The following is a 60,948-nucleotide window of genomic DNA, read 5'->3' on the forward strand; positions in this document are numbered from 1 at the left end:
TTTTGCTGTGGTCCTCCATCAAGTCAAAGGTTTTCATGTCCCCGAACTAAAAAAATAAAATTCTGTATTTTCTTGCCAAACCACCACCAAGACTTTGCAGAGTCTAAGAAAGAAAACATTATATACTCACAAAGAGGTGAAGCTGTGTTTTGTTTCACTGCAGGACTATCGCTCTGTGCAAGAATATCAGTAAGCTTGTCCCATGCTTCCACGGGCGGCTTATTTTCTTACAACACAATTTAGATGGCTTGAAATATGGTTTGCCTGACAGACAGCTCCCTATTTTTCCTTCCACCACATCCCCGGGGGGAAGGATGTCTGTTTTACACATAATAATTCTTTAAGGATTATTGAGACCCAAACAGCTTGGTTCCTTTTTGTTGTTTTCCGGAGAAGGGGGTTGGAGGGGCTGATTTTAATGTCCCACAGTCAAACTGCTCACACTGAGCAAACTGGCCACAAGACAAAGGTCACATGAGGTCACCTGGTTAAATAAAACTGTGGTTCATCTACCACTGAAATACACTGTCCTTGTTAAAATGACTGGGGTGGCTTCTAGGCACTGATATAGAATTATCACACAAATGTATTCAACAGGGAAGGAAAAAAAAGGCCAAGGATATCCCATTGTGTATAATGTACAGCCACTATGGAAAGGGAAGCTGGGGAATAGGAAGGGACCAACACTGTGCTTGCAGTGGAATTAGGTTAACTTTGGAAAGATAAATTTCTTTACAATGCTGTTTTTGAACTCACAGCCACCAGGGAATATACATGCAGTGCTTATTACTACATGTCAAGCTCTTTTCTAATGGTTAATCCTCATTACAGCCTTGTGAGGTTGGGACCTCACCTTCCAGTCACACAGCCAGCAGAGGCAGAGCTGGGACGGAAATCCAGGCAATCGACCCCAGATCTTTGCTCTCCAGTCCTAAACTGGATGGTACTGGGCATCTCCCTTCCAGTTCAGGTGGAGAATAAAATGGAGGGATCTGGAAGCAATGGAAGTAGGACAGTAACTGTCTGGTATATACTGTTCTATTTGAATTTTGCCAGGTGTGTGTGCACTAACTTTTATAATGCATTAAAAAAACCACCACCACCAATCATGTACTCAGAATGTCTAGCTGGAAAAACATGGGTGGTGATAGAAAAAAACATGAAGTTAAGATGGTCAAGTTCATGCAGTGTGAAACCAAGAGCTTGAGTTTGTGACTAATGAAGCCTTGGGTCTGTTCAGGTACGTGGGCAAATCTGAGTGTCTCTGCGAATCTTCAGATATCTGGAATGGCATCCTCTGTTACCCTCACCCTAAGTCTACAATGGAGAAAACCTGGCACCCCACTCCAGTACTCTTGCCTGGAAAATCCCATGGACAGAGGAGCCTGGTAGGCTGCAGACCATGGGGTCGCTAAGAGTTGGAAATGACTGAGCGACTTCACTTTCCCTTTTCACTTTCATACATTGGAGAAGGAAATGGCAACCCACTCCAGTGTTCTTGCCTGGAGAATCCCAGGGACGGCGGAGCCTGGTGGGCTGCTGTCTGTGGGGTCACACAGAGTCGGACACGACTGAAGCGACTTAGCAGCAAGTCTATAGTCTCCCAAGACTAGGCATCGCCGAAGCATAATTGGTAACAATCATGGGGCTTTGGACTTACCATCCATCTTCAAAGGGCTCCAGAGCCAGCTGCCTTTAATATCTCATCTGTAAAATGGGGATAATGTTAAGCATCTCATAGGGTTGTTGGGAAGGTTAAATGAGACAATGCATGATACAGCTAAGAACACACACAGACCATAAAGTCAGTGCTCAGTTGGAGCTTACCATTATCACCAGGTATTGACCAGGACTGAAACTTCGATTCCAGCCAAGTTGTATTCCCCAGGGACAATACCTGTCTCCCCATACACGATTCTCCTCTTTAAAAGAAACTTCAGGCCCTGAACGAGTTCTAGCTTTAAACCCATAATTACCTTGAATGCTCCCAATAACCCTACCAGGAAGATAGTTATTTTCTCCACTTTATAAATGAGAAAACTGGAACCTCAGGAGGGGACACAAAGGTTAAGACGCTGTGACTTAACCCACACCTCTGTACTCTGACCATTTATACCCTGCTGCCTCCTTGGTTGTCCTGCTCACCCCTCAAAGCCAAACCAAACCCCACCTAAACCGAGAGGACTTCCCAGACTGCCACAACTGCACTAATGTCTGTCCTGTGCATCTCTTCAAGTCACAAGGTGCCCTTTGCTAAAAACTGACAGTTACTGTTCTCCAAACACAACTGAATGGACTGAGTCTACTTTTAGCTCTCCCAATACACAGCAATTCATACAAGTTGCCACCTAAAGATTTTAGGTGCCCAGATTGAAAGTGGGAGATTGTATACATCCTTAAATGCATATGGGAATTCTCTTAGTCACCATCAGTTAAGCTTGCCTCCCTGTTCTGTAGCATCACAAGCAATGGAGAGAAAAACAATGACTCAAAATGAAGACAGCCAAATAATGATCATGTATTTATCCCTCAAAGTCTCAGCAAACACAGGCACTGTGAAGAGTTGCAAAACTACTCAACAGTCAAGATTTCTTGAAGCAACGCATTCTTGACCAAATGTCAAGCCCCATCATAGATTTAAGCAGGACTTTGCTAATGACACAACTTGCCACTTGAATAACACCTGTCCCCTACCAGGCGAGGGTGTGGTGTGGTGACTTTCCATAGGTCAGGCGGAGCTGGTCATGCACTCACATAAGTCTGTTTCTAGGTATCACATTTCCTGGTGATTCAGTCTAACTGGTCCCACATTTCAAGAACATCCAATGGTGTATACTGATCCCAAACCTAACAGCAATGAAGGGCTTCAGGGATGAACCTGGAATTTTTTAAAAGCAGTCACTGGAATCAAGTGTGCAGCCAGTATCCGCAAAGCCCTTAATTTGAACTCTTACCACTTGCCAAGCACAGGACTAGCTTGCAAGATTATAAAGATGAATAAACCAGTGTAGTTTTCCTTCTAGGACACAGGGAATCCCTAGCGGTTTTTATTATTAAGAAAATACACTGCCTTTTCTTTTTGAAGAAAAAGTTGAAAAGTGTACAAATAAATCAATCCTAAGATCCCAGACTCAACTAATGAATTTTACACCGAAAAAAAACAAAAAACCCTGCTGCTCTGTCAAAATATGACAGTAGTGCACTCTTTGTTCTAAATGGGCAGGTGGACCAGAGATCACGTATCTTATTCCCAGTCAGTGGAAGAGTAAGTTTTCCTATCAGTAACCCAAAAACTCTGTACTACCTATGTTTAATACTGGAGTGGGTAGCCTATTCCTTCTCCAGCAGATCTTCTCGACCCAGGAATTGAACTGTGGTCTCCTGCATTGTAGGGGGACTCTACCAGCTGAGCTACCAGGGAAGCCCAAATAATAATGTTGGGAGAAGTGACAGATTTAACATGAATAAGCTGCAATTCAATATTTAAATTCAGAAACATGCAGATTTGTACTATGTTCTGAGTTCAGAACCACAGATGTCATTATTTCTTTCACCTACTGTGCAGTACCAAGTATGAAGAAATGAGAACCCAGAACTGAAAATGGAATCTGTCTTTTCCCCTTAGGGTGATTCTACACTCCTAAGTAGATGTCTAAAACTGACACTTCTAAAATGATTCTAATAAAAATGTACATCTGCACATGCCAACTAGCACCAAATTACACCAAGAGAAATTTCTGCATGTTAAATCTGGGTTTTTTTTTAGATATCAGGTTTGAGTTGCTCAGATCAACCATCTCTGCAGAAATAGTTTTCACTTAAGCAACAAGAGCTGTAATGAAGTCATGCATTAAGCTCTTCTCCCTATGGATCAAGAAATGCCTGTTGAACTTGAAAACCACCTAAGGTAAGAGAAGACAGGGGGCTGGAAGGAGGAGCAAAACAAATCTATGCTAACAAAACAAAATACTCTTAACTTCCATGCTTTAACAGGCCACTCCTTCTTACCCAGAATTTCTGGGATGCCTTTCCAAGCCAGAGGGTTTTGTAAGCTTTGATAGACAATTCTAATGCTCCATTCACACTTTTCAAAGGCGTTTAATAAACCATAAAGTGGATTAAATCTAATAATCAACATTCAAAATAGGACATTTCCCACTGCTCATTTCTGTTCAATATTTTCAGAACTGAAAATGTATTTTTATTAATTTCATACAATTATGGCAAATAAAGTAACTCCACACATAGATTAATTCTTCTAATTTATATTTTATTGCATTATGAAAATAATACATTTATTTGGCAAAGTAATCTAGGCTCCAAGTTGAAATAAAAGAAAATTCTGAAGAAAGTGTACTAATTATTTTTAAAATGTGAAATATTAGATGTATTCTAACCAATACATACTAGCATTCTTATCAGGCCAATAATCCAATAAACCTAATTATAATAATTCCATATGAAATTACAAGGTGTTTTTGCATTCAATCATTTTATGATTAGCACAAATCTCAAGAGAGAACTGAGCTTCATTTGATCAAAACCAATGTATTTAAGAAACTCCTGGTTCAGAAGACATTCTGAAACACTATCCACAATTTTTATTTCCTTTGGTTCTACAAGTTGCATTTTTGTCCTTACCACAAGTTACATTTCTCAAAATCAAACATCATAGCTTTAGATTCTGCCCCAAGTACCTTTATAAGTAAACTAGTATATTACAATTACATTATCTGAAAAATTGCTGATTTTACAAATGCAAAAATGCATAAGTACATGCCTATCTACACCAGCAAAACAAAATACTCTGAACCTCCATGTTTTAACAGGCCACACCTTCTTACGCAGAATTTCTGGGATGCCTTTCCAAGCCAGAGGGTTTTTATAGCTCCGGTAGGCAATTCTAACGCTCCATCCACACTTTTCAAAGGCCTAGTTACAATAAACCCTAAGTGGATTAAATTTATCTAATAATCAACACTTAAAATAGGACACTTCCCACTGCTCATTTCTGTCCGCCAATATTTTCAGAACCAAAGATTTATTTTTAAAAATGTTCTAGGATGCTTTTACTTTTTTAAAAGGAAAAGTGCTAAAAACATATTACATACATATTCTCACTCTCCATCAGCATTTCAAACTCTTTTACATGCTGGGTTCAGAGTCTAGAGTCTTAACAGGTAAACAATCTGCTCAAGACAAACAGAAAATAGTATTTTTAACCAGAGGTCTTATTTTTTCATTTTAGATTTTTTAATATGACTTTGCTGATGTGTGTTAAGAAAATGTTCCTAAAATTAGCCTTTTAAAAGTACACATCTGAATCAGTTACTATCAGAAATGACATTTTCATGAAGCAAAGTCTATGTAAGTGCATCTATGCATACATGAGGAAGTTTACTTCCCACCAGACATCAGTATCTTAAACCAGCTGAACAAGGTTTCCCAGTTTAACTACAGAAGTATCCCATCTATCCTAAAGAAAATATTCCATGAGCATTCTACAATTATCTGTATAAACAGCAACAAGTTTGATCTATGATCAACATAAGAGTATCTAATAAATATTAAAACTATTACACTATAGATTAAAATGCATATCTCTCATAGAGTTGAGTGATGGCATTTTGGTACATTCACCATTATTGTACTTTATTTAATAAAGAAATACATTTGCCCTTGCAAAAATAGCAACTGCAAGTATACAAATAAAACCACAGACCTCAAAGTCATGATGCTAAATCTTCAACTTATATCCAACAAAAGTAATTCAGTTTACAAGTGGTCCATGGCACAATTAAAATAAAAAATATCAAAAGGTCACAGGATCTTAAAGAATAGGTTTATTGACAATGACTTCATAAATATTCTAAAGAAAATTTCAAATTTTCTAAACTTAAAATGTTTAAAATCTATTCTCATTGGCAAAATATCCCTTAACAAAATAAAGAATAGGTCACTACAAATGAATGTCACATTTAAAATTTAACATTTTTTGCAAAGTTCTTAAAAAAATTCACAATGTGTGATTTTTCTTCTCTCTTGGATACAGTAAATAAATCAATACTCAGTTTTTATTTCAACTATGAGACATATTTCACAAATAATATCATCTAGCTGCTGTGAACCTGACAGTCAAGTCAGTCAGTAGTATAATACCCTACAGACATAAACGGAGCCAACTCATTTTGGTATTTTTAGTCATAGCAATTGAAGTAGTCAAAATGCAAAACTTGTGGTGGCTGCCCAAGTCACCCCAGAGCATATGATACAGTGTGAGAAAATGTTTGCATCGGTTTTATAAGTTCATCTGTGTACTTCAGGTATCTGAAATTAAAAAAGGGATTCTTGTATATTTTGATAAAAATGTACTCGAGTATTTCATAACATTAATATTTATTGCTTTATATGAATACTATATTGAAAGCCCAAGCATTCAGTTTACACACAGAAATTATACAATTATATACCGCTTCACAAAGGCAGTGAACACATTACATTCTACAAAATCTACTTTACAGAAATTTAAAAATTCTAAATATCAAAAGGTACAGCTGAAGAAACAGGTATAAATTTGGCAGCCAGTAATTTAGACAGGGAAACTGCAGCTTGCGCATGACTTTTAAATATGTGAATTTGAAAATATTGAGTTTAGAGTAACCATTGTGCTTTGTGTTGATCTGAAAAATATAACACTGGCTGTCGAAGAAGCATGTTCAAAAATATTTAATTCACTTCAAAATGTCATACAAATTATGGTGGCTTCTATGCACCCCTAAAGCTTCAGTCATTTAGCTCCGGTACATTACTAAAGTAATATATTAATTTTTCCAGTACAGTGGTGTTTCATACCATTGACATTTGTATACTCTAGAATAATTTAGAAAGAAATGTGTAATATTCACAATGTTCAGAAAAGCAAGCAAAAAGTAAAGGAACCCGCCTGGTTCTGCTGAGATGGTCTCATGTCAGCTTTATAAGCATTCATTCTACAAAATAGTAAGCTAATGTTTGAACACAATTTCCAAGATAAAGCACATTTTCTCATAAATAATGAAGTCTTTTTCTCAGGCACCTCAGAAGTATACAAAAGAATTTAGTTTGAACAGATCTCTTGGAATGTGTTTAACCTGGTATTTCAACAGACTTAAGATTTCCAGGGTTTCACAGGGGCCAGATTTTATCTGAATTACTCAGAAGAGAACGGAACTGTCTTCTGAAAGAGGTGAACTCAATCATTACCAATAGAAAAAGTATCCACTGTATTCATCTCTTATAGAAACAGAAAAATATAATATTTCCCCCTTAGAATAATATATATATGTATATATGACTTAAAGTTCCATTGTACATAGTCAAACAATAAAATCTGGAAACCAGCATGAAACCCTATAGTTCACATGTTAAAATGCTGAAACTATGACCAAAATATGAAAACTACTAGAGCTGTCAGAAAGAGACAAGATAAAAGCTTTCTTGCATATGTAATAAACTAAATGTGATAATCTCCAAAAAAGTTTTCAAAATTATTTTCCAGTTTAAAATTTTTAACCCTAAAAAAAAAAAAAAAAAAAAAAAAATCTATACACAAACCACTGATTTGACCAGACCAAAAAAAAGTCAGCGGTAAGCAGGACCCAGAGGAGCTGATATTCACAGTTCTTACATGAATAACTCTTTCAGGATTTATCCCATAAAGTATTTTATTTTACAACCTGCTTCTCTTGTAAAACTAAAGGTCCACTTTATTACATAAACGTTTTATACAGTGTAAAACCAGAACTGTATGTAAAATACTGCATCTAAATATTTCTAAATAGTTAGTCTTGTTCCATTGGTTCATCTGTGACTTCTGTGGCTTCGTCATTTTCCATGGATGATTCTGAGAGAATCTCTCCAGTTTTACTGGAATTGGATCCTACTAATTCTTCTGTTTCATGGCAATCAGAACCACTACTTACAGGACCTGTATTTTCACTACCTTCAGAACGTAAACCTCTCTCAACTTGAGTCAGATCAGATTCTTCCATTTGATTATTTTCCTCAGAAGTCTCTTCATTCACAGTTAAGGCATCATCAGATTCTTTTTCTTGATTTTTTCCTTCTGCGATCATTTCTCTTGATGTCATAAAAGACTCTAAAAATAAGCAAATGTTGTTGTAGTTAAATTTGATTTTCAAAATACCTCCACAGTTAAGTTTCATGAATTCTGATATTCTACAGTTCCAATCATATCCCCTGAAACTCAGCAGCAACTACATACAGGTGGGAGAAAAAACCCAACATCAGCATTATAAGGAGTTCCATTATGTTAAATTCTTTCACGCAAAAATGAAGTACAAGAATTTGAGGATCTCCTTACTCCACCCTTTTACAGATGGTCTCTAAATACCTTCTTCTTCCTCTTCATCCTCCTCTTCATCCTCTTCTGCACAGTGCTGCCTGGGACAACTACTTTCTTTGTCTTTATTCTGAGATGAAGACGGAGCTTCTGTTTCTTCTACCATAACTGAGGAAATTTCACTGGAAGATGTTTGACTGGCCATCTCTCTGACTTCACTTTCTTTGTCGAACCTGAGTCTTTTTACCTCATGCCCTTCCGCCTCCACAGTATCTTCATCTGGATGTTTATTTTTTATAGGGCTCACTGAGGAACCTTCTGATTCAGATGTTGAAGAGTCACTGTAAATATTTTTAAAAGTGTCATTAATAAAACCGTTTCTTCATCTTTTACACTCTATTTTTAAGTTCTAACAATGTGTAACTTTCACTGTGCAAGTTAAATTATAACATCTGGGCAAAGAAAAACAAGAGAATAATTCCAAGGACACCTAAACTGTTCAACATTTCCCACTAGGTCTACTGAATAAATTACATGACCTTTGTGTTCAATTCTTCAGTTAGTTAAATGTCCTCTTACAATAAAACTTCCAAGTCCCTCATAGAGACACACTCTTAATTCCTCTCACTCACTTCTTTCCCTTAATGTGATAAGAAAATTTGAGATGGGATGTCAATAAAAAGATATCCTTTTATGATCTACAAAGAGAAATGATACACAGAATCTGAACTCATTTGCAAGTATCTTCTCCTTCAAGTAATTTTCTAAAAGAAAAAAATGTATCATGATCATTTTCTTAACACCCTTTTATAAACAGAATCTTCCCAAACGAGCAATTAAGTCTTTTCTCTGCCCATCGTAAGCATATGCTAATGCCCTTTTTAAGTGCATTAAAATATTTACTCCTCCTCAAAACAACAGTAAACTGTAAATAATAAATAAGGAGGGCTGAAAAACCATCAATAAATGTAACTTTTTTGGCAAAACATTTTTCAAAAATAAATCACATACAAACCTCTGATTTTTGTCCTCATTTTGCTTTGACTCTTTGCCGTCTGTGCTCTCAGGCAAGCCGTTTGTTGTCATGGGAACTGACAAAGGAACTTTTGGTCGATTAAGCGGCCTGGGTGTTCCAGGCCCATTTATATTAGACCTATGGTAAGAGAAATGAACATCATTTTCCCATTTTTGTAAAAAAGTCATCCCTCCCAAGGTTTATATGCACATATCACAGAAATACTTTCAGAACCAAGGGTCACCAAATTAATTCTTTTTGGTATATCATCCTATACCTGCCATAAAATTCCTAATTTTTAAAAAGTACACTGAGTTTCCTATTCAAAATTAAGAAACTGCAGCTCTTTGAATAATGAAAAATCAATAATCTCACCTCTCAGTGTAACTTGGTGAATTTCCAGGAAACATAACACCATTCATTCGATTTAAACTATTGGAATTGTTCTTCCTATGAGAGGAAAAAAACTTTTTTTATGGATAGTTTAGTTAACTTTGATAAGAATCAAGGGTCTAAAAGATCTTTTGTTAAGACTTTAACGTCACAGAATCAAACAAAAGACTTCTCAGAGAAATAACCATGAAATTATCTTAGTATCTCATTTAACAATACACAAAAATATTCTTCAAGAGTTCTGAAACAAATTCATCGTAATCATTTTATGAAATCAGATATTTTAACCATTAAACCAATGCTTCTCAACAGGGGGCAATATTTTCCTACAATCCCTCTTTCCTCACTCCATATCCTCAGGGAACACATTTAGCAATGAATAAAAACATTTTTTGGTGGAAGTAGGGGAGACATTACTGACATTCAATGGAAGCCATGGACACTGTGCTAAACTTTTCGTAATCCCCAGGACATCCATTCCTAATAAAATACCAGTGATACCAAGGAATGTGCCCTACACTGCTACCTAAATTTACTATATAACTCATGACAATCGGAAATAACGGTCCATCATGAAGAGCAATGTCATCAAGATAGTACATAAATCCAACAATGTTAAGATTGCAGTAAATCATGAATCTATTTAATACAAATCTTTTCACTGGAAAAACATAGGTAATATTTATTGGTAATATTCTACTCTGGGAACTGGTTGGTAAGTTTCGTAAGTATTTACAAATGTTACCATGCTTAATTATATATAAAATAATTGCAACATATTTTTAAGACATATATTAAAAATGAAAGAACAGAATATACTAGGAAAAAAGAAAAGTAGCTATACTTACTCTGAGGAAGGATAAACACAGCTAACAACCATCACATTCTGCAATAACAAAAAATTTACTGATTAATATAAGGAAATGTACAACATAAAGTTAACCTGTTTTTAATTTCCCAAAATCACCCTGGTATCAAGTTTCCATGTATTACATTTTTACTAATAAAAGAAATGGCTAAAAACAAAAACCTTCAATAAAAAAGCAAAAACTAAAACAGTAGCAACAGACCAAAATCTAATAACTTACTAAGCTGTTTGTCAGTCTCATTTTTTCTTAATTCCTTTGTAGCCCTGACATTATGTATTTTATGTATTGTATGTAACAGAACAGAACCATGTTCTTATTTTAGACAGAATCACACCAAGATATTTAGAGGTTGAAGTTTTTAGGCCTATAATAATAAATTTCCCTGTAAAGCAGTACCCATTCAAAAGCTTTATGTGTAGCACGATACACCTCAGGGAAAGAGATGCAAACCTTTTTATAACCTTCCTGATAATCATAACTTCATCAATAGTTTAATATTCATTGAAAGCTTGCTGAGCCAAAGGAAGTGCTTTATATTTAATCCTCCTCACAGACCTATTATGGTCCACGTTTTACAGATGAGGAAACCGAGACTTAGATAATACGTAACCGGCCCACAGTCACACAACTATGATTACTGCGACACTGCCTTTTCATCCAAAGATTGCCAAAATTTAAGTATTGAAGTCTTTGAACTGGTAAGTTACTGAAGAACCATCTCAGTTTCCTGCCCTCAGAGCTCAAGAAACACATTAATCCAGTTAGACCCTAAGATCTATTTTAAATCACTAGGTAATGATTTTGGATTCCTGCTCCAAGGGTAAAATAAACGGCATTTGAAAACAACCTTAAAATGTATACTAGACTATATTTTAGGATCAATCGCTACAGGAATTAGTAAAACCAATGGGCCACAATCTCAGTTCACATGCAGCTCCTTCATTCTTCACTCCACACAAGCCAATGTCTTGCTTTTCTTTCCCTCAAACACTTTGATGTAGCTGTCTCTCAAGATTATTTCCTTTGTTCAGTATGCTCTGCCCTCGAACATCTCCTCACCCACAAAAAACCTAACTCTTCTCATATTCTTAAATGTGACATAATCCTTCTCAATACCTAACTTAAATGCTTTGTATTAGTGATTTTCCAAGTTGTATACCTTGGAATTCTAGAACTAAAGAAATGAATTCTGTAGATAAGTTTGCAAAACCCTCTATTTTTAAGATATCAATTACAAAACTTCTCAGAACTGTTAATATGCTGAGATATATTAAGAATTTCCAAGAGACAATAATAAGCTGCTTTTCCCAAGCACTCTTCTGCCTTCCTTCTATTAAATCTTTCTCTGAAACTTAGAACACAGTTTGGGAAAAACTTCAGGTAGGCTGAGAAAACTATTTCAAGACAAGATGCCTGAAATAGAGCCTACTCAAAGAAAATCTATTATGCTACAGTTTAATATCATTCCATTATACAATACATACCTTTTCTACTCCTCTGAGAAATTTGTCTGTTCCCGTATAGTTTCTCCTTGGATCTGTTAGTAATTCACATAGTCGCTGAATAGTAAAAGGTATACTGCAAAAGAATATAATTTTATAGTTTAAGGTTATTAATTTTCAAGACAATTAGAAACATTACTCTTGACATTTCAAGCTTTATCTAGTCACCCATGTTAAGCTACAAAAGAAAATGCTACAAATGAATGGATGAATCACCTAAACTTAGGCAAGACAATAAGCACACCTGTTCTTTTAAAAACAATTTCCCCTCCCCTCCCTTAAAAAGCAATAAAAAAGAACATCTAAAATGAACAGAAAGCTTCAAAACTGAGAAAAAATTTTAACATTCTTATTTCTGATAATTCAATTTTAAGTTTATAAGAGAGGCAACACAAATAAACAAGTGAGAGTTTATTTAATAAACTTGATCTCAAGTATTCTTTTGCACACCAAGTTTTTTTTTTTTACAGTGTTCAAATAAACTACAAATGTTTTGTTATCAGACAGAATATAAAAAGCGACTCCAATGAAAAAGTATTATACGGTTCTGCTCCATAATACAATTTTATATATAACCTATATGTTTCATCAGACCTAAAATATATACAAACACACACACTCTATATTTTGGTAAATACCTTACTGACAACTTTACCAAATACTTACAACCACAATCAAATTTTCACTTGATCATAGAAAATACAAATTTGAAACATAAATTGGACCTAAACTGATTTTATAAATCAGTGAGTTTTTATCTCACACACTATTAGCATTCCTCAGAATTACAATATGAATAGCAAAATCTCACCAGAGATAATGATAAATGCAGCTAAAACGTGTGTATGTAAACTTCAGACTTCAGTATTTGCCACATAAAATCTACTTATTCTCCTTATAAAGACAGTTAAAAAGCCTCAAATTAATAGATATTATTTACAAAGTTGTTTATTGTTTACAGGCAGTTCAACACAAAATTCTTTCTCTCCCACAATGGAAGGCAATTTAGTGATTAGTAGTGCAGAACTCAAACTCAGGTTCTCGAACTTCAAATTCCATGTTCTCTCTTCTACTATCTCACACACACACAAAATTATAAATGTACATTTTTTAGCTGGACCAACAATGTTTAGTTCTTATATTCTTAGCATCAATACTATTCTTTTAGCAAAGTTCTTTGAGTTTCTGAGAAAGAGTAATATTTTATTTTTACATTTCAAAATCAGAGTAAAATACACTGTCAAAAGCATCTTGTTTTTCCAAAGTGTGTCTTTTTTTTCATATTTGAGTGAAAGGTTCTTAAGGGCAGGATCTCTTCACATACATGACATTCAATATATAATTTATACATATATATATTACCATCACAGACTTCAGAATATTAGTGACATACCAGCATGGTGCCCCTTGTTGAGCTCTGCTTTCCAAATCCTAACCACCCACATACCCCTCCCCAACCCTATTCCCTCACTGAAGATCTCAGGGTGATACTGTAATTAAAAGTTTTTATACAGTTTATAAAATAAGCAAAGTAGGATCCAGTTATTAAAGGCATTCAAATACTATTTACCAAATACTTAAACAGATATTGTCTAGTTATGTCTATTCCTTCAACTAAATTTCCTTCACACACTGACAGCAGTGTTTTCTCTTAAATTAAAATTAACCATAAAAGATGAGAATCTTCCAACTTCCTGCTTAATCGTGGTTTTAGACTAAAATGTTTTGGCTAATTTTCTCTAGAAAAGTAGGTAAAATGGTAGTCAATTATTAACACTGTATTTGTGGGTAAATGTCAATACTGCTTTAGAAAGAAAAATGTATTATGTTTGTGTAACAATGTCAGCCTATGACAAAGTAACTTTACGATAAGACATTTTCAGAAGCTTTTTAAGTCATTTTACCGAGTGTCCAATAGATGGCACTAAGATGTTATACAACTCTCACTCAAGTGAACAGTTTCAAAATACAAACACTTCCTGTAAATCAAAGTACCCACTGGAAACAATTATTATAATTTTCACAACTGCATTGAAGATCTCTTCATAAAGTTTGTACTTTTTAATCTTTCACGTAAACGTGAGAGCCGACTACAAAGCTAGTTTACTCAATAGCAGACTTGAAAGACACTTAAGGTAAACAATTATGACAACAAATGCTAATAAAGTTGTCTATACAGTGCTACAGAGAAAGAATTAACTGTATGCCAGGGAATCGAGCATAAACATGGCAACACTTAATTTGACGTGGGTCTTTAAAAGAAGGTATAAAAATAAACCAGATAAATCCAAAATAAATGCTCGGTACGAGTCTATGAAAGGTCTGCTTTCTGCTCCTCTATCACTACACATAAGCACACAAGACAGTTTATTCTAACTCCTGAAGACATTAACAATTTTTCTAATAAAAAATTATCATTAGCTAAATTAAGACATGTGCTAAGAAAAAAAAAGCAAAAATGAACGCTACTAACTCTCAATGCAAAATATGAACCAGAATCCCAAAATTGGGAGAATGGGGAAAGATATTTATTAGTAAAGGTGCACCGTAAAACAATTAAGTAGAAAAATATTTGGAGTTATTTAAAATGCATTCAGTTTACTCTGCATTACCTATATATTACTTGTCTACATCATAAGATGAAAATTAAGATTACATAAGGAACTGGAAGAAAAAAACTTAGGAAGTTATGGATATGATTAGCGTGCATTTTGTTAAGCAAATCCCAAAAAAGTATGTCTACAATATCTAATAAAACATTAGTTACATATAAGGTAGTATGGCTTAAAAAAAAAAAAATTCTGGCTAACCCTCTGGGACACTGTGCCCAGGTTGAATTTACCTCTTTAAAGTCTTCACCACTTCTTCTGGCAAACAGGGATTCTGAAAACACACTTCTTAAGTAATTATCATGAGCGCTGATACATAATGCATATAAATCACTTGAAAGCGAAAGTTGCGTTCAACTCTTTGCGACCCCATGGACTATATACAGTCCATGGAATTCTCCAGGCCAGAATACTGGAGTGGGTAGCCGGTCCCTTCTCCAGGGTATCTTCCCAACCCAGGGATCGAACCCAGGTCTCCCACATTGCAGGACGATTCTTTACCAGCTGAGCCATCAGGGAAGCCCAAGAATACTGGAGTGGGTAGCCTATCGCTTCTCCAGCGGATCTTCCTAACCCAGGAATCAAACGGGTATCCTGCATTGCAGGCAGTCTTTACCAGCCTAGCTACCAGGGAAGCCCATAAATCACTCAGGGCCTGAAATACTTTATGAAGTGTTCAATAAATCTTAGTTCCTATCATTATCCCAATTTCATCTGACATTTACTGTAGATTTTGAGAAGGCACAAACCCTCCAGAGACCAACCATGGTGAAACAAAGCAAAAAATGTTTTTAAAAATACTCCTTTTAATTCCAAAAAGTAACTAAATCTGATGAAACAGGATCACACGTTTTACATTACATATATACCTTAATTTGCCTGCAATCTGTCCCCATCTATTGACTTAAAAAAAAAAATTCAAATCTTATGTACCTAAAGCTATGGGCATTCAAATATCAAGAATGCTGTTGAACAGAGAAAGACATCTAAGCATAAATGAGAGACTGTAAACATCAGGCTCTAAAGTTAAAATTTCCAGTCTTGTATTTTAACTTGAGAAAGATTCTAAGTGACTAAAATTAATACTTTTTAATTTATCTGTTTAAATGTTTGATAATCAAGATGTGCCAATATTCTGGATATACAACAAGATTTTCAGCTGGAAAGAAAGCATCCATCAAAAAAAAAAATCTTTATCTTACTTCTACATTGTATAATTATATGTATGTTATATAGTTATAATATTGGGCTTCCCCGGTGGCTCAGCTGGTCAAGAATCCGCCTGCAATGTGGGAGACCTGGGTTTGATCCCTGAGTTGGGAAGATCCCTGGGAGAAGGGAAAGGTTACCCACTCCAATATTTTGGCCTAGAGAATTTCATGGACTGTATGGTCCGTGGGGTCACAAAGAGTCAGACACAACTGAGCGACTTTCACACACATTATATATAAGCAATGTTCCTCATAAAAAAAGATAAAGGAAATTAAAACAGAGAGACCATTAAAGTAAAAGGCTAAAGAGCTAACCATAAAATCAGACATGTGATTTAAAAACTGCTAAAATAGCCAATAACTTTTATGTATAAAGGTATGACTTTTACTACATCTTTATTTTCTATTAATGACCACATTTGTCTTAGTTAACAGAATTACTATTTAAGAGGAAATTAACTTAAGCATCTCTTAGATAACAAAGATTAAATGTACTGAGTTTTGTTTACTCTAAAGTCCTACAGAAGTTAGAAATCACCAGTGGAATCTTGTGATACAATCTTACTTAAAGCAATATGTTCTTTCTGGATCAGGCTTTAACATCTGTATAAATATATACATGTCATAAATATTCATGTGCATATATTTTATACCTCAAAACAAATGTTAGAAATTGGGATTTATTGAAAACAGCATTCTAAGTTAAGAAAAAGAAGAATTTGGCCCTTTCAATAATGGTAAATAACCGTAAACGAGTATCTCTGTCATTCCCCTAAACCTGCAGCAACTGACACCACTTTTAACCAGTTAATCACCTTCTACAGTGCCTGAATTACTTTACTTGCTTCAAATAAAAATGCTAAGAAAAATTAATTAGGTTTCTGTTATTTCCGCTCTTTCAATTATAAAATTTTATTAAAGACAGCATCACATCAAACCCTATTACCATCACACAAGGCAAGGCAGTAAGGGGAGTAAGCAGGGAAGGCTACTAAGCAATCTTGAGTCTCAACAAGTTATGCTAAAAAAGGTAATAAAGAAAAAAAAAATAAATTTCTTCTAGTAGATTCAATATGCTCAACAAACAATGAACATAAAATGCAATAACTCTATTTTCCCCAAGAGGAATAGGTACACCAGCAAGCAATAGGTAAAAGGAGTAAAAGAATCAAGCAACAAAAGGCTAGAACCCATTCTCTCATCCTTGAATAATCTTAAGCTAACTATAAAGCAAACAATATAAAATAAAAAAAGGAGTAAATGTTTTATATCTACAATCTAGATTTTAAAGTATTGAAAATCTTGTATATAAACCTTTAAAAAATATGACGCGGCAAACCCTCAGGTGCAGAAATTTACGAGGTATCTGCACTGGTACACATAAGCGTACAAACAAGTCATTTGGTGCAGGAAGTAGGGGACACATGTATACCTGTGGCTGATTCATGCTGAGGTTCAGCGGAAACCAACAAATCACAGTAAAGCAATCATCCTCCAATTAAAAAACAAATTTTAAAAAAGAAAAAACAAACAAACCATCATTTGAAAATTTTCAGGACTAAGCAAACTCTAATTATGTATATTAAAATAACTTAAAAAAATAACTTCAGAGAAAAAATTTTATAGTCAGGCCATCATGCCAAAAGATAAAGCACTCCTCAGTTACCACTGACACCTTAGGAGTGATGTAACAAAGATTTTTAGGTATCAAATGGCTGTGCACTTTGCCTAGATGGGCTCATAAATACATAGCCATGCCCTTTTATTCAACTACCCTCAGCAAGGGAAGCTTACCGCTAATTTTAGAGAGGTCTCAGGTCTAACAGATTGTCAAAAGCAGAGGAAGACTTAAGTAATTAATTTACATTCATTATTCTTCCACTTTAGTAATCAGGAGGATATAAAATGATCTTTTAAAAACTACAAGAAATGTAAGTTATATTTTCTCGCCCTCTCAAAATCTCTCTTGTGTACCATTCATTATAGGAAAGAGCTACTGGCTACAATCAGTTTCTAAATTATATTTATAGTTATCTATGGTAAGAAGCAGATTTTCATAAATGGCCTGCTTTGAGTAATCCCAGATACTCTTCATTATAATGCCACACTTAGGGCATAAAATGGTAACGTATGTCTTTTAGGGCATAAAATGGTAACATATGTCTTTTAATTGACCATTCATTGAAGTTTCTAATTTCATTAATTTTTAATTTTTGGTGTTTCTCACCTAAGAAACTTTAACTTCAGCTCTGTAGAGTAGCTATACCATCTTCTATAAAATGATAAAGTTCAAAAGTAATTTTAAAAGGACAAGAAAATACGACTAAAAGCTTTAAAAAAGTAACCTTGAGCATTCAACCATGTAATTCTACCATGCCCCATTAAACAAAGTATAAATACAGAAACATGCTTTTATTCCTTTCACTCATTCATTCAGTATCTGTTTGTCTGATAACCTACTACAGTCAGGCACTCACTCTTCTAGGCCTTGTAATGAAAAGATAGCCGCTCTTGGTGTCCAGAATCTTACAGTTCAGAAAACCCGGCCAACAAGTAAATGGATAATTTCCGCTTAAAAGAGGAAAAATTTATATACTGACAAGCTTCCCTCATGGCTCAGATGGTAAAGAATCTGCCTGCAATGCAGGAGACCGGAGTTCAATCCCTGAGTCAGGAAGATCCCCTAGAGAAGGGAATGGCAATCCACTCCAGTATTCTTGCCTGGGAAACTCCATGGACAGAGGAGCCTGGTGGGCTACAGTTCGTGGGGTCACAAAAAGAGTCGGACATGACTGAGCAACTAATACTTTAATAATACTAGTTTTAGAAAATAATCTTTTCATGCCAAAATAATTCGAAGCATTTATTATAGACCTTTCACTAATTAAAAACAAAAACAGCAAAATGAACTTACCAATAAGAAAATCACTGAAAGATAAGAAAAACCAAAAAAGATATGAAAGAAACCAATTCATAAAAGTCATTAAGGACATGCATGCTCCATTTCACTTGCAATCAAAGAGGCACAAATCCACAGACATACCCACAAAAATACTGAAAAAATAAACGGCATTTACATATAACACAGAAGCATAAATGAAAATACTTTGTGAGGTCAATCTGGCAATATTAATAAAAATTTTAAGTGTGCATACATGATAACCTAGTAACTTTTTCTACAAAATAAAAAAAGAAACAATAAATCTATATATAAATTCAACATACGCCATTCATCATACACAAAAATGTATGTACAAGGAGGTGCAATACAAGTACTTGTGACAGCCAAAAAAATAAATGTCCACCAAGGGGACAGAAAAAATGAACTACATAATCTGTTACTATAACAGAAAATAATGCAGCCATTTCAAATAAAGACAAACAGAACACACAGATAACTGTACTGATATAAAAATATCAAAGCGCTTCTAAAAGTAAAATACAGCTAGCATACAACATGATCCTACTTTCTTTTCTTCATATACTCCTAGGACAACTGAGGATATTTATAAAATTATGGACACATTATTGTAACTTTTTTAATTTAAAAGATGATCTATTACAAAGAGCAGTAGAGGTATACTGGCAAAGACAAACCCTCCAACTAGGTGAAAAAGATGCTACTTTTACTCACCACTTTGAGGAAAAAAACTTTTAGAGCAACAACTAATCAATGTATATTCAAACACAAAAGTAAAACTGAAAAATATTACAAAGATGTTTCAATGTACCACATATCAATATATTATGATATAGATAAAAATGGGTAAATTAAAAATGAAAAATACTAATGTATCACTGATTAAGACTTGGATTCTGCTTAAGAAAAATAATTTGTAAACTGCCATTTTGAAATATCAAAGTAAAAATATAAATTAAAAATATAGTTCAAGATAAAAAGTATTTTAAAAGAAATTATATTTATGTATGCTTAGGCATATAATGACTGTTCAAGTCATTTTCAGAGGTAGGTCAATTACCTATTTAACAAATTATATGTGTGTATAAAATACCTTGGAGAAGGAAATGGGTACCCACTCCAGTACCTATTTAACAAATTAAGAAATGAGAAATATTTAATACCTACATAGCTGTGTTTCATCCAATTTAATGTGTAAGAATTGAAAATGGTATTACTAATTTAGAATCACAAGTAGCTTCACATTCACAAAGCAGTGGTATAATTTGACCTGTTTGACCATAACTCTTAATTTTAAATGAGCCATAACTTACTGAAATAAAAGATGAGTTACCATAATGTCTAAGTACCATCAACCTCTGCACTATTTATAAACATCCCCAAGAAGTATTCTTAAACATATTCAATAGTAAGCCTTATGTAACATACTTCCAATACATAGCATGTGGCTTCATCTTGGTATATGCTTTAAAAAAATTAGTAAGTAAATATATACATACAGTTGAATAATTTTCATTAATACAATAGGGTACACAGTGAAAACAAGTATCCCTCCAATCCCAAACCCCTAAGAGCAGCTTTAACTTCTCTCAGAAGTATTTCGGCAACATATCCAAAATCAAAGTTTAAGAATTTGATACATTAAGTCAAAATGCTAAGCAGGGAAACATGACATAAAATAAAAGGTTAAGTGAATTACACTATCTTGTTGCAAATCCCATGTGATTAAATATCTGAAGAAAAAATTGAGACCATTCATGCTACCTAAAAATACAAATGAAATCCCATCACAAACTGTCCCTAAATATAAATTCATGGTTAACGTACCCACAATTCACTAAATTAGGTATTGTCATTCCACACTCCAAACTATGCCAATTTAAACTTCAAAAATACTTCTTGTCTTCAATAAAGGGAGCCCTAAAAATACAAAGTCTTGAAAAGAAAGTATTTAAAATAACAGAGTATGACACACAATTTAAAAGTCAGCTTCATTTTTAGTGGACAGTAACTTTTCAGTGCAATGTTTTATAAGAGGCTAAAATGGTTCCTTACTGGAGGGTAAAAGGGACTCTTACAAAAATATTTTTAATTAAAAAGTAGAATCTAAGTAGAATCCTTTCATAAATTACTTTTCATTTTAAAAGAAATGTTACTTACCTCAATGACAGGTTGCAGTTCCAAAGTATAGATTTATAATATCAAATATAAAATGAATAGAAAAAACATTTTAAATATTTGATATTTCCACTGTCACACACATTTGAAGTCTAAATGCCACTGAACCATACAAAGGTGGTTCAAGTTAAAAAAAAAAAAAAGCTGCCAAAATTTTAAACACTTGTAAAATGGAACTCAATAACACCTATCTATCTATCTATATATCATGAGACAGAGCTTATTCTAATGAATAATCAGTTATCAAACAACTAGACACTTCAAAACTTAGAGGAAAAATCTTTAATGATCTGCTAAAAATTAAACCTTTAAAGCAGAATTAAATGCATACCCATTAAATCCAGTGACAATTTTCAGTATTCTTTCCTTCATTTCATCAAAGGGAATATATTCAACATTAGGGTTGGGAGGACCTCTTGGTTCAGGAGCTGAAGTTCTGAAATCATCCATCACCTTCTCCAGTTTGAAAATAAAATAGCCTTTAAATTGGGACCACTGAATCCTATAAATAAAAAATTAAAAAAAAATATATAACACCATGTAGAGTCACAGTTCTTAAACAAAAAGCATAAAGAAAAAATACATCACAACACTAATACTAACAAAATTAAGATCAGGAAAAGTAGTCGTGAGAATGACTTTGTTCAGCAGCCTGCACCACGCCTGATCAATCTAACTCACAAGCTCCTACTTGGTTCCATCCAATTCTCCCAAACTCCTGATCTAAACAAAACCTAAATCAGATTAAAATCTTGAAAATTAACTACTGGTATTTCTAGTTGAAAGCTTCTTGTCTAAGTCCCACTTTCCACATTTTAAAAACATTACTTTGATTCCATCTCTTATGACAAACCAGGGAGGTGTTACTGTCTCCAGTTAAAATAAGTTATTAGAAACTGTCCCAATCTTACACTTACAATTTTAAGTGGACAAATGAGAATGACTCCCATACCCTAAGCTCTTAACATGCAAGGTATAAATAATGCGTACGCGTGTGTGCTTACTTGCTCAGTTGTGTCCAACTCTGCGACCCCATGGACTAGAGCCTGTCAGGATCTTCTGCCCATGGGATTATCCAGACAAGAATACTGGCGTAGGTTGCCATTTCTTCCTCCAGGAGATCTTTCCGACTCAGGGATTGAACCCACGTTTCCTGCACTGGCAGGCTGATTCTTTACCACTGAGTGACCTGGAAAGCCCCCTATAATGCTTATATAGACTGGTAAATTTTCTTATCTTGTTATATCTGTTAAATAGTAAAATAAACTTCAATTTCTCCTAGTTCTTTTGCTTTCAACTAAAATTTTTAGAATTTTATCATTTAAAAGGCATATATACCTCACGTTCTATACAAGACATATCTTGCAAAGTAAAAAGTTCATTAATATCTGTATGTAACTTTCACATCTGTTCATGAAGATATAAACATCTTTTTATTCCTGTCCCCTCACATTTTACCATTAACATAAGGAAATTTTGTGACGAAATCTGTCTGAATAACCGAAATTCTAAGAGATACAAGGGTCAGGAACGCCAACCATTCCTCCAAACACTATAACCATTAGTGGCAGCAGATAGATCTCATACACTGGAGACTACTTAAGCAAGCTAAGACTGCTAGCCTGCAATCACTGTTCCACCCAGTTCAGCAACCCTACAAACTAAGCCAGCAGCTCTCAAAGTGTGGCCCCAAGAGCTCAAAGCTATTTATTTTCGTAAGAGCAGAGTTGACTTTTCCACTGAGTTGACACTTGCAATGACAGCAGGTGCAAAAGCAGCAGGGGGTAAAATGGCCAACACTTCAGCACAAATCAAAGTAGCAGTACCAAACCATACTGGCAGTAGTTGTTACCTTCTTTATCAACACAAAATCAGGATTAAAAACAAACAAACAATTTTACTGGAAAGCTCAACAAAGCAAATTTACTAACTTAATTAAATCTCAATCTTTGAGTACACACATGTCTTTTTAACATCCCAGTAGCACTAGAACCTGCCTGGCAATGCAAGAGACATAGAGATGCAGGTTTGATCCCTCGGTCAGGAAGTTTCCCTGGAGGGCATGGCAACCCACTGCTGTATTCTTGCCTGCAGAATCCCATGGACAAAAGAGCCTAGTAGGCTACAGTCCACAAGTTTGCAAGAGTTGGATACCACTGAAGCGACTTAGCATAGCACAGACAACAACATAAAAAATATACATAAAGAACTTCTGTTGCCTAACAAAATACTGCAGACATCTCAAGTAGCAAAAAGTTAAATACTGGTGCCAGTTGAGTGAGCTATTTTACATAGAAAGCCTTTTTTACTTGAAAGGAATGTCAAATAAATAATGCTTATTCAAGACCAAAAGAAACCAGTAGACATGTTCTCAAAAAAAATCAAGAAAATCAACTGAAATATTCGTGACCATTTATAAAATTTCAACTTCAAAATAAAAAATTTGAAGTCTAGAAAATGTGAGCTTCACTGTGGGCTTGAAAGGTTCCTGATACATTCCCAAGACATTTCAAAACCTACCACTGTCGAGATGAAAGGTATTGTGACACCCTCCCACAAAACCAGGCAACAAAAGAAATAAACTCAACTGTATTAAAATAAAAAACTTGTGTATCAAAGGACACTATTGGCAAAGAATGAAGAGTCAACCCACAAAATGGGAGAAACTATATGCAAATCATCTTTCTGATAAGGTGTTAATATCTAGGACATCACAATAAAACAGAACTCCACATTCATTAGATGGCTATCCAAGAAAAACCAAAACAAATCAAACCAACACCCCCCCACCCCCACCCCCGGCACACACAAATAGCAAAGATAACCACTGCCTGGCAACTACGCAGAGAAACTGAAACCTATGTGGTACTGCCTGTGGGAATGTAGAACAGTGGAGTCACTATGGAAAAGATGCTTTAAAAGAATCAAACAATTACTATATGATCCAGCAAATCCATTTTCAAAAGATATAAAAAGATGCAAAAGATATGAAAACAGAAAGCCAGATGAAACTCACACACAATGGTAGAAACTACTTAAATGTATATCAACAGATGAAGAGATAAACCAAATGTGGTGTATATACACACACACATACAATGGGATATAGCCTTAAAGAGGAAGGAAAATTTTGACATACTAAAACAATGATTACAATGATTACTCTGGAACACATCACACTAAGCAAAATAAACCAGACACAAAAGAAGAAGTATTCTGATTGCACTTTTATGGGGTATCTACCCACAATAGTCAAAGAGACAGCAGAAAGGCACATGCCAGGGCCTTGGAGAAGGGATGGTCGACATGTTATTGTTTAAGGGGTATAGTTTCAGGAGACAGACAGACTGCCAATAAGGAAATGAAAAGATATGCATGAAGGAAATGCCCATCAAAACCACAAGATAACATTCCACACCCACTGAAACTGTTATATTAAAAATGATGTATTCAATACCAAGTGTTGGGGAGGATGTAGGACAAGTGGAAACCTACACGTTGCTGATGGGAATGCAAAATGGTACACGGCCATTTTGGAAAACAGCTTGGCTTGGCAGTTACTCAAAAAGTAAAAGAGTGTTGATGTGTGACCTCACAACTTCCTGTTAAATGGGTGGATTATATGGTAGGTAAATTTTATTCACTACTAGCGTTTTTACTAGGCAATGCCAAAGAATGCTCAAACTACCACACAATTGCACTCATCTCACACGCTAGCAAAGTAATGCTCAAAATTCTCCAAGCCAGGCTTCAACAATACGTGAACCATGAACTTCCAGATGTTCAAGCTGGTTTCAGAAAAGGGAGAGGAACCAGAGATCAAACAGCCAACATCCACTGGATCATCAAAAAAGCAAAAGAGTTCTAGAAAAACATCTATTTCTGCTTTATGGACTATGCCAAAGCCTTTGCGTGGGTTACAATAAACTGGAAAATTCTAGAAGAGATGGGAATACCAGACCACCTGACCTGCCTCTTGAGAAACCTGTATGCAGGTCAAGAAGCAACAGTCAGAACTGGACGTGGAACAACAGACTGGTTCCAAATAGGAAAAGGAGTACGTCAAGGCTGTATATTGTCACCCGGCTTATTTAACTTACATGGAAAGTACATCATGAGAAACGCTGGGCTGGATGAAGCACAAGCTGGAATCAAGATTGCTGGGAAAAACAACAATAACCTCAGATATGCAGATGACATCACCCTTATAGCAGAAAGTGAAGAAGAACTAAAGACCCTCTTGTTGAAAGTGAAAGAGGAGAGTGAAAAAGTTGGCTTAAAACTCAACATTCAAAAAATTAAGATCACGGCATTGGGTCCCATCACTTCATGGCAAATAAATGGGGAAACAATGGAAACAGTGACAGACTTTATTTTTGGGGGCTCCAAAATCACTGCAGATGGTGACTGCAGCTGTGAAATTAAGACACTTACTCCTTGGCAGGAAACCTATGACCAAATTAGACAGCATATAAAAAGCAGAGACATTACTTTGCCACCAAAGGTCCATCTAGTCAAGGCTATGGTTTTTCCAGTAGTCATGTATGGATGTGAGAGTTGGACTATAGAGAAAGCTGAGCACCACAGAATTGATGCTTTTGAACTGTGGTGTTGGAGAAGACTCTTGAGAGTCCCTTGGACTGCAAGGAGATCCAACCAGTCCATCCTAAAAGAAATCGGTCCTGAATATTCATTGGAAGGACTGATGCTGAAGCTGAAACTCCAATACTCTGGGCCACCTGATGCCAAGAACTGACTCACTAGAAAAGACCCTGATGCTGGGAAAGATTGAAGGTGGGAGAAGAAGGGGACGACAGAGGGTGAGATGGTTGGATGCCATCACAGACTTAATGGACATGAGTTTGGGTAAACTCTGGGATTTGGTGACGGACAGGGAGGACTGGCATGCTGCAGTCCATGGGGTTGCAAAGAGTCGGACATAACTGAGCGACTGAATTGAAATGAACTGAGCATTTTAAAAATTTGATCAGGGTGATTATTTAAAGCTATATGCATGATTAAGTTTTCCCTCCTTTCCCTAGATTTTTTTTTGGGAAGGGGAATTTGAGGTTTAATAGGCAGATGCAGCACATTTTAATTTCTGACATGCCTAATATTAACTTCTGAGTACTATCCAATTTTCAACAGTTACTAAAATTTATCTTTAAATTTCACTAGACTCCCTATAGTCATTTAACTAAAACTTCAAAATACTAGGGGAGGTTACTGAAGTAAGAGTTATACACTTCTCATTTCTTAAGAATTCTTTTCACAGTTTTAATAATCATTCCCTAAGTCCTAACCTATGGACAGAGGTTCGTGACATTGTACAGGAGACAGGGATCAAGAAAATCCCCACGGAAAAGAAATGCAAAAAAGCAAAATGGTTGTCTGAGGAGGCCTTACAGATAGCTGGGAAGAGAAGAGAAGCAAAAAGCAAAGGAGAAAAGGAAAGATATTCTCATTTGAATGCAGAGTTCCAAAGAATAGCAAGGAGAGGTAAGAAAGCCTTCCTCAGCGATCAGTGCAAACAAATAGAGGAAAACAACAGATTGGGAAAGACTAGAGACCTCTTCAAGAAAATTAGAGATACCAAAGGAACATTTCATGCAAAGATAGGCTCGATAAAGGACAGAAATGGTATGGACCTAACAGAAGCAGAAGATATTAAGAAGAGGTGGCAAGAATACACAGAAGAACTGTACAAAAAAGATTTTCATGACACAGATAATCACGATGGTGTGATCACTCACCTAGAGCCAGACATCCTGGAATGTGAAGTCAAGTGGGCCTTAGAAAGCATCACTACGAACAAAGCTAGTGGAGGTGATGGAATTCCAGTTGAGCTATTTCATATCCTCAAAGGTGATGCTGTGAAAGTGCTGCACTCGATATGCCAGCAAATCTGGAAAACTCAGCAGTGGCCACAGGACTGGAAATGGTCAGTTTTCATTCCAATCCCAAAGAAAGGCAATGCCAAAGAATGCTCAAACTATCGCACAATTGCACTCATCTCACATGCTAGTAAAGTAATGCTCAAAATTCTCCAAGCAAGGCTTCAGCAATACGTGAACCGTGAACTTCCAGATGTTCAAGCTGGTTTTAGAAAAGGCAGAGGAACCAGAGATCAAATTGCCAATATCCGCTGGATCATCGAAAAAGCAAGAGAGTTCCAGAAAAACATCTATTTCTGCTTTATTGACTATGCCAAAGCCTTTGACTGGGTGGATCACAATAAACTGTGGAAAATTCTGAAAGAGATGGGAATACCAGACCATCTGACCTGTCTCTTGAGAAACCTGTATGCAGGTCAGGAAGCAACTGTTAGAACTGGACATGGAACAACAGACTGGTTCCAAATAGGAAAAGGAGTACGTCAAGGCTGTATATTGTCACCCTGCTTATTTAACTTACACGCAGAGTACATCATGAGAAACGCTGGACTGGAAGAAACACAAGCTGGAATCAAGATTGCTGGGAGAAATATCAATAACCTCAGATATGAGGATGACACCACCCTTATGGCAGAAAGTGAAGAAGAACTAAAGAGCCTCTTGATGAAGGTAAAGGAGGAGAGTGAAAAAGTTGGCTTAAAGCTCAACGTTCAGAAAACTAAGATCATGGCATCTGGTCCCATCACTCCATGGGAAATAGATGGGGAAACAGTGGAAACAGTGTCAGACTTTACTTTTTTGGGCTCCAGAATCACTGCTGATGGTGACTGCAGCCATGAAATTGAAAGACGCTTACTCCTTGGAAGGAAGGTTATGACCAACCTAGATAGCATGTTTAAAAGCAGAGACATTACTTTGCCAACAAAAGTCCATCTAGTCAAGGCTATGGTTTTTCCAGTGGTCATGTATGGATGTGAGAGTTGGACGGTGAAGAAAGCTGAGTGCCGCAGAATTGATGCTTTTGAACTGTGGTGTTGGAGAAGACTCTTGAGAGTCCCTTGGACTGCAAGGAGATCCAATCAATCCATCCTAAGGGAGATCAATCCTGGGTGTTCATTGGAAGGTCTGATGTTGAAGCTGAAGCTCCAATACTTTGGCCACCTCATGCGAAGGGTTGACTCATTGGAAAAGACCCTGATGCTGGGTAGGATTGGGGGCGGGAGGAGAAGGGGACGACAGAGGATGAGATGGTTGGATGGCATCACCGACTCGATGAACATGGGTTTGGGTAGACTCCGGGAGTTGGTGATGGACAGAGAGGCCTGGCGTGCTGCAATTCATGGGGTCGCAGAGAGTCGGATACGACTGAGCGACTGAACTGAACTGAACTGAACTGAAGTCCTAACCTGTTTCATGAATTAGAATTTCCATGTACACATTAAAAAAAAAAAAACACGCATCTTTCCATTAACTGCTTGAAAGTCCACCTATGACATCTAAACAACAATAACACATTAATGGGAAGAGCAAGACAAAAAGTGATGGGAAACCACTTAAAGCAAACTATGGGGAGCTTCAACAACTCTAGGTCACTAGAGCAGACAGTAACTAAGTCCCATAAAATGAAACGAATGACTGAATTTGTATTTTCAGTTTCACATGTAACAAGCAGAGTTACTCTATATGTGTATCATGTCCAACTGATACAACTTAAATTATGCCATGCTGCTGCTGCTGCTAAGTTGCTTCAGTCGTGTCCGACTCTGTGCGACCCCACAGACGGCAGCCCACTAGGCTCTGCCATCCCTGGGATCCTCCAGGCAAGAATACTGGAGTGGGTTGCCATTTCCTTCTCCAGTGCATGAAAGGGAAAAGTGAAAGTGAAGTCGCTCAGTCGTGTCCGACTCTTAGCGACCCCATGGACTGCAGCCTACCAGGCTCCTCCATCCATGGGATTTTCCAGGCAAGAGTACTGGAGTGGGGTGCCACTGCCTTCTGTAATTGAAAAAAAAAAAGCTTCTATAAAATGTGAAAGGTAACTTTTTAGATGCAACAAACCGATAAAAACAAAAGCAGAAAATGCTTCCCTGAAAATTACGTAATTTGAGCACAAAAACAAGCCATGAGTAAGTGAACTAAAAATTTGGCAACAAAAATAATTTTTTTATGAGTGTACTCAAAGAACGAGAAACCAAAAAAACGAAAAAAACAAATCCTTATTTCTCAAATGAAAATAAAATTATTCTAAACAGATGGCTCATGAAACACAAACACGTTTTCAACTTTAGAATCAACTCCTCCACATAAAAACTTCCTCCGAAAATACATATTCAGAATTTTAATCTACTTTGCTCAAATTAACTCAAGAATCTACTGAAATACGTTACCCATTAAGTAACTTCACCTCCCTCTGCTTCCTTTGTTCTCATTCCCCTTCTTTTTCCCTTTATGCAGTTGCTCCTCTATGAAGGGAAATACCTCATACCACTAAAAAATGTATTCTCCTTCCAAACACTGCACTGATCTTTTTCCTCTATAGGAACTCCTAAGCACTAGAACAAATATGTTTCCCTCACAAATTTCAGGTTAAAGCTATTTTTCAGAGCCCAAGGGTAGAAAATCCATCTCTTTATTTCCCCGCTTATTCTGGAACATTTTAGTGGCCAGCAGCTACATCTTAATCTGCTGCCTCTTTCCAGTTCCAAACTCTATTAGGATTCCTCGGTCTCACTGCTCTCCACGCAAAACCTGTGTGGGAAGCTGACACAACAGAGCACAGGAGAGCCCGACACGATCTCCAAGGGACAGCAGATGCTGCACAATTTGTAAACAAAGGGAGACATGGAAAAAATGAATGAGTGAAAACAAAAAGAAGTTAGTGAGACATCACTGACCCAAGATGATGGGGCTTTGAATCGGGAGACTCAAAGTGTCCTAAGAATTCAGTCGTAACAATCCGACTGGGGCAAAAACAGACAAGTCCATTGAATCTGAATTTCACCAGGAGACAACGTGTGATAAGAATTAAATCCTAACTCTCTGACATACACAAGTAAATTTAATCCGAATACTGAATTACATGAGTGGAAGATGGGCAAAAATAACATAATTGCTTACACAAAGTTCTGACATTTTTAAGAACTTTAAAATATAAATTACCAGCTCAGAAATCTCTCCATGGAGCCCCAATCAAGAGAACATTCTTTTTTTATAATTATACTTTTATATTCATCAATTAATTGAGCAAACATTAAAAATGTCAGTGGAACAGAGAGCCCAGAAATAGACCCAAACATAAATGGAAACTTAGCATATGGCAAAGGACAGATTTTTCAGTTAACAGTCTGAGAAATGACAGACCTACTACAAAACTGTACCAGAGATTAAAAATTAAAAAGATGTCTGTCCCCACCCCCTTTCTGATTATATATATAGAACACGTGCATGTACATGTTCAGTCATGTTTTGATTCTTTGCGACCCTATGCACTGTAGCCCATCAGACTCCTCTGTCCATGGGATTTCTCCACACAGGAATACTGAAGTAGGATGCCATTTCCTCCTCCGGGGTATTTTCCCAACCCAGGGATTGAACCCATGTCTCCTGCACTGGCAGGTGGATGCCACTGAGCCAGACGGGAAGCCCCATATAGACACAGAATAGTCACTGGGAAAAAATCTACAAAACAGTAAATGAAAATTTTCCATAATGTGCCCAGTAATCATTACTACAGTACATTTTTAGTGTATTTTTCTCTATTTTTTTGAAGTTGGGGATCCTAAATTAGTATTCCTTTGATCCCCCATCTCATTCACTGTGGTATAGTCACCACTCAAGCAGTCTCTGAAAGTTAAGATTTTTAATATGTATCATATTTGATGGTACCATTATTTAATAACCACCTTAAAGAAAAAATTTTAGGTCTGCTTCCAGCTCATTACAGTTAAAAGTAATTGCGTTTAATATCCCAATAGTAAACTTTGTATGGCATCTGTTTATTACCTTAGGATAGATTCCTGTAAGTGGAATCAATGAGTCAAAAGTATGAAATACAAAGAACTTTGATATTTTCAAAGGCCCCTCAGAAATGTTGTACCGCTTTACAGTGATACCAGTATGCTGCTGCTGCTGCTGCTAAGTCACATCAGTCGTGTCCGACTCTGTGTGACCCCATAGACGGCAGCCCACCAGGCTCCACCGTCCGTGAGATTCTCCAGGCAAGAACAGTGGAGTGGGTTGCCGTTTCCTTCTCCAATGCATGAAAATGAAAAGTGAAAGTGAAGTCGTTCAGTCGTGTCCAACTCTTCGCGACCCCTTGGACTGCAGCTGACCAGGCTCCTCCGTCCATGGGATTTTCCAGGCAACAGTACTGGAGTGGGGTGCCATTGCCTTCTCCGATACCAGTATAGAAACACTTCTTTCATTCCAGCATTACACACTTTCAGAACTCATTATTTAATAGTAGAAAAACACTATACTTTGCCTTTCATTCACTGCCAGTGAAGCAGTATGTTTACTGGCCACAAGACCTTTCTTTTGGGTTTGAACAGGTCCTTTCCAATCCCTTACCCTGTAGTTCCTCAATCTTGGCACCACTGACATGGTAAGCCTGATAATTCTTTGTCAAAGGGGGATGTCCTGTGAACTGTAGAATGGTGAACAGCATCCTTGATCTCTACCTACAAGAAGTCAGGAGCACCCAACCTTAAAATGACCCCCAAATTGTAACAGCAATAAATATCTATAAACATTGCCAAGTGCTTCCTGGAAGACAAAAAGTATCCCCAGTTAAAAACCACTACCCACTCCACCCCTTTAAAATTGCCTTTTTCTTATTCTCACGGTATTAATAGAAAAAGTAAAATTACTATGTACAATAATACAAGTATAAAAAAACTACAGAGGTATAAAAGTAACATAACTTTTGCATTTCATTTTTTACCAAATGCTTCAAACATAAAAACTGCTGTTTTCATATAAACGTTAAAGTGACTCTAAAATATTTATCTGTTTCTATTTTGAAATTATCTTTGAAATGCTATACATTTCCTTGCTCAGAAACTCATATCTGCAGATGGAATACCTGCTCCAAAGTACCATGTCAAATAAAATTATGATACAAATTCTGAAGGTAAAGTTATTTGCCACTAAAAGTCAAGTTTTCAAATTAATAGTGTCAAATACCGAATGATAATTGTACATAAAAGGATCCAAGCAGAGGGAAAAGAAAACTTCAACAGGTTAACACTAACGTTCAGATAACACCTCAGCGTAAACTTGGGTTTCTTCTTTGGCCACTTGTATCTTCGTAACAATTCCAACATGTCTAAAGATTCAAGTTACTTTCCTCCTCACCCATTTCTCACTACCCATTAAAACAAAAAGTTCAAATAGTCTATCTTGGTTAGCTTGATTTATGCTTAACCCTTAGCTAACTTTTGATCCTTTTTTGAAAAATTTTCTCTAATTTATTAATATATCAACATGGACTGTCCCTTCCACATAGACAGCTGAACTAAACAAATATGAACCAAAGATAGATCTCCTCTAACAGTATCATTCAAGCTAAAGACAGCCAATTTAGAACTCAGATGGTACTAGGTTTTTCAAAAAGTTGCACTAGTTTAATGGCTGGTGGATCTGTTCTTCTTGCTACTAAACAGTCACACTACTGACAACATTCACCACTTCCTCCATAATCCACTGATATCAAAGCCAATTTGCCACCAAGAGAGATGAGTCCATTCTTTCACCGCATTTCCCAGAGCCTAGGCAGGCCCTGCGCCCTTTTTTTATTCTACCAACTGACAATGTAACATCAAGTTCAAAAGCAGTTAGAAAGACCAGAAACAATGAAAGGCAGTGATCCTTAAAACAGTACGAAAAACAAGATATACATACAATAAACAAATGGAAGTAAGACAGCATAAACTATCAGATGCAAAGACTTTAATGATGGTATAACAGAATCAACAAAAAGGAGATGAAATATAGGTTTAGAGCCATCAAGAAAAGACTTCAGGACAAAGTGGGACTTTAAGGTGAACCCTGAAACCATGAGTAGAGTATGGAAAAAGGAAGTGGAAAAGTTTAGGACTTAAAGACAGAAGGAACTTAATATACGCCACTGAATTTTTCAGTCTCAGCACCACTGATATTTTAGGCTGGAGGTCTGCATTGTGATAGGCTGTCCTGTGCATTGTAAGATGTTCAGCATCATCTGCAACCCGTACACCTTTATGCCAGTAATCCTCAGCAAAAATGGTCACAACCAAGTATGTCTCTAGAGATTGCCAAATGAATCCTGGGGTGAGGGGCACGGGAGAGGGGAGGCCTGGTCTCAGCTGAAAACCAGTGCAATGCACAATCCCTTCTGTTGAGAATTATACTGGTTCCTCCTAAAAAACAGTAAGGTCAAAAAAATCAGATGCAACACAAATTTCTCAAAAAATCTGAATAGTAAAATGGCATGAACATGTGTCCAAACATATGTTAAGAGACAGAGGAGAAATTCTAAAATATACACAATTCATTAAAAAAAACTCATTAGCATTAATATCTATCTCATGAATCACTTCTAATCACACATGAAAATGTGCTCAGGAGATGTGATCTAGAATATTTTTCCTCAAGTTCATTGAGAAAGGTGAGAGAAAAAAAACAACAGGAAAAAGCCCTTCTACCTCGAACCAGAGATCAACTGAAGCAGTGCAAAGGAAAGGAAGCAATATTCAGCTTTTTTAAGGAGACAAATGAACATACATAAATGGCTTTATAATCTGTTACTGAAATATAAAATGAGCTGACATGGCAGTGGTGGCAGATTACTGTACACTTTAGAAAACAAGTTTCATCTTAGAGAATCCTTTTAGAATTTGAAGGTGAAGCTCACAGTGTCTTAACAGTGTTTGCAACATTGGCTTTTTATAGTGTGGTATGTGTCTCTTTTGTGCTATTCTGTTTACAGATGGAATTAGCCATAAGCATACAGAAAAGTAAATGAAAAAAATAGCGTTCACTAATACGATGTATATAACGTTGGGCTAACCAAATTTCCAATACACTTATACTAAAGAAATTGGGCAATGGAAGTCAGAAGTAGGTACGAACAGAATAAGGGGGAGCAGGTAAAAGAAACTAAATCCTGTTATTATTATGAAATCAGTAATTATTCTAAAAATTTAAAGAAAAAAGTAACATTCTACAACTGTACCTTAGAAACAGGCAGGTCAACACCCCTCCTCATAGAAAAGCAATGGTTTTAAAGTGCTTACCTCTATGGAATAGGAAATAAAGGAAGAGCACATAAAAGATTTTTTTGTTCCCTTTGTTGTACTAAATAAACTCCCTAAATCTTGTGCATGTAAAACTTCGCTGAAAGTAAAAACAACAGGGTAAAAAAAAAAGTACTGGTGCTAGAGTCTGAAAGCTTAGTTGGGTTCAAATTTTAGTTCAGCTACTTTTTCATTTGTACGACATAAGAGAGGTAACTCTAGCCTCTTTTTTCCCATATCTAAAATGGAGATAAGTTATTTACTTCACAGAACTGCTGTAAGCATTATATTAGCGTAAGCAGAGTGCTTATTTTAGCAAAGTGGCTGACTCCTACTAAGCACTCAACTGCTGTTCATCCTCAAGAAACTCTGAACGTGGAGAACATCTGAGCAATACTGTAGAAACACGGAGAGGGCTTTCCAGGTATAAGACAGGACTGAGGCAACAAGAAAGGCTTCTGTTAGATCCTAAGATAGTTGGGCTTATTTTATATACTCTCACATAACAGATATTCAATAGAGGCAATCTCTCCAGCCTAACAGCACTTCTAGAGGCTCTTTAACTATTCCCTTCTATTAGAGAAAGGAGAAAATTTACCCAGTATTCCTTCTTTACCCATTCACAAAATTATTTCCTTTTAGAAAATGAATAAATGCAGTATTTTTGCTAATAAAAATATAAATAGGAAAAGACAACTACACATCACCCGGCTTCATTTTTAATAGTTCTGGATGAACTAGAAGATATTTAAATATATTGCACTTACTGTAGAAATTCTGACTCTACAAGACCTCCAATTCATTGATCTTACCACCTTTTTACTGTCCCTCACCACTTTATCAGATTAAATAATAATTAATCATTAAGCATTAGCCACCCGCCCCCAAGCATACAGTTGATTCTCTAGCCCCTCTCTGGCTTCACTGTACTCACAAAATCAACTTTAAAAAATGCAAACCGCACCAAATCTGTGCCTATGCAGCAGCACACATGGGCACTAACACAAAATGAAAGAAAAATGCACCACCATACTAGCTTATTTCAAGTTCAATATTAATGCTATCAGATTAGTATTTTATTTTCCTAGTTTATTCACCCTCAGACACTTCTAGGTTATGTAACTATTTCATATCTCCTCTAGTGGGTCAGACGGGAAAGAATGTGCCTGCAATGAGGGAGACCAGGGTTTGATCGCTGGGTCAGGAAGATCCCCTGAAGAAGAGAATGGCAATCCAGTTCAGAATTCTTGTCTGGAGAATTCCAAGGACAGAGGAGCGTGGTGGGCTACCGTCCAGGGATTGCAAAGAGTCAGACACCACTGGGCAACTACACACACTTTCACTTCTCTTTTCTCTCCTAAACCCCCACTGAGTTCTCTCTCACTCTCACAGTTAACAACCTTGAATTTCCTGAGTCCCACTACATTTATCCACCTAGTACTAGAAGGTTCACCCACCCCTGGAATTCCCACCCGTTATAATAAAAGTATCCATGCTCTTACCTATTTACATGCCAGATTCTCCATTTGTGCACCTACTCAAGAGCATCACCTATGTAATCCTCCTTTCTTTTAATCAACCATAACAACTTTTTAATCTCTTAATGGATCATTTCCACTACCATACAAATATATTAACATTTCTCCCACTTCAGAATTTTTTTCTTCCTCTACTTACCCTCTGAGCTCCTCCATCATTTATTTGCTCTCCTTTGAAGGAAAACTCCTTGAAAGGGTTGTCTCCCTACCATTATCCCTCAAACCCACTTCAGACAGGTTACACCACTAAAACTAATCTGTGCTTATCAAAGTCATCAACTACCTCCATACTGCTAAAGCCAATGATCGTTTCTCACATCCCATCCTAACTGGCCTATCGAGAGTGTTTCACACAGTTGACGATTCTTCCTTAATTACTTTCCAATACTGTCTTTTAGGACTTCCCTTATGGCCCAGCTGGTAAAGAATCCGTCTGCAATGCAGGAGACTTGGGTTCAATCCCTGGGTTGGGAAGATACCCTGGAGAAGGGAAAGGCTACCCATTCCAGTATTCTAGCCTGGAGTATTCCATGGACTCTCTAGTCCATTGGGTCGCCAAGTCAGGCACGACTGAGTGACTACTTCACTCCATTGTCTTTTAACGTGCTGATCTTTCCTACTCATTGGTCCTTTCTGCTTTTACAAACTTCTCCGTGCTGGAGTGATCCAAAGCTCAGCTAATCACTTCTGTCTACACTTGGTGATCTTATCCTGTCTGGAGATTTTAAATACTATCTGTCAGTGCATTCATGTATCCAACCACCTGCTACACAACAAAACAGAACTCAGCACGTCCAAAATGGAACTCCTGGTCTTTCCCACAAATTGCTCCTCCCAAAGCCCTTCCCATCTCAAGTGTGAGGAAATTCCACCCTTTCAGCTGCTAAGGCAAACCTCAGTTATTTTTGATTCCATTCTTTCCCTCACACACCACACCATACCTTCAGGAAATCCTCCCAGTTTTACCTACAAAATGTATTAAAAATGTGGCTAATTCTCACGACCTCCTGCTATGACTTAATCCATATCTTCAAAAATATTATTATCTTCAATAATCCCTGCTTCTAGCTTACTTTGTGGCCAGTGAGTGCTCAGCTGTGTCTGACTCTTTGTGACCACATGGACAGTAGCCAGTCAGGTTCTCTGTCCATGGAATTTTCCAGGCAAGAATACAGGCTGCCATTTCCTTCTTCAGGGGATCTTCCAGACACAGCAACCGAATCTGTGTCTCCTGCATTAGTAGACAGATTCTTTATCACTGATACACCTGGGTTTTACATAAAACCTATTTTCAGCACTGTCGTTCATACAATTCTCTTAATGCTTAAGTCTGACAATGTCACTTCTCAACTCAAAAAATTCCACAGTGGCTCCTGATTTCACTCAGAGTAACGGATAAAAACTCCTTACCATGGTTCATATTGCCTTAAATGATTTGACCCCAACTCCCTCTGACCTCCTCTCCTTGATCAGTCTACTCCAGTCACAGTGGCCTCCTTTGTTAGTCTGTGAAAAGGTGAAACACACTCCTTCTTAAGGGCCTTTGCACTGAAGTCCTCAGCCTGGAATGCTCTTCTACTAAGTATATGCATGGCCAACTTCCTGTCTTGCTCAAATATCACCTTCAAAATGAGGCTGACTCTGACCACTTTATTTAAAATTACAACTGCCTCTCTACCCTTCAACTCTCATTTCCCTTGCCATTTTTCTTATTCTTCCACTGCCCTTACAATCTAATAACATAATACATAATGTTATTATATCTATCTGCTCACATGTTTGTTCACCAGTGCATATATCACAAGTACCAATAATACATAAAGCAAAAAGTAAGTGGTCGATAATTACTTGGTAAAAATATCCTGAAGTCTACTCTGAAATTAACACTCACAACTACCTATAGTGGAAAAAAAGAAATCAGGAAGAAAAATACCACTTTTCAAGCAGATTTGGGAAGTATTACATGTGCAACTGTTTTAGCAATAGGAGCAGAGAATTATATCTGAACTTCAATGCATAATGATAATAATAGCAGCAAACATGTAACGACTAATTTAGACACTGTTCTAAGCACTTTGTACTACTCAATCCTCACAACAACCCCATGAGTTAAATAGTATTATTTCACCCATTTTATTATCAATAAAGCAACTAAGAAATAAAGTGGTTAAACAACCTGTCCATGGTTATGTAGCTAGTTAAGTAGTAGAATCAAAATTTCAACCCAGGCATTTAGGCTTCAGAATCCATACTCTTGTTAAGAAGTCAATACACCTAGTAATAGGAAAAGTATAAGCAAATCCAAAACAAACACACACAAAAACCTAGGCAAACATGCATCTCTAAGCTACACTGTAGTGGGGAAAGAGCATTTAAAAAAAAGTGTACTTGCCTTCAGGGACTTCACAGTGTAAACAAAAAACAGTAAAATAACCAAATATACAACTATAGAAGCAATCATGAAGTACTGTAATGGACCAAGACACACCTAACCCAGGGTCAAGGAAAATTTTCCAACCCCTTAAAAGATGAGCAAAAAGGAAGAGAAAGGTCTTTATTCCAGGGAGAGGAAACAATATGGGCATAGGCACTAAGATGAGAAAGTGTGATCTACCACAGAACTGTGAGTAGTCAAGAAAGGGGAGAAAAAAAGGAACAAACTGGGGGACAAGACATAATCACATACATTTTAAATATCATTATAATTATCTTGGGCTTCCCGGTGGCTCAGACAATAAAGGATCTACCTGTACTGCAGGAAACCTGGGTTGGATCCCTGGGTTGGGAAGATCCCCTGGAAGAGGAAATAGTAACCCACTCCAGTATTCTTGCCTGGAAAATCCCAAGGACAGAAGAGCCTGGCAGGCTACAGGCCATAGGGTTGCAAAGAGTTGGACATGACTGAGCAACTAACACTAATAAAGGCGAAGAGGCATAAAGATTTTAATTATGGGAAGAAGATATTTACACTGTAGCACAATCACTGCTAATAGCATAGGTTAGACAAACTAGAAAGGGCAAATAAAAACTCCAGTTAGAAAACTAAAAGTCTATACAGAAATTCAAACAAGACGGGAATGATGGATAGACAATATCTAAAAAAACACAAAACCATAACCTGATGTGATCTGTGAATTCTCATGTCCATTCACACTAACACTACCCTATTTCAAGTTCTCATTTCCTCTGGCTTAAATTCCTGTAATAGCCTTCTAAGTGACAGCCCTAACTTTCCTGAATTAAGACTTCAGCTCCACAAGGCAAAGCTCTCTCTCCCTTACCCCAAAATCAATAGCTTGTGAATTCTTTCTAAATGCAAAATTCTATATAATAGCAAGACATTCTCTGATCTATGGGCTTCCCTGATAGCTCAGTTGGTAAAGAATCTGCCTGCAATACAGGAGACCCTGGTTCAATTCCTGGGTTGGAAAGATCTGCTGGAGAAGGGACAGGCTACCCACTCCAGTATTCTTGGGCTTCCCTTGTGGCTCAGCTGGTAAAGAATCCACCTGCAATGCGGGAGACCTGGGTTCGATCCCTGCATTGGGAAGATCCCCTGGAGAAGGGAAAGGCTACCCACTCTAGTATTCTGGCCTGGAGAATTCCGTGGTGTCACAAAGAGGCGGACACGACTTGGAAGTGAGCAACTTTCACCTTCCCCTTCTCTGATCTATCCCAAATCTACCTTCACAGCCCTGCACTTTTCCTGACTACTCCTCTGTTCACTGTTCCTTCGGGCTGAACTAAGCATGTCTCTCACACCATGAAGCCATTCATAATTCTCCTTGCCAGAAGTCAACCTCTGACTCTACTGCTCCCTTAAAGTAACTATTATATTTTGCCTCAGACCATGATCTCCAGTTTTATGTCCTTGCAAGATCAGGTTAGGAATCTTAGGAAGCTAAGAAACATGTAACACAGTTTCTCTTTTGAGACTGAACTGTCTGTCATGAAAACACTTTGATACTAACTTAGCTTAGCAAAAGCTATGGCTTTAAAATATAATCACGCATTCCAGCAATTCAGATAGGTTGTTAAGAATATTGAATTTCTCAATAATAGAATAGGGGTTAGGGCAAACTCTACCTAAATCCTTAAAAGTCAAGAATCTCCTGCTGACAAGTCAGTCAGTTATAACCTCACAATAGTGAGATAATATTAGTCATATACTTCACCTGTATGATGAATTGGGGGTACTGTAGTTAAGTATATTCTGGTTATAGCATATACCAAGATACAAATACAAGCATGGACCTCCAGCTGTTTCCCTGACCACACCACCTGATCCCTTTCTAAAAGAGAATTTATCCTGGGGTAGGCCAACTGGATATTCTAGCCCAGGAACGTAAAACAGGGAGGAACAGGAATTTATTGGAACTAAATCATCCCTTTGGCTGGAAACTAAAAAAAGTGCCCAGCAACTTCTAGTGCTGATACCCTGAAGTGCCCTATCTATCACACTGGCTTGGAGATACAGCTTAGCTTTGATTCCAAGCACTACCTCAACATTCTTCCAATAAATCTTTCCTTCTCTTCTTGTTTCCTTTTGGGCTTACATAAAACAAAATCACTGTGTTGCTGCCAAGCAAAAAGTTTAAAATAAATCTGATGCTTTCAAAAAGCTAAAGATTCCTTCAGAATTAAATCTTTAATACTCTAGTTTTAAGCAGAAATCTGAGCTGTGGAAAAAAGTCTCTTCCAAATTTTCAAATTACAATTTTATTTAATATTTTATTATTCAAATGGTGTGACACTAGTAAATTAATTTAAGCCTGCTTGTGCTTTCCCAAATGAGCCATCTGAACATTCAGTCTAGCAGAATACCCACAGGATTCAGAGAATTGGGCTTTTAAATTTCTTTGTGTATAACTCCAGAATGTCAAAAATCTGGCATGTCTTATACACACTGATTCTTTATGATGCATCATTTTATGGCTATTTTCTTCTTTATTAGAACTTCAACACTGACTACAGTTTGGTGAATTTTCTCTTTTTTCCAGTATAAATATCATAGGACTTTAAAATATATAAATGCTCCTGTATCAGCCCGGAAGCTTGATTTTCCTACATAAGAAATTAGATCTGAATTTATAAATGTATGTATTTATGAATTTGAAAGACTAAAGATCATACATGTCAGCCAAACATATCTACAAAGCTTTTTCTCAATGTGAACTTTTCACCTTTAAAAAGTATAATTGCTTACAGTGAGTGAAATTACAAATTTAGAAAAATTAAATGTTGAATGGTGAAACTCATTCTGGGAATTCAGAAATAAAAACATTCAAACTGAAAACTAAAGAGCAACGTTGATCCAATTATATTTGTAAAGGGCTACTGGCATTTCTTTTTCAAATATGCCTGAAAAATTTGATTTGAATTCCTCAGAATACAAAGGTCTGCTCAAGTATACTTTAGTTTTTTCTGATGACTTTTTTTTTCTTTTTTTGGAAACTACTTATTAAATTCTTTCTTTTTTGTTTTACTGAGAGCATATAAATAGTAGGCATATTTAGGGGCATAGAATGAGGGTGACTTTCACTTCTTTTATGAAAGACTGCATTGTTCAAATTGTTTTAAATAAGGTACACTTCCCTACTTTTATAAACAAACAAAAAAAAACCACACCACATTTTAAATATTCAGCCACATTTCTCAAAACCATGCCTCACACTAACACCAAATTCAATAATTTAAAAAATTAGCATATTTGGAAAACTTCATTCCATTTATGTTTCTATAATTTGAAGGTTTTTAAACAATTCAATTACAAATGTTTTAAAAACAATCGCAAATAATATTATCCACAAATCCTCATACCAACCTGAATTTTAAAGACTACCAACCAAATAAAAAAGCAATTTACTCTTAAAATGTTTAAAACCTTTTCTTACTTGAAACATGCCAACACTTAAATCAATCTACTAACAAGTAAACTTAGACGCCTTTCTTCCAAAATAATTCTTCCAAACTGTCTGTACTACTGGTCCAAAACACTTCAATATATGCTTTTTCTAAACCTTCAAAGAGCTAACAACCCTGTATTATTCAGATATAAATCAGGAGCAACTGTAAGACTATTATTTTAAGAAATCTTGGACACTATTGATGCTTGAAAGAATCCATTTCTGAGATATTTAAAAGGTGGGAAAAAAACATGCTGATGAGAAATATTTACAGAAGTTTAGTTTTAAGATGTCTTTTTAGGTAGCAAAGAGATTCTAGGGTTAAACCTTTTATTTTTAAGAATTCGTAATTATGTCAAAATTTTGAGGACTATCTGGAATTTATATGTTGATACATAGCAGAAAAAATTAAAAAAGCAAAAACTTGAAGCAATTTCAATTTTATTCCCATCTAATCTAACCAAGCTCTTTAGCACTTCATACATTATGAAGCTAGTATAACTTGACCCTAAAGTTTTCACCTCTCCAAAATTTAAAACTAGAAATGTGTATCAAACATAATTATTTTTGGTTGAACTCTTCCGTATTAGATTAGTCTTAAGCTTATAGCATATGCTGACTTAAGGGTCAACTGAAAAAAATTACTCTCTTAAGGAACTACATTTATAAGCTTCCCCTAGTCCTAATGTTAAAGATGAAGTTAATGTAGTTGATCTCGGCGAATACAGATAACAGTAGTGAGCAAAGCATTAAATGAGGGACTTCCCTGGTGGTCCAGTGGCTGGGACTCCATGCTTCCAATGCAGAGGGCCCAGGTTCGTCCCCTGGTCAGGGAACTAGATCCCATATGCCACAACTAAGACCCAGCACAGCCAAACTAAATGTTGTAAAAAAAATATTAAATGAATATTACAAGGGACTATGGTTTGTGTACTCACCAGTGCATTCTAAGGTACCCAGCACAGGTATATGCTCAATAATTATTTGTTGACATCTCAGTAAAGATGTGAAGGAACTTAAGCAAACCTGATACACAGAAACCACACAAACACTAACTTGGAGATGAATACATAACAAGGCAACCTCTGCATTCAGAAAACTTCATACCAGCATTTTTTACATAAATGTCACATAACATGTATTTACTCTTACATAGTATGCATTCAATAAATCCCATCCCTTTTTCCTTCCCACTTCCTTGTTAGCACTGTACACCTAAAATATTTACTTCATAAAACTCAATTAACATCAAAACTTTAAGAATACAACTGCATAAAACAATCCATACCTGAATGTAATCAGTAAACATAAAAAGACATACAAAGCGTTGACAAATCTTATGGACTGTGTCTGTGTCCACCCAAATTTCTTATATTGAAGCCTCTAGCCCACAATGTGATGGTATTTGAGGATGAGACCTTTGGGAGACAATTAAGCATAAAAGAGGTCCCGAGAGTCAGACCCTCCTAATGAGACTACTACTTTTATTAGAAGAAATGGGGCGGGGGGGGCAGTTATGGAGGGCAGGCAGGAGAGTGGCCCTCCCCAGGTCCCACCCCATCTCTGCGAGGATCAGCAAGAAGCTGGCCTTGGGCAAGACAGGAAGAGAGGTTCTCACTAGAACCCAACCATGCTGGCACTGTGACCTCAAACTTCCAGGCCCACTAACGGTAAGAAAATAATTTCTGTTCTTTACGTCACCTGGTCTATGGTATTTTCTTACAGTAGCCCAAGCTAAAACAGCAAAGCTAGAAGGAAACATGATACTGAAGGACATAATGATCAAAAAACAAATTATGGCCTCAAAGGGCCTAGCTTGGTAGAAGAAGTAATATTTATATTAAAATTGGCATACAGAGTAGAAAATGGTACAATGGAGACTTTAGAAAAGCAAGATTACTATCTCGTTTAACATTTAGGGAGAGGTGGGGTGGGGGAGGGAGGGAGGCTCAAGATTGAGGGGACATATATATGACTGATTCACGCTGATGTATGGCAGAGATCACCATAACATTGTAAAGCAATTATCCTCCAGCTAAAACAAAAACAAAACAAAAAAACTAGGGAGGCTTAGAAACAAGCAAAACTGACAAAGGATAAATAGAATCTGGACACAGAAAAACTGAAAGGGAAGAAAGCAAGCAAGCAGTCTCAGAATTTTCACACACACAACACTCAAAATTCCGATACCAGTAATGTTTTCTGAATGTTTTTAAAATATTTCTTTAATAGATGAAGACACATTTTAATTTTTCTATTCACATATTTAATCCAGCTCCTACAATGCACATTTTGAGCAAGGCAATTTCAGCCCCATCAAAGCCTACAGAACTACCAACAGAAACAAACAGAAAAGATGATCAATGCATGTCATAAATATGGTAGTTTCTATGGAGAAAAGGAGATCCATGACAGCTTTTCAGTAGATTCGTATGCACTTGAATGGAGCTAGCTGAACAGTCTTAAAGGACAAGTTAAAGTTATCCCATGAAGAAAAATGTCAGAGGCAAAGATGATGACAGAAAGATGTTAGAATGTAACGCTAGCAAAATAGAGCACTGCATACTCAGTGAACTGCAAATCACTTGACAAAGTTATATACGGTGGCAAGAGACAAGATTGGAAAGGTAAATAGAGCTCAGATCAAGAAAACAATTTTAAAGACAAAAACAGTAGCGGTCGAACTAACAAGATAAAAGTTTAAGAAAAAATGATACAAACTAGTAATACTACACAAGGGAGGCTTCAAATGAAACAGAAGAGAGTGACCATATATCCTAGTTAGAACAGTCCTGGTCTCCATCTGTACACCTGGTGTTCTGCCCAGTTTACCATGTGTATCATATTTAATGAAGTATTATTAATAATTACATTAAAATGCACAGTTTTGGTAGACCTAATTTGTACTTCCAATTTCTATGACCTTGTCAGATTGTTTGTGAAAACCATGTGTAATGAATGCTTCCACTTAAACACGGAGTTAAATCTGAAAAATGACAGAAACAGCCAATCTCTCTCTCTCTCACTTGTCTCAGGCTCAGTTTAATCCTTCCAGTTTCAAAGACAGTAAGTAAGGGTGGCTAGGGCACCTAACTCCTTTGGAGGGAGAGAAGTGGTCAACACTGTTATCACTAATGTTCCACTGGTGTACTGGCCGGTTGTGTAGTGGCCTGTGAATCTGTGAGATACACACAGCAGCCACACTACCAGTCAGCAGAGTTCATGGATAAATACAGATTAGGTACATACAGAGCAATTAATTAAGATACCAACCAGTTACTCCATCCACAAAGTGAGAAATTAAAGGTTCTTTCTCTTCCAAACACATATAAGAATGTTCCAATGACGCTAGTTAATGGATGTATTTGTGAAGTAAGAAATATGCATACTGGTCTCTGCTCCTAGATCCTAAGAGCTCCTAAAACCCTTGAAAATAAAGGTTCTAAGAGAATCTTTTGTTCTAATATTTAGTCTCTGGTCCCAGTTCCCCAAGAGCTACTAAATTCCTTGGAATTCCTGGATGATAAAAAAGTCTTTTATTCTCATGAGGTGATTGTGACTCTTGGTAGGTTCCTAGATGGGGGTTGGTCACCAGAAACATCAAGTCATGATTATAAGCTTGAAACTTTCAGTCCCACTTTCCACTGTCATTCTCTGTAGAGGGGCTAAAAGGGGAATTAATCATCAATCATGCCCAGTTGATGAAACCTCAATAAACATCTATAATCTATGGGGTTCAGAGAGCTGATTTGATGAATCTTGGTCTGGACTGGTGAACAAGAATGTATCCACATGCTTGGAGGGTGGTGCACCCCAAACTCCACAGGCATCTCATCTTCTGCTCAGAACCTTTCTGGACCTCACCGCATGTATCTCTTCATCTGGCTATTCATTCAAACCTTTAATACCCTATGTAGTATTAATAAACCAGTAACCTAGATAGTAAAAGGTTTTCCTGAGTTCTGGGAGCCACTCTAGCTAATTAACAGAATCCGAGAAAGGGGTTATAGAAACCTCTGATTTTTAGCCTTTTGTTCAGAAACACAGGTGTAACAACCTGGAGTTGTGATTGGTCTGACGGTGGTGGGGGTTGGGGGCAGCACGGTGGGACTAAGCCCTTAACGCGTGAGATCTGATGCTTACTTTGAGTAGAATATTTAACAACTGAACTGTAGGAGACTTAGAATTGCTTGATGTGGGACAACCCCTCCCGCAACAAATCTAATGTCAAGACTGTTTTGAGTATAACCAGCAAGGAGAAAGAGTTCCAGACAATATTTGATTAGATAAAAGGCAAAGCATTTGGCACTTTCATCTTAACTGAAAATCAGGAAAGACAACACTTAAAAATTAAACTATCAAATCTTGGATAAGTGTATTTCTTTCTCAAAATGAGACTTACTCTAAGTTTCTCAAGTATCAACAGAATCCTGAAAGATAACTTGGTTGAAGACCTTGACAGTCTTATCATACATTTGAATATTTTTATTTCACAGGTCACAGAACAAAACTATCCCAGACTTTTTAAAGCTTAACGTATGCTTTTTCCTATGAGGCAAAATCTTTCAACCTCAGCACTACTGATATTTTGGGTTTGATAACCCTTGCTATTGGGTGTTATCCTGTGTGCTGGAGTATTCTTGGCACACACTGTATCCTGATGCCAGCTGCACCCTCCATTTATAACAACCAAAAATGCCTCCAGATGTTGTTACCCCTGGCTGAGAACAGTTATGAAGTATTGAAAAGGAAAGTGAAATAAATTACATCACTAAATGCAAACTTGGAGATAAATTCCACATCTCAAAAATCTCACACATCTTCAATTATTTTTACTTAAACACTGTAAGTATTTTACTTACACTTAAATAAAAGTATGTATTTATTCAAAACTAATTTTAAGATAGTAGGAAACAATCTTTAAGATATGTCCATTTTGGGTTGGGGAGTATTTTCACTTCTGCTTGACTAGGACTTCATGACATTTTGAGGTCCCACCATGCTCTCAGTATTCAGTCAACCTAAGGGCAGAATGTAGCTTTTTCTAACTGGTTGTTTAGGATTATTGACAAATAAGTAAACACTGACCACATGGCAGTGGGGGGGGGGGCTGGATTTACCATGACAAAATTTCAAATACAGTCATAAAAATTAAAGACATTGCTCATATCTTTGTATTTGAAGTTTCTTTTACTGATAAATAAATATGACTACCTGTCTTGGGAATGGGAGAAAAAAGACAGATACTTACCAGAAACAACAATTTCATCTAACCACTATAACAAAGACCACCTTTTCCTATACAGTCTAGACCATCATGAGAGTGTTTTAAACTCAAATTATTCCTAATACAATAGAAGCATACCTTATTTAAAAGCAACTTTATCAAGTTACTCTATTATTTTAAAAATAAAAATCTAGCAAAAAACCCTGAAAACAAAGGGACAAATCATAGCTTAATAAATGAGGGAAACAGAAAACCACAAAAAGCAATAAACAAATGAAAAGATCCTTAAGTAAAAGAAAAGAAAGCACATTAAAATGAGGTAACATTTTTCATCTATCAGATTTTCAGACTTAAAAGTCTAATAATGCTCAGTACTGACACTGGACGGGCTAACTCTGATGTACTGTTTGTATACAGTTCAGTTCAGTCGCTCAGTCATATCCGACTCTTTGCGATCCCACGGACTGCAGCACGCCAGGCTTCCTTGTCCATCACCAAATCCCTGAGCTTACTCAAACTCATGTCCATCAAGTCAGTGATGCCATCCAACCATCTCATCCTCTGTCGTGCCCTCCTCCTCCTGCCTTCAATCTTTCCCAGCATCAGGGTCTTTTCCAATGAGTCTGTTCTTTCCATCAGGTGGCCAAAGTTTTGGAATTTCAGCTTCAGCATCAGTCCTTCCAATGAACACCCAGGACTGATCTCCTTTAGGATGGACTGGCTGGATCTCCTTGCAGTCCAAGGGACTCTCAAGAGTCTTCTCAAACACCACAGTTCAAAAGCATCAATTCTTTGGCACTCAGCTTTCTTTATAGTCCAACTCTCACCTCCATACAAGACTACAGGAAAAACCATAGCTTTGACTAGATAGACCTTTGTTGGCAAAGCAATGTCCCTGCTTTTTATATGCTGTCTAGGTTGGTCATAGCTTTTCTTCCAAAGAACAAGCATCTTTTAATTTCATGGCTGCAGTCACCATCTGCAGTGATTTTGGAGCCCCCAAAAATAAAGCCTCTCACTGTTTCCACTGTTTCCCCATCTATTCACCATGAAGTGATGGGACCAGATGCCATGATCTTCATTTTCTGAATGTTGAGTTTTAAGCCAGCTTTTTCACTCTCTTCTTTCACTTTCATCAAGAGGCTCTTTAGTTCTTCACTTTCTGCCATAAGGGTGGTGTTATCTGCATATCTGAAGTTATTGATACTTCTTCCAGCAATCTTGAACCCAGCTTGTGCTTCATTAAGCCCAGCATCTCTCATGGTGTACTCAGCATATAAGTTAAATAAGCAGAGTGAAAATACACAGCCTTGACACACTCCTTTCCCAATTTGGAATCAATCTGTTGTTCCATGTCCATTTCTAACTGTTGCTTCTTGAGCTGCATACAGATTTCTCAGGAGGCAGGTCAGGTGGTCTGGTATTCCCATCTCTTTCAGAATTTTCCACAGTTTATTGTGATTCACACAGTCAAAGCTTTAGTGTAGTCAATAAAGCAGAAGTAGATGTTTTTCTGGTCTCTCTTACTTTTTCAATGATCCAGAGGATGTTGGCAATTTGATCTCTGGTTCCTCTGCCTTTTCTAAATCCAGCTTGAACATCTGGAAGTTCACGGTTCACGTACTGTGGAAGCCTGGCTTGAAGAATTTTGAGCATTACTTTGCTAGCGTGTGAGATGAGTGCAATTATGCGGTAGTTTGAGCATTCTTTGGCAGTGCCTTTCTTTGGGATTGGAATGAAAAAAAAAATTTTTTTTGAAGGCCACCTGGCATTATCTATCAAGACAATAATGCACATAAACTCCAACCCATAAACCCCATTCTTGCATCTGTGCCAACATAATTATGCTCACTTAAGCATCGTTTGAATTGTTTTAGCTGTAAACAACCCTTTAAGACAATCAAAGAAGACGCTAATTAGAGTCAAAGGATGGAATACTATGCGACCCAAAAAAATCAGTGATGTGTTTTGATAAAAGATATATAAATACAGCAAGTAACAAAAACCAAACTGCAGAATTTGGTATGTTTTTTAAAAGAACATATACACATATATGCATAGAAAAACTCTATTAAGAATATACACAAAATAGGTTAACAGTATAGTCTGATTTTTCTTTCTTCCTCTGAGTACTTTTAAAATAAAAAGCTTTTAAAACTAGACAGGCTTCTCTAAAGGAGTATTAATTTCCATAATCTTTGCACATGAATTTTTTTCATATTATAGACACAATAATTAAATTATGTGATCCATTAAACTCAAAAGGCAGTTATTCTAACCAAACTTCCTGTTAACCAATATGGAGATATAAAATTAAAAAGCATATATGTGATATTCCCCTGATTTAAGATACTTTTAGAAACACTGAAAGTTCTACAAGTATTAATATTTACCACTTGTCCATATCCTCACCTAACATTTTGGAGTTAATTTTAAAGTGGCCAAATCCAAACAAGAAAAAAAATTAATAAAGTGGCCAAATTCTAGTTGTGGCATTCACTTCTGCCAAATACTAGAGCAACTAAGATAGCAAAACCAAATGCCACAGACAACATTTATCAGAAAAGTGGATGACAAGGTAACAAAGTGTACCCATGAACCCTCTAATATGAACAGTTAGGACAAAACTGTCTTACAACAGCCTATTAACAGGAAAACCCAGAGTTCACCAACAGTCTGAACAGGTGATAACAGAAAACCAGGCCATATTCTACCCACATTCAATATTACTCTTCGCAGAAATATTCTAATGTGCAAAGGCCCTAGAAAAGGTGGACCAGTCTCCAGTTCAAGAACCACTTGGAGAAAAAAAAGACCACAATCTCAAAAGTTACCTTGGAATCCTCATGGACAGTACCCTTAAAATAAGACCAGAATAAAACCATCTCCAGAAATATTAAATTCACTTTAGTACAAACAATTCTGAGTAGAAATATTTTGTTGTTAACAAAAAGCTATCTCACTCTCCTTCCCAACAATATACAATAGTGCAAAAATTACATATACACTTGTAAAACCTCTTGAAAAAAGTGAAAGTGAAAGTTGCTCAGTCGTGTACGACACTTTGTGACCCCATGGACTATACAGTCCATGGAATTCTCCAGGCCAGAATACTGGAGTGGGTAGCCTTTCCCTTCTCCAACAGATCTTTCCAAACTAGGGATCAAAGCCAGGTCTCCCACATGGCAGGCAGATTCGTTACCAGCTGAGCCACCAGGGAAGCCCAAGAATACTGGAGTGGGTAGCTATTCCCTCCTCCAGCAGATCTTCCCAACCCAGGAATTGAACCAGGGTCTCCTGCATTGCAGGTGGATTCTTTACCAGATGAGCTACCAAGGAAGCATACAACCTCTTAAATCTATCTTCAAATCCTTGTAGAGTATGTATTTTCTCATTTCATCACCTATAAATATTATCACCTACCTCCCAATATTACAAAGGTAAGATTTCTGGGTGATTGAGAATAACAAACCCAAGATGCATACATTAGAGAGGCTTATACATTCCAGCTAAAGGTACATCAGTTTCACTACCTATATGCTTCAAATTTATACCTCTGCAAAATTACAATTACTGAAAATTTTCAGCATCTGAAGTCACCGGAAAATGATCAAAATTACAAATGTTAGGGTACATCAAGTCACCTACCTTACTAACTCTTTCAATAAATATCCCCTAATAGTTTTTCTTGGAGAAGGAAACGGCAACCCATTCCAGTATTCTTGCCTGGGAAATCCCATGGACAGAGGAGCAGGCAGGCTCTAGTCCCTGAGGTTGTTAAGAGTTGGACACAAGTTACTGACCAAACCAAACCACCACCACCTTCCCCTTACTTGCCACAATCCCCTTCCCCAGGAAACTATCTGTAGTGCCAGTGCCTTAGGTGATCATATCACAATATACCACAAGGAAAGGAGGGCTGGGCAGGTATGTGGGATCTGGCTTGGGTAAACAGCATAAAAGCCTCAAAATTACAAAAGTAACAGTGATAACAGATTCCTATCAAATGTGCAGCTTCAAATTCTAAGTAGTTTTTGTAAGGATTCTCAGATGTGAGAAGACTGCTGAACAAGTGCCAAGTGGTATAAAGTACAGGTTACGGGAGAGTCTGGAGTCAGAACGTGCTGTGCTGTGCTCAGTCCCTCAGTCGTGTCTGACTCTGAGACCCCATGGACTGTAGCCCACACCAGGCTCCTCCGTCCATGGGGATTCTCCAGGCAAGACTACTGGAGAGTAGGTGGCCACGCTCTCCTCTAGGGGATCTTCCCAACCCAGGGATCAAACCCAGGTCTCACGCATTGCAGGCGGATTCTTTACCGTCTGAACTCAGAATGCCTGAGTTTAAATCCCAGTTCTGTCACTCACCAGCTGCACCACCATAAAACTATTTAAGTTCTGCGACCCTTGCTATCCTTAATTTTAAAAAAGAGACACCTACTTCAGAGAGTAATAGTGAAGATTAAATTAGGGTAAGCATTTTAAACATTTGATAGTGTCTGACACAAAATAAATGTTCATTAAAGGTACACGTTTTAGGAAGCAAAAAAAACCCCCCAAAATCTGAAATAGAAGTTCTTCTGTGAAAATTCTAGTCCCTTGAAGATTTCTGATTTACCACTTCAAATTCAAAGATTCTAACTAGGTAGGAGTACTAACCAGCACCACATACAACAAAAAATATTAGCAGAATCAGACTTAAGAGTCAAAATACTAAAAAGGTCTCACCTCCTGCAGGTATCTCAGACAAATAAGGAGATAGTACAAGTACAGGTATGCACATCTGAGAAAGTCTAAGTCAGGCCTGGCTATAGGAAGGAAGAAAAATGTAACAGCTGAAGCCAAGTTCTGACAAGCAAAACGAACAGTTAGCTCAGTCACAAGTATAAAGAAGCTTGATGAGATTAAGACAACTCAGATCATATTATTAGTCAGTATGTTTTCATTCTTAGGATACCTACAAAAACTTTTAGGTATCAAAATTGGTATGAAGTAACTGTCATTTTTTACTACTCATTTTTATTTTTTATATCACAGTATATAAACAAACAATCTGTGATTTGTTGAAGGCTTGGTTTAGTCACTAAGTCATGTCCAACTCTTGCGACCCTATGGACAGAGGAACCTGGCAGGCTATACAGTCCATGGGATTCTCCAAGCAAGAATTCTGGAGTGGGTTGCCATTTCCTTCTCCAGGGGATCTTTCCAACGCAGGGATCGAACCCAGGTCTCCTGCATTGTAGGCAGATTCTTTACCAACTGAGCTACAAGGGAAGCCCCAATTGTTCCTTATTTTGGTACTGGACCTGGTGATTGCTGAATGCCTGGTATTTCACAAACACTCCGTGACCTAAGTGTTGTTAATCATATTTTCAGCTGGGGAACAGAGGAAAAGAGGGCTTAGGTGACTAATTTACCCCATCATGGTCACTGAAACAGCTTATACTGAAACCAGAACAGCCTGCTAACCTAGAGTCAAGGAGATTTAAGCACAGAGACAACAGACACACCTTGACATAAACACCTCCAAGTGTGTCTTTTACGCTACAGCAGATCCTCTCAATAAAGCTATCCACTCCCCCACCTCGCCACAAAGTCAAACTGGTAAGTTGTAACAAAAAAAGTCCTACTTGAACTACCACATATATGACATGTTATTTACTCTATGGCACACTATTACAATTATTTATATATATATATATTTTATTTTTTACTAATTGAGACTTAAATTAGCTCTTCTGCACTTTACAATCAATGGCATATGTTCTCAATAATATTCAATCTATTTTGGTAGGAATGGAGTTAGGAGGGTGGTTATAAGGAGTGTCAAACCCAGGCAGCATGATATATAAAAAGGACTGCTTTTCATACAAATAGCATATATAGAATGAGTAAAATCAAAGAAAACAAAAATGAGCAACTGAACACATCTGAAGGCCTAGCAAAAATGAAGATCTAACAGTTCTCACATTCACCAAGTATTTTAAAATATAATGCTTTTCACAGGCATATGTATTAAATGAAACAGCTGACATTCTCTTCAACTGTCTATACTGTTTAAGTGAGTGATTTAAATTTTTCTGCTATTGATACTGAAAACTGATTTAGGTAGGCAGACACAAACACAAACACTCACTCACCCTTCCACCCCAATAAAGTCTCGTATCAATAAGGTAAAAGACCAAGAGTCCACAAAACAGAGGGAAATTATTGTAGGCCGTGGACCATAAATTCCTTATCTTCTTACTGGACCATAAATTTTTTATCTTCTTACTAAGATGATGTTTTGAAACCACATGAAGTTGGTGACACGCTTCCCAATAATCCATAAGCAGTATGAATTCACATTCATTGGCAGGCACAAAGATCTCTGGATGCAGATAAAAGGCACACTTGTAAGCGACACTAACATAGACATTATGGGAACCCCTTTGTGGCTCGCATGAGCTAGTGATAACACTGACCGGTGTCTCTCACCCAAGCACAGACAAGTGATCCTCATTTTTTTTTTTATTGTCTCCAAACTACTATCCTATGCAACATACTCCCAACAGTTAACATCTTCACCACTGGCAGACATTTAACAGCAACCACTATGATTATGCCCCACCCTTAATCACTGTTACTGCAATACCGCCCTGGTAACTACTGCCATAATATAAACTCCTACAAGGTTTCTGAAGTGGAAGGAAACTTGGAAATCACCTTTTCTAAGCTCCTCATTCAATGTCTGAGGGAGATGTGGCTCCCTGTATTTAACTTACTGGAAACTAAAACAGTAGTGGAAGGGAGGAGAGGGTTGTCACTGTGCACTAGGGACCATGTTAAACACTTATAAAGTATAAACCCAGTGCATCACCACAACATCCCTTGAGGTAGATTTACTTCATTACCTATATTTATTATAAGGAAATTAAGGTATCAAGTAGTCAGTCAGCCTGCCTTGGTGACAAAGTGATAGAGCTGGGAATTCAAACCAGGGTTATGTCTGTTGCTCTCCGGACTCTCAAACCAGAGCTCTTTCCACAAGATTAAGTACCTCAGACGTGTTTCATGAGCCAAATGCACTCTACTTAAGCTCAACACATAGACAATTGTAACTTTTATTTTTTCACCAATTTTACTATTTATAGTTACATATTTTCATTTATTCACACCCTCACAATATTTGAGGCAACTACATGGTATAAACTCCATTTTTCAAGTGCAGAAACAAGTTCACAAAGATCAGTCCTAATTCACACCGAGATACCGCTAACCTAAATTCAGAATCAACCCATGCTCCAAGAATGACAGACATTACCACGTGCTAACTCTCATGAAATTAGGGGACTAGCCAACTACTAGTAAAAATCTGGACTAAACATGGAAAATATGAACTCATTTGTACACCCAAATGATTGAAGAGTTGAAGTTAATTCCAGTCAGAAAACAAAGCTGGCACATGTAGCTCCCAGGGCGTCACGCAGTAGATACTGTGCAGTGTACATGACACACAGGGTTTCCAGGTTTGATGTGATTAAACAAATGAAAACAACGGTAATTTTCTTCATGTTCCCATCTCAATCACTGCAGTTACTAAAATATTTAAATGCAAAAGGGCATCCACTTAACCTTATTTACTGAAAATCTACTGTGCTTCCTCTGTGTACCACTGTGATAATGGCACATGACAGGAATTTAGATGGCACATGGGTAATCCATACTAATCAACACTTTATTATTTACAGATTTTAAAAAGATACAGAAAGATGTAAACACAACAAACCACTGGTTTCACACTTTATTTCTCACTAGATTAATAGGAAGAAATTAACATATTGATTATACTTCTGGGGAGGGGCAAAATGAGGGCTTAAACTCTATCTGTAGTTATTTTTCTATCTTAAAAAAATCTGAAGAAAAAAAGTAACCTAACCTAAAAATAAATAATTATACAGATGCTAGGATGTGGTAAATATCCCAAAGGTAGTACGTGGAACTGACATTTTAAAAATAACATTCAAGTGTCCAACACTATGCTAGACAAAATTCCCTCCTAAAGAAAGCCAGAGAAGGATTTAGCAGCTTCATGGACTTAAGAAGATTTTATTTATAATAATGCACACCTCAGTTGTTGACTACTACTACTTTAAAGTAACTTAACCGCGATTTTCTTAGTGATATGTCAAAATTAATAAACACAAAGAGCTTGAAACTGTAAGGAGGGAAAAAAGCAGACTCAATATAAACAGTATCAACACAGTAACAACTACTATTTATTGAGTAAATAAATAATGTTAACACGTTACCAAGTAGTGTTCAGTTTTCTAAGTTTTCCATGTATGATGTACTCATGCTATGTGGTACTATTATTATCCCTCATCTGTAGGGACTGACTTACAAAGTTCTCCTAAATAGTGTAATTCTAAAAGGATGGCAGAGGTGCTACAGTTTTTCATCTCTCCAAAACCCCTTACGTCAGACGTTAAGTAGACAGCAAGACCCAAAACCAATAAGCAAAAACATTTACAACAAATCTACCTGAACAAGGTTATCTCACAACCCCCAAAAAATAAGTTAATGAGGAAAAAACTCACGGTCAGAAGACCTGTACATTATAAGAATCTGTACAAGAGAAAACAGAAGTCATAGTGTATCTGAAAGGGCTACAAATAGGAGAAACACAAAATAGCCAACAGTTGTTCACAAGAAATCATGGCAGGTCAATCTGAGAACAGCTGAAACTGAGATACATTTTGCCCACTCCAGTAATAAATGAATAGAAAAACCTCCAACAAGAGCTGAAAAGGACAGTCTTGTTCCCATGAGCTCTTCAAAGTGACCCACCAGAGCCCCCATCCAGAGGAGACCCCACACACAAGAAAGAGAGACAAGATAAAGGAAACAGAAGCTCCAAATAAAAGCAAAACAAAACCTACAAATTTCAGAAAGCAAGCTCCATGCTGTAACACTTCACAAAAACAATGAGAGCGCTCTGTGAAGTTCTAACAGCTACTCTGAACCATGACTCCTACTCAAAGTTCAGGAAAACTACTTTTACATAAAAATGCAAGATAAAAATATCAAGGTCAAACCAGATATGAAACTGTTGTTAGAGAAAAGGAGAATAGGAGCAGAAAAACATCTCTTAAGACAGTGAAGCAGAGCTAGGAAGACTTGATCAAAACCTTATACTATTTCAAAATGAGCTAAAAACATGAGAAAAATGATGCAAGTCAGTCAGAGAAACTCAGAAAATGAAGCAATAGAATACAGCAAAGATCCAGGCCAGAAAAAATAACTTCAGGAAACCATGAGTAAACCAGAAAGCACAGAAGAACAAATGATCACAACAAATAATGCAGTAAGAATCCTTTGAGAGAGCAAATTTTAAAAAATCAAAATGGAATTAAATTTAAAATTTCACTTTGAAAGACACTATTAAGAGAATAAAGACAAGTCACACAGTCAAGTATTTGCAAACCACATTAAATAAAAAATCTGTATCCATATGTACCAAGAACTCTCAAAATCCAGTAAGAAATCAAAGAACTCCATTTTAAAATGGGCAAAGATGTGAAGAATCAACTTTCTAAAGATACACAAACAGCAAATAAACACTTGAAAAGACGCTCAACATCATTAGTAACTAGGCAAATACAAATTACAAATACAAATATACAACAGGCACCTACTAGAATCCCTGACATGAGAAAGACTGACCACAGTAAGTGCTGGAAAGGATGTGGAGAGACTGACCTGAACTCCCATAATAATGGTGGAAAACAAGACTGGTACAATCACTCTAGGGAACAGTTTGGCAGTTTCTGAAGTTAAACAGACACATACCACATGACCCAACCATTCCACTCGTGGACGGACTGTTATCCAAGAGAAAAGAATGCAAACAAAGACACATATACAAATGTTCAGAGCTTTTTTTAAAATAAAAAACCAGGAAATATTGCAAATGTCCATCAACAAGTGAATGAACCAAAATCTGTAGGATATCCATGTAAAGACTACTATTCAAAAATAAAAACGAATGAATTATTGATTTCTGGACATGGAGTAATCTTAAGTTACTTTGAGTTAAAAAACGCAGACATAAAGCAATTATCCTCCAATTAAAAAAAAATTGTTAAAAGGCAAAGAATACACTGTATGATTCCATTTACATACAATTTCAGAACATGCTAACTAATCTACCTGAGGGGATGAGAACACACACATGGAAGACAGGTAACAAAGGGCAAGAGGAAACTTCTGGGTGTAATGTATATATAGTCTCCATCTGGAGTGCGGTGATAGTTTCATGAGTGCAGATGTCAAAATTGACCAAAATATATAGTTCAATAAATGAAGCCGTTTTCAATAAATGAAGGGTTTAAAAAAAAAAAGCATTATTGAGTAACTTATTTTCTAAAATCAGAAATGAGGGGAAAAAAACAGGAATTCTTATATTAGGAAACCCACCTATACTAAAACATCAGAAAGATCTGAACTGCTATCCTTTATATTTTCATTCTCCTATTTACAATCTTACAAGTTAGACAAAGCTCAGTTTAATCATAAATGATGACAGAAACTGCAAATTTCCATATCAAAAGTTAAGGCGTTCACAAATTGATTAAAAAACCAAAGGCTAAATAAATCTAAATGTAAATACACTGTCTGAATCATAAATTAAAAAATATCTTCCAAAATCCATAAAGAATCTAACACCACCAGTCATTTTAATACAAAAATAGTAAAACCTATATATAGTAAGACCTAGAGATTGGGGGTTGGGGGGAGGAGTGTGGACAGGGATGGGACAACTGACGATCTTCTAAAGTCCTCTATTAGATAAATAATTGTCCAGAAAAATCAGGTTAAATTTCCCTAGCCACTTGGTAATCCAGTCAAACAGGATATTAAAAAGCTTTCTTGAAGAAACTTTCAACTATTTACACATTTACAGCCAATGCACTCCAGCAAAAAGGGAAGACAATCTGCACAGACCTAGTAAGAGGTTTTTAAGTATTTAACTCCAAACAATCTTGTTTATTAAAATTCTGAAGTAAAACGCTTCTCCTCCTGATACTGTAGAGGTATAAGTTAGGAAAAAACTAACAAGTAATACAAATTATTTATTCAGCATCAATTTTTTAAAAATCAAGATGTTCTAAGAGACTATAATTCAGAAGCAAAAATAACTTTTTTTTTTATTCTGAAGGGTTCCACTTTTTTAAGGCAGTAAGTATAAACTTAAGATTGAACGCATCAGTCAAATTCCTAAGGTGACTAGTAATTTTAATAAGCACCAAGGAGTTTCAGTTTGTTGTCATGACCATTAAAGAGGTTCCCCCCACCCCTTTTAAAGGCAGGCTAGTTATCAGGAGACTATGCTGCAACCAAAAGCAAATCTTGTAAGAAATGAACATTTGGTAATAAAGCCAAACAAAGGATACATTACATAATTGCTGAAGCTTACACTCTTTTTATTAGGCCTCAAAAAGAATTTTTAAAAAACCCACTCTTTAACACTAATGCAGTGTTAACACTAGTGCAGTCACCAAATCTGCACTACTCTCTACAAATAAACAGCCCGAGAATGAAAACAACTCCTGCAAAACACACTACACACAATGAAATGATATGTTCCTTTGAAAACAGTCTTAACTTCACAGTGTAAGTTTCAGATTCACAACATTTGGAATCAAGCCTAATAAAATGCTGAGCATATGCTAACAAGTTAGCTATCCTAGAAAGTTTACAGGACAGTCAAGACTGTAGCATCTGGAATTTGTCAGATAATCACCCTGAGTGCCCAAGGGAATAAATAGATGTGATACTTCCAGCACCCACATATATAAATGACAACAAAAGGTTGGATACAGGACAATATGAGAAAATACCACCACCACAAAAAAAAAAGAATCTGAAATAGAATCAAAGCCACAAAATTCTGGAAATAAGCCCGCTTGTTATGGCCAAAAAGAGTCACAATGGAACATGCATTCTTCCTTTCTCTGGCTGTTCTAGACTAATACATTCTAAATGTGCAAAAGCATAGAGAAAAATTTTAATAAAATCTAAAAATTCATTACAGAGCCTGGTGTGAAGTGAACGAAGCATATACAATGAGTAAACGCTTTAAATATGGGGCTTGTACAATTTAGACAGATGGATTATTCAATGCTTCTGAAATACACTTCTGTCCCTTTCCTAGGCGATTCTGAAGGACACACAGGTTTATGAATACGATTACATGTTTTCAACTCACATTGTTTCTCCAGTCTTGGCTACATGACAAAGAAACTGATCCAGGACCGGACAAACTTCCTTTTTCCCTCTCTTCTCAAAATCTAGATAAAGAAACAAATGTTATTAGTATTTTTCAAAGTCCACCAACCATTTCCAGTGCCCTGTAAAAGCAAACCTTCCTCTCCAGTCACTTCTCATATTAATTAATTTTTTTTTAATTTAAAAAGCCTCTCAAACAAATTCCACCTGACTTTCCAAATGTCACTCTTCACAGATAACGAGACCCTTCCTAAAGGGGGCACTCAACTTCTCCACCAACCATCCTTAATGCAGTGCTGCTTAAAAGTGTGGTCCGGGGGATTCATTTGAAAGACCTGTTAAAATACAAACCCCAGAACCCAACTCCCCCAAAACTGTTTACATGAGGTTCATAAATCTGCGTTATATGAAACACCAGCTCCCTCTTGCAGTCATCAACCAATGCTCCTGGGTATCAAAGTCTAATTCTCAAAACGCCGAAATCACGGTATTCTAAGTTCTCAAGCCTGTTGCTCGGATGGCGAGCAATTGGGAGCGGGGAAGGCGACCACTTCAGAATTGAGGTGCCTGCAAGACGACTCCAGAAGCCCTGAAAAAAGGACCTCCAGACACTTAAAAGTTGTTCTGCCACCCCCTCTACCCCCCCGAAACCTTTCACTTTTTCTCTCCCCTCGATGTCCCGTGTGCAGGGGGCTTGATAGAGAACGAAGCCTGCCTGCGAGGGGGCTGCGGGCCCACGAAACGTTCGCGGGGCGTGGGAGAGGGGCCGGGGCCCCCTCGAGAGCTTCCCGGCTCCCCTCCCCCAGCCCAGACGCCGGCGGCCGACACAAAGCCCAGAGCGGGGCGGGAGGGAGCTGCCCACGGGGCTCCCCGCCCCCGGGAAACCGGGAGGGGGGATGGGAGCCGGGGAAGCGCGCCCGCCCCCCAGCCTGGCCCCGCGGAGTCCCTCGCCCAGAGGGAGCGGAGACGCGGCCACGGAGCGTGAGGAGGAAGGGAGAGGGGGCAGCTACCCCCACCTTTCAGCGCCTCCTGCAGCCTCTCGACGTCCATGGCTTCCCGGAGTCCCTCGCAGCCTCCGCCTCCTTCCGCGGGTCTCCCGGGGACCGGAAGGCCTCCCCCCACCCCCCCGACGCCCTCCCCCTCCCTCGCACACACTCCGGCACGCAGGCGATTCGGGGGGGGCACCGAAGGGAGCTGGGGGAAGCGAGCGAGAGAGCGAGACCGAGAGAGCGAGCACCTCCCCGAGCCGCTACCACCAGCCCTCCAACATGGCGCCCGGCACGTCACCGCGCGCACGCTCCTCGCCGCCGTCCTCGCGCCCGCGGCGCGTCCGGACCAGGAGCCCGAGAGCGCGTGCGCGGCGGAGGCGTGCGGCCGCGGCCAGCCCGCAGAGCCGGCAGGGCCGCCCCGCCTATCCCTTGGGTTGGCCGGAGCTGCCTGCACCAAGCTGGAGGCGGAGTGGTCGAGGCTGCGGGGTGGGCGCAAACCGTTTGACTGTGGATCCCTGCTGTTTGCTGGCTGTGTGACCTTGAGCAATTTAATGAGTCCCTCTGAGCCTCCCTTTCCCCATCTGTACAATGATGGGAGTAGTATGAACCACTCTTTACGATTGCTGTGAAAATGAAGTGAGACTGTATACACACAGAACACGCAGTTAAAAAAAACAAAAACAAAAAATTCAGTATTACTGATAATCGTGACAAAATTAACTCCCTGCCTGAACCCAAAGCACCTCAATGGCCCAGCCTTGAAAAGAAGAAATGAACACAGCAAAAGCATGAGAAGTTTAAGCAATGAAACCAGT

General features: G+C 37.3%; 1 protein-coding gene across 10 annotated transcripts; it reads right to left on the reverse strand.

Moving 5' to 3' along the window:
• Window positions 1-6,379: 6,379 nt before the first annotated feature.
• On the reverse strand, window positions 6,380-60,421 carry PPP4R2 (protein phosphatase 4 regulatory subunit 2). Of its 10 annotated transcripts, XM_081528309.1 has the most exons (10): window positions 60,161-60,421; window positions 59,125-59,206; window positions 28,867-28,927; window positions 21,370-21,540; window positions 12,103-12,196; window positions 10,598-10,635; window positions 9,732-9,806; window positions 9,357-9,494; window positions 8,393-8,682; window positions 6,380-8,137 (listed from the first exon to the last, which is right to left on the reverse strand). In XM_081528309.1, exons 3-10 carry the CDS (start codon window positions 28,881-28,883, stop codon window positions 7,821-7,823), a joined length of 1,140 nt encoding a protein of 379 aa, XP_081384435.1. In that variant the 5' UTR covers window positions 28,884-28,927; window positions 59,125-59,206; window positions 60,161-60,421; the 3' UTR covers window positions 6,380-7,820. The 10 variants fall into 10 exon arrangements, with proteins under 10 accessions (XP_081384435.1, XP_081384429.1, XP_081384436.1 ...); XM_081528303.1 differs by lacking the exon at window positions 28,867-28,927; XM_081528310.1 differs by lacking the exon at window positions 10,598-10,635 and having other exon boundaries at window positions 9,732-9,823; window positions 12,094-12,196.
• Window positions 60,422-60,948: the final 527 nt, after the last annotated feature.

This window comes from Giraffa tippelskirchi, chromosome 9, assembly GCF_054371585.1.
Source record: "Giraffa tippelskirchi isolate mGirTip1 chromosome 9, T2T-mGirTip1v1.2.pri, whole genome shotgun sequence".
In the NCBI taxonomy this organism is placed as follows: Eukaryota; Metazoa; Chordata; class Mammalia; order Artiodactyla; family Giraffidae; genus Giraffa; species Giraffa tippelskirchi.

Bases quoted from the DNA above. Each gene is read 5' to 3' on its own strand.
- PPP4R2 (XM_081528303.1), bottom strand. From the start codon at position 60,194: ATGGACGTCGAGAGGCTGCAGGAGGCGCTGAAAG. The intron at 12,197-21,369 runs GTATGCATTTAA...ATTCTTTTGCAG, and splicing joins ATTGTCACTGGATTTAATGG to TATACCTTTTACTATTCAGC. The intron at 9,495-9,731 runs GTGAGATTATTG...CTCTTACCATAG, and splicing joins TCACCAAGTTACACTGAGAG to GTCTAATATAAATGGGCCTG.